The sequence below is a fragment of the Capra hircus genome (genome assembly GCF_001704415.2).
Source record: "Capra hircus breed San Clemente chromosome X unlocalized genomic scaffold, ASM170441v1, whole genome shotgun sequence".
NCBI lineage: Eukaryota > Metazoa > Chordata > Mammalia > Artiodactyla > Bovidae > Capra > Capra hircus.
Genome location: NW_017189516.1, coordinates 52204251 through 52276339, shown reverse-complemented (window position 1 = coordinate 52276339; position 72089 = coordinate 52204251). Strand labels below are relative to the sequence as shown.

The window sequence follows — 72089 nt, the reverse complement described above, 5'->3', positions numbered from 1 at the left end:
AACTAGAGTGGATAACTTTCAAACCAGAAGAAAACAAAAATGAAAAAATAAAGAGGAACAAAACAAGAAAGCAAAAATTAAACCCAAATACAGCAGTAATCTATGGTTTTTAATCACTATCTTTAATAGATAAGTAAATCTATTTCTATTAATATTTGGTAGGTGAAAAACAAAAACTAGATATGGGCTATTTATAGGAGGCACATCTAAAACACAGTGACATACGTAAGATAAAAGAATTAGAAAATATATGTATATCAGACAAATAACAAAAAATCTATCTAGCAAAATTAATATTTGGCAAAACAGAACTTAAAGGAGAAAGACAGAAAGAATAAAGCAGAACCTAACTAGATGATAAAAAGAACAAGGAAGCTGTAATAATTTTGAACCTGTATCACTGAATAATGTAATCTCAAAATACGGAGTCACATTTTTATAACAGATTCACCATCATTAAAGACTTCTAGTTAACTTCTCTCCAAAAGTTATCAATAAGGTAGGCAAGAAATATATATACATTAAAAACAGTAAAGATTAAATCCACACTAAAAACACAGCGTGATCTACTATCTATACAAAGAATATTACACTCAATGAATAGAGAATACACACTCATTTTGAAATCAAATGTAACAGTTACAAAAATTGATTACGAAGAGACAATAATATTAACCTTGCATTCCTAGTGGTAAGAGATCTGCTAATACTATTGGCTCTGTTGTTTTTTTAATTTTTTATTTGTATTTATTTGGCTGTGCAGGGTCTTAGTTGTAGGATGTTTGATCTTCATTGCAGCATGTGGGATCTTTAGTTGTAGCACATGAACTCTTAGTTGCAGCATGTGGGATCTAGTTCCCCTACCAGGGACTGAACCCAAATCATTGCATTGGAAGCATGGAGTCTTAGCCACTAGACCACCAGGGAAGTCCCTATTGGTTCTCTTTAGTTCAGAGACTGAGACAGTCTGAGCTTCATGTGGCCAAGTCAGGAACAGCTGGTCAATGGTCCCAAAGTACATGTCAGATTCCAAGAAGGCTTTCTGATGAATCAGGAAACATGAAATAAACGAAATCACTTCAAACTCAATATTTTGGGATTCAGAAGCAAAACCACTTAAAACACAATAAAACAAGAAAAAATCTGTGAGTTTTATTTTCCAGTTTGCTGTTCTTCCTTGGTTCATTTTTCTATCCATTGCAAACAATCAAATCATTTCAACTTCCATCTTCCATTTCTGTTGTACTTTCATGGATATTATTACTTGATCCTTACATTAAATCTGTGAGGTTGAAAAAGTATTATTATTCTTAGCTACTAAACTCAAGTAAATGAAACCAACCTCCTGCCCATCACCAGGAAAAAAACAAACAAACAAACAAACAATTCTTTAATGATAGAAGTGCCAGATCTTGTTGAAAAATATTGGCATATCATTCTGGATATCCAATAGCATATTTGTAGCACCCACACATATCCCTAACCCACTAACATAAAGCCCATTTTTGCCACCAGGGCTTTATGAAAGTACTAGAAAATTAAGGCTCCCTCAACCCTCACAGTCCTCAACCCAGAACTGACGGGATCTGTCTACGAAATGCTTCAGCTTCCTCACCCTCAGGTAGGAGAACTCTGAGTTTCTTATACCACCTCCCAGAGATCCTCAGTAGGCTTAAGCTCCAGTAGCACCTGATATTAGCTGCTTCCAATGTATGTCTCATTTCCTCACCCAACTCCAGTGTTTCCTTCACCTCTCAGTTAAATGATTTGTACTTGAATCCTTGTCTTGAGATCTATGTCTACAGGAACTCAAACTAAGACAATCTTTCACAATTTAAAAAAAAACTGCATCATGTTTTGCACAATTTGTACTTACTGCTTTTTATTGCTGTTGTTGCACTGGGTCTTTGTTGCATCAGGCTTTCTGCAGTTGCAGTGCAAGAGCTTCTCATTGTGGTGCTCAGGATTCTCTAGTTGTTGTATGCAGACTTACTTGCCCTGTGGCATGTGGGATCTTAGTTCCTTGACCAGGGATCAAATCCATGTCCATTGCATTGGAAAGTGGATTCTTCTTTTTATAATAATTTTATTTATTTATTTAAATTTTTGGCTGTACTGGGTCTCCATTGTCGCAAAGGATTTTCTCTAGTTGCAGCAAGAGGGGACTGCTCTCTAGTTGCAATGTGTAGGCTTATCACTGTGGTGGCTTCTCTTGTTGCAGAGCATGAGCTCTAGAGCATGTAGGCTCAGTAGTTGTGGTTCCCAAGCTCTAGAGCACAAGCTCAGTAGTTGTGGCGAACGGGCTTAGTTGCTCTGCAGCAGATGGGACCTTTCCAGATCAGGGATTGAACCTGTGTCTCCTGCATTGCCAGGTGGATCCTTAACCACTAGACCACCAGGGAAGTCCCTGTACTTACTGCTTAATGTCAGAAATAATTAAGTCATTAACATTTCATTTTGATCTTCTGAAATATAGGGAATTTATTGTAAAATATAACCAATGAACACAGTATTTAGTAAGCACCCTCAGCATGCATAGCTGGGTACTAATGGTGCTATTTACAATATGACACCATAGAATAAGGGCTGTACTAGGCTACTGCAGAGGGAGAAAGCACTAAAGAAGAGCAGACTATTTAAGGTTGGAATTTAGTAAGGACATGGGGCCAGGAAGGGTTAGCAATTCTTCATATTATGGTTGTCACAAATGATTTGTCTATGTCTGCTCTAAAAAGTTGCATAGGTCAACTCTCCAAAGGTATCCTGAGACTGCAGTGGGGTTTCCAGGCGGCAACTGCAACATTCAACACTGTCACTTTCAGTGGGGACTGGTCTTTCTCTGGAGACCTTTCATGAAAGCAGTGACTGTCTGGGCAAACCTACCCACTCTTGTATCCATGTTTTAAAAGGCCAAATCCATTCTAAAGTAAATAAGGCTTTTTTCCCCAGGAAGAATAACTTTGAATTCTCTGCAACATGTGGGCTCTGCTTTTGGAATTATTGTTTTTTTTCCTCCAGGGGGATAATATTATACCCTTGTCTGAATAAATGAAGCTCATATTAAAAACTGTGCCAATGAGGGAAACAAGAAAATCAGAAGGAAACAAGTGCTTAAAATAACCAGGAAAGAACCTCCCTTGTTCTTTCTTGTTCTCGTTCCAGAAAGTGGCCAGTGCATGCAGACAAGGCAAAGGTTCTTGCTCAGTTATTATCAGAATGGATAGGCTCAGCAGAGTCAGATACCAGTTATACTTAGCATCACAAACTTTTTCTTTTTCTTTTTTATTGTTTTCAAACTTCACATGGCATATCTGGAAGTCAAGCACTGTCTTGCCTTGGGTAGAGACTAGAGAGGAATTGTAGACCAATAGCTTTCAGGGAGCAAATTCCTTTTCATGTAGACTATGTCTTACTTGAATCTTCAATATATAAAGCAGATTTAAAAGTGGTATTTGTCTAAATGTATTTTATAAATTCTAAGTGCTGCCCAGATAAGCAGCACTCAAGGTTTACCAAAAAAGAAAGAAAGGGGAAAAAGAAAACATAAAACCTACAACTGTGTGTCATATGATACTGACATAATGAGAACTATTACAAGTTATTTTATTTGGGGATGCTGACATATAGCTGAGCACAGCACACATGAATGGGGGCAGTACTTTACATGAGGACCAACCTATAAGCTTAAATCACTGGGGGGAAAAAAAACACCACCAGCAAAACAAACACATGACAAAGCTGTAAACTTCCAAAATAATAACACATTTTAAAAAATAATAATAAAAAATAAAAAAAAAATAAAAAAAAAAAACAAGAATATGACTCCAGTAAACAAATGAACATACCAGAAAGAAAAACTGCATAGAGGATGCTGTGGTGAGCCACCCAGACCTCCCCTTCAGGATAGACATGCCCATCCCCCAGGTCCAGTGTTTGAGGCTGACAGCTGTCAGCTGAGGCTCCATCTGGGAACTGCTCTCAGCCAAAGAGAGCCACCTCACCCAAAGTCACACACCCAATGGCAGGCAGCTCACACCCAATGACTGGCGGGTGAGGAGGCATAAAGCCTTCACCCCCATGCTTCAAACAAGACAACAGGGAAGGGCCATCCCAGCCACAGAGCTCCATGATTTGAACTGAGGCCTTAGCTGTGACTGACTCCTCCTCCTGATGAATCCTGTTGCATTCATTCCCCTACAAAAGCACTCCACCACTACCTTCAGCAGGGAAACACCTGCCTCAGTGTCCCAGACAGTTGAAGGAACAACATATACCCATGTAGCCTACACCTGGATCTAAGAAGCACTCTCCTTTTTCTATGTTTTAACACTTTCTCTCCATATACATGTAACATATATGTGTCTTATACACACACACACAGAGTTGTTTTATGGATGTGAGAGTTGGACCATAAATAAGGCTGAGCACTGAAGAACTGAGGCTTTTGAACTGTGATGTTGGAGAAGACTCTTGAGAGTCCCTTGGACTGAAAGGAGATCCAACCAGTCCATCCTAAAGGAAATCAACCCTGAATATTCATTGCAACGACTGATGCTGAAGCTAAAGCTCCAATACTCTGGCTACCTGATGTGAAGAGCCAACTCACTGAAAAAGACCCTGATGCTGGGAAAGACTGAGGGCAGGAGAAGGGGGCAGCAGAGGACGAGATGGTTAGATGGCATCACTGACTCAATGGACATGAATCTGAGCAAAACTACGGGAGACAGTGAAGGACAGGAAAGCCTGGCGTGCTGCATTCCATGGGGTCACAAAGAGTCAGACACGACTTAGCGACCAAACAACAACATATATATAGGGCTTCCCTGGTGGCTCAGTCAGTAAAGAATCTGCCTGCAATGCAGGAGATCTGAGTTTGGTCCCTCAGTGAATACACACAACTTCCACTAATTTTCACTTTGAAAATCATCAAATCTACAGAAGGACTAACACCACAAATAATCATATACTCCCACTGAGATTCAGTAATTATTAGCATACTTTCTTTTTCCCTATCTTTTCTTTTTGCTATACAATTTGAAAGTAGGATTGAAGACATAATCTCACTTGTCTCCTAAATACTTATGCAGGCACTACTCAAAAATAAGTGCAATCTACACCACCACAATGCTACAATCACATCTAAGAAAATGAACAATAATTCCATTAATGAGAGGTTAAAGTTTTTAATGCTGCTTTCAATGATACTCTAATCAAACCTTTGTGAAATCCCTGGGGTTTCTTAGAATAAAGTTTGAAAGCTATTTTTCTAGAGTAATAATCTAGAAAGCACAGGCCCATCTGAGAAAAAAGAGTCAGTCTTTAATATAAGAATAACAAAGCTTGACTCCCTCTGCCACCCCTCAATAGACCCAAATAGTATTCAATAATGGCCTTGTGTATCATACTCATCACACATTAGAATACTTGCCTGCATACACAGATGCATGCTAAAGTCTATGAATTAATTACTGTGCTTTAGTGACTGACAAGCTGGTAAATGTGCCTATGTGAACACTTCTGTTCTTAAGCCCACAGTTTGTAAATTTGGTAACAACTTTACTTAGTATTTTTAAGCACTGGCTTCCCCAATGGTAAAGAATCCACCTACAATGCAAGAGATGAGGATTCAATCCCTCGGTCAGGAAGATCCCTTGCAGAAGGAAATGGCCACCCACTCCAGGATTCTTGCCTGAAAAATCCCACAGACAACGGAGCAGGCTAGTCCAAAGGGTAGCAAAGAGTTGGACACAACTGAGCACACTGAGCACATTCTTAGGCAGATTAAAATGGTGTTAAAACTATAATTACTCTTGGAGCCCAGTAAGTAAGCACAGATATAAGTACAGGATACTACATTGCCAGGCACTGCAATGACATATCAATATGTTACATCTTCCATAAATAGGCACCATTCATCATTTAAGCAAACCAATTAATTTGAAAATGCAAGCGTTAATAGAGAAAAGTGATATCCACTAAAATGAATATTTTATTTCAGTAACATCACTTTAAAGAAAGTGACTTACCTAGAAATTCACTTAAGTGGTGCCATTAAAAACCTGAAGTATCAACATTCTTGAGAAATGAATATGATAGCAATGCAAATATATTAAGGCCTCCTCAGGCTGGGCTTGAATGGGCCTAAGTCAGATATCTCAATTAAGCAGGGCCTTTACCTGGCCATCTGGGCTTCCCTCATAGCTCAGTTGGTAAAGAATCCACCTGCAATGCAGGAGACCTGGGTTCAATTCCTGGGTTGGGAAGATCTGCTAGAGAAAGGATAGGCTATCCACTCCACTGTTCTTGGGCTTCCCTTGTGGCTCAGCTGGTAAAGAATTCACCTGCAGTGTGGGAGACCTGGGTTCGATCCCTGGGTTGGGAAGATCCCCTAGAGTAGGGAAAGGCTACCCACTTCAGTATTCTGGCCTGGAGAATTCCATGGACTGTATAGTCCATGGGGTTGCAAAGAGCCGGACATGACTGAGTGACCTCCACCTTCACTTTTATCTGGCCATTTAGGGATAAGGATAACATATTGGTCCTTTAATATATGTGTTATTAATGGTCCTGGTAATATATATGTTCCTTTTTCTTTATGTGTCTGTCTCCCCCCACCCCCCGACCTGACCCATTCCCACATCACTCTTTCTGTGTTTGAGATGGGGAAAGAGGAGAAACCTATCATTGACTACATCTTGAAGTCTGGCAGTTGGCATTTCCTTTAAACAGACATCTAAAATAGCTTTTGTTTCTGGATGGAAGGAAAGTTTGGGGGAGAATGGATACATGTGTATGTATGGCTGAGTCCCTTTGCTGTCCACCTAAAACTATCACAACATTGTTAATCAGGTACACTCCAATATAAAATTTAAAAGTTTAAAAAATAAAATAAAATTGCTTTTGTTTAAAACAACAACGTGGATTTCAAGGACTAAAAAGAAAGTATTTCAAGGATCAAAAGACAGGTGGAATGTAACAACAAGGAAGTTCATTCCACTAAACACAACCCACTGTGGTACAGTCCCTGCTTCCCAAATCTGATCTGGATGCCAAAGGCCATTGCTGATGGAGTCACTTGTGACTCTGATTGAAGGGAAGCTAGTGCTGTCCTTGGAGCCAGAGGAAAAATCATTCCCCTTCCCATGGACTATCCCTTAAGTCTCTCTAAATTGCAGGGCAAGGGAAAAACCAGTCACCCTGCACTCATCAATGCAGTGACCTAAGCAGAGCAGAGCTAAAGTTACCAGAGCCAGTAGATTTCATTATTTTTCACTTGTGACCTGAATAAGAAACACATTTTACATGGCAACTCAGTTCCTAAATCAGTATAGATTTCAAACTGAGACAAACATTTTCCAAAATAATACTGCCCTCTGATATTTTCTATTTCATTTTTTAAAAATGCTAGTTCCAACTCATTAAATTGATTTCACCAACACTGATGGGTAATGATCTGCCATTGTGAAAGACACAATACTAGAGGGCCAAAACCCAAACTGTATTTTTGCACTAGACTAGATTCACAAACCATCCCTGGCTCTGTCTTTCAGAGCTGACTAAAAACCCTCTATTAGCCAAGAGAACTTTTTCTGAAAACACATCCAGATGAGACCTCAGGCCTAGCCTGGTCCAACTGCCTAAGTATCCCTTTCAGCACTCTTCTTTTAGATGGTGTATTCCATTTTCTGTGAATATTATGCTATGCTTAGCTACTCAGTTATGTCCGACTCTTTGTGACCCCATGGACTGCAGCCCGCCAGGCTCCTCTGTCCATGGGGATTCTCCAGGCCAGAGTACTGGAGTGGGTTGCCATGCCCTCCTCCAGGGGATCTTCCCGACCCAGGGATCGAACCCAGGTCTCCTGCACAGCAGGCAGATGCTTTACCATCTGAGCCACCATGGAAGCCCAAATATTCTGTGAATATTACTTGAATTAAAATTAGCCTTTTAAAATTATGCATACATTTACATTGTAAATGATTCAAATCGTAAACTATCTCCACACCTATTCTTATCCACTGCCCAGAAGAGCCACAGTAAATATCCAGACAAGTATCTTCCATCTTTTGTGATGCATTCATACATTGCCCATAACCACACATCAATGGTTTTTAATAATCCAAATGGAATTGCATTACATTTACTGTTCTGTGACTTGCTGTTTGAACTTAAGAGACACGTCTTTGTAAGGACAAATTTTAAGTCAGTTTATCTAGATTGACTGCATTTTTTTCAATAGTACTTTGTTGAAGAATAATGTATATACAATAAATGCACATTACTTAAGCACAGCTTGAGGATTTTTCACATGTTTATTCTCATGCGACCACCATCCAGATCAATATATAGAATTTCCATCACCCCAGAAGGATTCGCTCACATCCCTTCAAGTCAATACCACCACCCACTTATATAGCCACTCACGACTCAGACTCCCAACACCAAGCGTTAGTTTTCCTGTTACACTTCACATTCAAGGACTCACATAGTAACTATTCTTCTGTGTCTGGATTCTTTCATGCAACATAATACCTTTGAGATTCATCCATATTTTTGCATGTATGCTAGTTTTGTGTTTTTTTGTTTTTGTTTCTGAATGGTATTCCCACCACAACTGGGGTTTTCAGTTTGGGGCTCTCGAAAATGAAGCTACTATGAACATTCTTTTAGAAACTTTTCTGTAGACATGTGGACTCATTTCTCTTGAGAATATGCTTATAACTGTTGGGTCACAGGTAGTGTATGCTTAATTTTATTAGAGACCACCAAATATTTTTCCACAGAGACATTTTATACTCCTACCAGCAGTGTATGGAGTTTCAATTGTCCAAATCCAGGCACTTTGTACTGTCAGTCCTTACATGTTAGTCATTCTGGTGGATGTATGCTGGTATCACCTTACAACTTTAATTTTCAGTTTCCTGATGACCAATGATATTGAACACATTTTCATGTGCTTATGGGACATTTCTATATCTTCTTTCATGAAGTGCCCATTCAAGAATTTTGCCCATTTTAAAACTGGGGTGTTCACTGTTATCAATTTATAGATTTTTTAATATATAATGGATACAAGTCCTCTATCAGACAGACACATGTGAGTATTTTCAACCTAGGTCTTGCTTTTCACTTTAATATCTGCTACATTTTTTTTAACAGATGTGTTTTTTCCCACTCAGTTCAGTTGCTCTGTCATGTCTGACTCTTTGCAACCCCATGGACTGCTGCATGCCAGACCTCCTTGTCCATCACCAACTCCCGGAGCTTGCTCAAACTCATGTCCATCCAACTCAACCACCTCATCCTCTGTCATCTGCTTCTCCTCCTGCCTTCAGTCTTTCCCAGCATCAAGGTCTTTGAGTGAGTCAGTTCTTTGCATCAGGTGGTCAAAGCATTGGAGCTTCAGCTTCAGTCCTTCCAATGGATATTCAGGACTGATTTCCTTTAGGATTACAGGTTTGATTTCCTTGCAGTCCAAGGGACTCTCAAGAGTCTTCTCCAACACCACAGTTCGAAAGCATCAATTCTTCGGTGCTCAGCTTGGTTCATGGTCCAACTCTCACATCCATACAAGACTACTGGAAAAACCATAGCTTTGACTAGACAGACTTTTGTTGGCAAAGTAATGTCTCTGCTTTCAAATATGCTATCTAGGTTGGTGGTAGCTTTTCTTTCAAGGAGCAAGCGTCTTTTAATTTCCTGGCTGAAGTCACTATCTGCAGTGATTTTGGAGCCCAAGAAAATAAAGTCTGTCACTGTTTCCACTGTTTCCCTATCTATTTGCCATGAAGTGATGGGACTGGACGCCATGATCTTAGTTTTCTGAATGCTGAGTTTCAAGCCAGCTTTTTTACTCTCCCCCACTGTAGTAGTAGTTTCTTAATTTATATTACCATTATCTATTAATGGATATTTACGCCTATAGGGAAAAATTTGTGCTTCAGTGGTAAACTGTACATTGTTTAGAGAACTTCACTCTTGGTCATCCGATTCTGATTTTCCATTCTGCAAATTGCATATAACTGATAGTAATGCAAAATAATTCTTATCTATAGACATGCAAATAAATTGTCTGTTGAAGATTCAATTGACTTTCCTCCCCAATTATGGGAAAAGCCAATTTTTTCTTCATTTGTGCTTTAATTTTAATAATTCTAATCTATAAATGTGTCCGTTCTTTGGATTGTCCTTTTAAATGGTTGTGACATCTGACAAGTTCTGTCATTAGTAATCAGTTAAATAAAATCTCTAACATGTGTTCCTTTTATATCTGTACAAAAGACATATCTTACCTTTTACATATTGCTTCTAATTTTTTATCCTATTAGAGAGGATGCTGCAACCATTACTGCACATTTACCTTTGTACAGAAGTCTCAAGACTAAGAAGTCCTCATGCTCTCTCACACTCCAAAACAAACCAACTTTGAAGAATGGATTTAACAAGTTCAGCTACATGAAGGCACAGAAGATGAATAGAGAGAAATTGTAACAAGGGTAGAATTTGAAGCACAGTAAGACAAGATGAATGAGGAATGACGTTGTTTATTGGCCACCTACTAATCCCAGACCACTGTGTTAGGTACTGATGACACAGTCTTTGCCTTCAAGAAGCTCAGGAATGAGCAGTTTGCTGCTGCTACTGCATGTCCCCTCAGTCGTGTCCAACTCTTTGCAATCCTGTGGACTACAGCCCGCCAGGCTCCTCTGTCCGTGGAATTTTCTAGGCAAGAATACTGGAGTGGGTTGCCATTTTCTATTCTAGGGGATCTTCCTGACCCACAGACTGAACTCACATCTCTTGTGTCTCCTGCATTGGCAAGCAGATCCTTTACCACTGTGACACCTGAGAAGCCCCAATTAATGGTTTACAGAAGTATTAAAAGAAGTAGGAAAGATAGGTCAAAGCCAGTGTCACCAAAGATCAAAGAAACAGACACTGGAGACCTCAGCTTGAAGCACCAAGGTAGAAAATTCTCAAAAGATTACTGGGAAGCTCATGAAGATTATCTGGCAATCGCCCCCTCCCACCCTGACCCATCTGCAGCAGTGAAGTCTGTGATTCTCATGAGTTCTTCAGGAAGTTTCTGTCAATCTCAGTCTGCCCATGTGTCCCATTTGTGGAGAAAAACGGCTTCTTTTCATCTGACTTCAAATTTCATGCCAATTCCTCTCATCAACAAACTCTAAACCAGAATCATACTGAGACAGGGGTTCTGGGAAATGTGGTTCTCAGCTTCTTCTGCAAAGCAGAGATTCTAGAAAGGGAAGATGGTGATGCTGAGTTTAGACCTGGCACATAGCTGGGGTTCACTAAGTGTTGACCATCACCCCTACCATTCATGAACTAGCAGAGTCACTGAGCAAGTGCTCAACTTCAGAGCATTTGAAAGTACAGGGGACCCTTGAACAACTCAAGTCTGAGCTGTATAGGTTTACTTATATGTGGATTTCTTTTCCCCAACAGTAAATACTACACAATCCATAGTTGGCTGAATTTGCCAATGTGAAACCTCAGATTCAGAGTAACTGCAAACACAGAGGAGCCAGGTATACAGAAAGAGCTGACTATAAATTATACATGGATTTTTGACTTTGCGGAGGGTCAGAGCCCCTAATCTCCATGTTGTTCAAGGGTCAACTGTACTATTTTTCTTTTAGGATTTCTGTCCATTGACCATCCAGTCTCCCCTTCCCCCTACTTTATTGTGCAGGAGCCAATCTAGGGCTCAGCAGTCATAATCCTGAATAATTCAGTAGTATTGAAAAATACATGAAAGAATTTACAGATTTGCACTAACAACTCTAGCATAAAAGTGAGACCTGAGGTCTAGTCCTGGCTTTGGCACTAGCAGCTCTGATTTGGGGCAAACCACTGAACCTTCTTATAACCATTTCACTGAAAAATTGAGAAGGTTGTGATATTGAGAAGAGCACATCACCTCTAGGGTGTTCTTCCCAAGAATGCAAAACCTGTCTAATCACAAGAACACATCAGACAAACTCAAATTGAGGGACATTCTACAAAATGACTGATCAGTACTCTTCATTCAAAAGTATCAAAGTCAGGAAAAATAGGGAAATACTGAGAACTGTCACAGGTGGGAGGAGGCTAAGGACACATGAAAATTAAATAAAACATAGGATCTTGGATTGACTTCTGGAAGTGAAAAAGAACTTAAGCAGAAAACCTGGTGAAATACACATGAAGTCTGGAGTTAACAGCACTGTACCAATGTTAATTTCTGAGTTTTGATGACTGTATCACATTTACAAAAGCTGGGTGAAGGGTGTACGGAAACTCTCTGTACTACTTTTGCAACTCTTTTGTAAGTCCAAAATTATCCCAAAATAAAATGTTAAAAATTAAAACCATGCTATTCTATTTACAATAGCTAGAACATGGAAGCAACCTAGATGTCCATCAACAGATGAATGGATAAAGAAGCTGTGATACATATATATATATATATAATGGAATATTACTCGGCCATAAAAGGGAACACATTTGAGTCAGTTCTAATGAGGTGGACGAACCTAGAGCCTATTATACAGAATTAAGTAAGTGAGAAAGAGAAAGATAAATATCATATACAAATGCATATATATGGAATTAGAGAGATGGTACTGATGAATTTATTTGCAGGGCAGCAAAGGAGAAACAGACCTAGAGAACAGACATATGGATGGGGAGGGGAGAGGAGGAAAGAGAGGGTGAGATGTATGGATACAGTAACATGGAAACTTACAATACCATATGTAATATAGATAGCCAAAGGGAATTTGCTGTATTACTCAGGGTACTCAAACAGGGGTTCTGTAACAATCTATAGGGGAGGGGTAGGAAGGGAGGTTCAAAGAGGGAAGGGACATATGTATACCTATGGCTGATTCATGTTGATACTTGGCAGAAAACAACAAAATTTTGTAAAGCAATTATCTTCCAAATAAAAAAACTTTTAAATAATAAAAAAATTAAAACCATGCTATTTAAACAGTATCAAACCTGAATTCATCATTTTGCATGAAAGAAAAAGTTAAAGTGAAGTCACTCAGTTGTGTCCAACTCTTTGCCACCATATGGACTGTAGCCTACTAGACTTCTCTGTCCATGGGATTTTCCAGGCAAGAGTACTGGAGTGGATTGCCTCTTCCTTCTCCAGGGGATCTTCCTGACCCAGGGATCGAACCCATGTCTCCCGAATTGCAGGCAGATGCTTTACCCTCTGAGCCACTTAAGTAGCTGGTCCTGCATGGAAGTGTTCCCAAGACTCTTGCCACAGAATCATACCTCTGCCCCTCCCCATTCAGGCAGAAGAGCAGAAAACCAAAACTAACCATATCCTCTAGCTGTGTTCACAGCAAATAACAATAGAATCCATCCACAAGAAAACTAGTGAAAGCTTGTTCAGCTTCCAAAGTGGGTCAAAGGTTGCCCTGCATCTTATTACCAACTCACTGTAATAGTAAGATCTCCACCTGTCCTCGCCAGGATGATTTGACCTGCTTCTGACCCAAAAGCCAAAAGACCATACAAGGGCAGAAAAGAGATGGCACTCCATTTCCAGGAAGAACCCCACCTATTCCCAGAAAATCAAAGTACAGGTCTCCTCCTTATTAACCTTGCCGGTTAAAAATCTTGTCTTATTCGTGACCACATCCCCCACATAGAGAAGTTGACTGGCAAAGTGAGTTCTCACTTTCCCATCCTCTGGCCATTGAATTAAGCTTGCCCTGCTTTGATGTCAGCTTGAGTTTACTTTTTGGCTGCCAGAACCTGAACATAAAAAGAATCTTCACCTCGAGGCACTGCGGGCCTTGGCCAGGCTAAGGGCCCAAGTGGCAGTCTGTTACCTAATTCGGTAACAGAAGTATATGGAAAACGGGATTCCCTGGTGGCTCAGTGGTAAATAACCTGCCTGTCAATGCAGGGGAGAACCGGTCTTTCCTGGATCAGTTTGACCCCCGATCCAGGAAGACACCACACGCCTTGAATAACTAATGCTGTTTCCACTCCAGCGCGTGGAGGCTGAAACCCGAGCCTAAGAGCGACGTCATCAAGATGGCGTCACAGGTCGCTCCGACTTCGCTCACCCTCACGGGAACCACCAGTCATTCGTGAAGAGGACACCACTGAGGGGAGCCTAGAACGCAGGGGGTGAGGCTGAAGCACCCTCTGCACCGCAGAGCCCCAGACACCGCGTGGGAAGTTCGGGGAAGTGGCTCCACACACCACACTGCCCCTCCCCCATGCCCGCGCAGCCCCTCTCTGCTGTCTCCCCGAGTCTCCGAGTCCTCAGGTGGGAAAGGGGCTGGGGGCAGGTGGTGGCAGGAAGCCAGTGACAAAGTGGGTCACTTTGTGGGAGCCCCTATTCCAGTGTCGCCCCACAGGGCTTGCCCACTAGGAGCCAGACTGTGACTCAGAAGGGGCCGAGGGACTGGCAACAAACCAGCACTTGTAGCGGGGCTGAGACCGTACCTGCAGCGCCCGAGCAGTAGTCCCAAGCAGCCCCTGCGCTCAGCTGCAGCACTGTGACCAGGCCCCTCGGCGGGGCCCTCACACGAGGATTTCTGCCGGCCCCAGAGCCTGACTTGCCCACTCAGGCAAGCGCTGAGGAGAGCGTCTCCTGGCCGGTCTCCCCAGAGGAGCGGACACCTGGACGCTGGGAGGCCAGCCGGGCGGGAGCTGAGAGTGGGTTCACGGGGCTGAAAACCTCACGAGAACAGCCGGAAGCTCGTGAAGGGGTCCCGTGCTACCGCCCAGGGTGGAGGGGAATTCAGAACCGAACCCCGCCTGGAAAGCCTGGCGTTACCCGACCCGGTCCGCGCAGCCTAGTGAGCTAAAACCTAGCCCTGCCCACTGGGGACTCCCGGAGGCGGGGCGGGGCAGGGGTCTTGGCCCAAAGGGGCTGGCGAGATCACCTGAAAGCTGTGAAATCAAAATAGGAAGTGTTATACAGAAAAAGTGTTTCTTGCCCACCTGTGTTGGTGTCCTGAGATTTAAACCTGTCACCCGCCAATCTTTCAAATTAATTTTACTGATCATTTGAGATTCCCAATTATTCCATCTCAGAGTGAATGTGCAGGGTTTTTTTAATCATGGTGAAAAAAATTCATTGCAAATTTAACATGAGTTAAAATAAATTGGGGTGAAGGAGGGAGTGACAAGTGCTTTACTTCTACACAAGAGTGAATGTGGTTAGATCGCCACTGTTGCCTAATGTTGCAAAGATATTACTTCACTAGATGTGGATATGGGCTATAAAGAAAAGTAAAAGCCAGAGCTAAACATTGAAGCCTTGCTGACCAAAATTAAAATACTGGCATATATTTAAATAAATATTAAAGTATAATAATATTATGCTCTAGTAACACTTGTTTTACCCAGGAAGGACAAAACACTTGCAGTTTTCAAGATCCCTACAGTTATACCCACAATGGTAAATTATTGTTACTGGATTAAACTATTCTGTTTGCTTATCAAGCAAGAAAACAAACATTCTAACTGTGCCACATTAATGAACCTGGCTGGAAATGTTATCATTAAATTAAAAATGCTATGCAGAAAGTGTTAGTCGCTCAGTAGTGTCCACTTTGCCACCCTAAAGACTTTAGCCTGCCAGGCTCCTCTGTCCATGAGGTTCTCCAGGCAAAAGTACTGGAGTGGGTTGCTATTTCCTTCTCCAGGGGATCTTCCCAACCCAGGGATCAAACCCAGGCCTCCCACATTGCAGGCAGATTCTTTTACCATCTGAGCCACCAGGGAATAGGTATCGATGACATTAGTAAAAGTTCTATAAAATTACATGAAAAAAAAAGCATCTGTATTAAGAAAACAAGATGTTTATTTATTGTATTTATTTGGAAAACAATACACTAAAGATAAACTTATCAAAAACAAGTCTTATGAACAGGCATTTTAAATGTTTAATATTGGACTAATACAATAACAAAACTGACCTGTGAAATTTTGAACATTGTTGTTCTGGATACAAAAGGTCTAATTTAGTTTAAATAAGATCTGAAACACCTTTATGAAACTTATTTTGCTCAATGGGTATGATATTAAAGTTATATATATATGGAAGTGAAGTGAAAGCTACTCAGCTGCTCTTTTTGACCCCATCAACTGTAGCCCACCTGGCTCCTCTATCCATGACGATTTCCCAAGCAAGAATAGATACTAGAGTGAGTTGCTGTTTCCTTCTCCAGTGTGTATATAACTATGACTCAAACTGTGGGGACAATTTTAAACACTTAAAAAAATGTGCATTCTAATCTGTGCTATCTAATATAGTAGCCACTATCCACATGTGACTATTTAAATTTTAATTTTAATTAGCTAAAATGAGATACAATTTAAAAGGTAATTCCTACATCTAAGTAGCCACATCTCAAGTACTCAAAAGCCACAGGTGGCTACTACCATGTTGGGCAATGTAAAATCATAGAATTTTACCAACATAATGGAAAGTTCTATTGGACAGGGCTGGTCTAGTAACTTACATAAACAAACACCATAATAGAGCTAACTATATAAATCTTGAAAAATTTCTGCAAATATGCAGTTTTTGTTTTTGTAATTCTGCTTCTAATACAGGAAATACTTGAGATACCACAAAATACAAATCAAATTTTAAATCTGCATGTACAATTTGAAATTTAATCTTGCCTAGGGTATAAGTTAACTTTCCTATATTAACTCTATTACTAGTAGTTTATAAAATTATTTGCAAAATAATAGTGAATAGTGAAGCTGAAGACTAATTTAGATGTATTAATCTGAAATTAAGAATCTGTAAGATTTTTTGGTTATATGTAAGCCATACAGCCCTTCTGAAACAGTGTAGCTTAACTCAAGCTCTGTACTGCAGAATCACTTGACATATTGACTGTCAATACCAGCAAGTTACCGTGCTCAGTATTATGGTTTGCCTATCCAAGTATGGCTCTAAGTCACTACTCATATCTGCATCACTAACATTCAGATTACATCTGTCATTAAGAGCTAAATGTACTATTTTTACTCTACATTAAAACAGCAATAATAACAATCTTTAGGAGTTTACTACTATTCTCTTATTGAGAGGTTCTTATTGGAATACTGCCCATCGCTTTACTCATAAGATGAAACATCGCCTATCTTTCCAATGCAATTCTGCCTCCCTTGTGGGCAAAAAAAGAATTTAAGTTATTTCTTTAAGTGTGAATACTGATCTACAATGCTACTACAACAGGCTAATTTTGGAGTTAATAACATGAGAAACTTACAGGCTGGTACAATAGCAAAAAAGAAAAGGTTGGATGGCTAACATTTAGTCAGCTAAGTCAGTATCTTTTGGCTTGGACTCTGTTGAAGGAGTCATTGCTGGAGGTGACTGTGATTCATCTGTGGACCTCTCCAGGTCACATCTAAGACTACGAATATAACTATTCATAGCCATCACACACAATTTCCAGTCGTATCCATTTTCCGATAGATCACAAGTCGGGTAGATGTCCTGGAGAAATTCTGGTGGTAAAGTCCCAAAATATGACAATTAATTAGAAATCACTTCTCAGAGAAATGAATTTATTCAACCTTAGTACTATTTCTCTTTCTGTGAAAAGGTCATTAAGACTTTAATTAAAACACATGGACTGTAACTTTCATTAAATTAGCTGAACAATCTTTTCATCTGAAAGGATAATAATATAAAATAGCACCATTCTTCAATCACACACACACACACACACACACACACACACACACAAACCCAATATCCCATCATCTTGCTATATAACCAGGATGGAAACCCTCTGCTCTCTTCAGTACCCAATATAAACTTTCCTTATTCTTAAATTTATCAAAGACACATCTAGCATGTTATTCATTGTATCACAGAAATATGCTATTAATAATAAGGATCTAATACACCAGAGGCTGCAGTGTCTTTCATAATTTTAGAGGCAAGAAGCTATGACTGCTAAATTCTTTGCCACTGCTTGGTTTATCTCAGACAAAAGAAATAAGAGTCTTTAGATCTTGCAGGTAAATGAAAACTTCTGTCACAAAAGGTGACAGGGCAACATACCTCAAGGAGTACTCTTAGAGAAAGTGGGAGGACAAAGGGAGAGGTGGGGAAGACAGGTGTTAACAAGAAGAACAGAGCTGCTCTTAGATACTTTCTTAGGTAATTTCCTAAGTACCTTTGAGCTCTTAGAAAAGGATCTGGCAATCACACTACAGGCCAGCATTACTTGGCTACATTAATGTCATCTGCTTTTCGATAGGATTAATAGGCTGGAAAAAGGGTAAACTATCTTGTCAGTAATTTTTATATTGATTACATGTTGAAGTGATGATATTTAATATATTCTGGTCAAAGAAAATAGATTTTTAAAATTTAAATAACAGGCTGGGAAATCAGGACAATGCCATAAACACAGTGTATGTCCAAAATTTTTAGCACATCATGTGACAAAGTAAAAGACCTTTCACATTCAAAAGGCTAACAGATCAGTGGTAGCCTGGAAGGAGGCTTTAGTGGTATGACACTGGATTCAGTATCAAGTTCTATCCTGCTGCCCATTTTTATTAACAAAAAAGAAGTTATGGAAAGCAGGCTTGTCCCATCTCCCAAAGACAGCAAAACTGGGACAGATAATAGCCTGGAAGACAAGCACCTGCAAAGCTTTCAATAGACTGCAACAAGGAACCTAAATTGGTTGGTTGTTTCCCAAAATGTATTCTCTGAAACATTAGTCATAAAAGTTTCTTAGTGGGGAAAGATTTTGGTTGTGCACATAAATGCTTAACTCCAGAGTTAGTCTCCATTGAAAAATCCCCCAGTAAAGAGATATGGTGAATCAAAGGTGACAGATGCCAGTGGGAATGCCTGCTCTGAAAGATTCGCTGTATAAGAGGACCTAATGTACTTCCTATTGCTATAATTTTCCAGTTCTGTGATATTCAGAAATGGAGGGGAGAGGGGCAGGAGTAAGGGCTGTTTGCTCATTACAAATATACAGCCTATTAACTTTCTCCATATGGACCATTCTCTAAAGAGATCTTAAATGATAACTGAGTTCTCAGAGAGCATCACATCATAGTTTCTTATATCAATATCTTTGGCTTCTGGACATTATTTATCAGTGACTACTAATTTCCGGAAGAGTTCCCTCCAAATTATAAAATCTTAGGATAAAAAGTGAATTGAGAATAGAAGAATAATGAAGTTTACCCATTGCTGATACCAATCAGCAAACAAAACACATTTTTTTAAATTAGATTATTTCTTCTATAAACACCTTCATTTCCAAACTGGTTACAAACTCTGTTCTTTTTTTTACTGTAAGGTAAGAGGAAATGGGTTTTGATTTTTTGCCTGGTTCAGTGACGTTTAAACTGCAAGTTGTGACCAATTTCTGGGTCGTGAAATCAGTAATAGCAGCACTTTTTTAAAATTAAAGTTAATAGAATATTCATGTCAATGTATGGCAAAACCAATACAGTATTGTAAAGCAAAATAAAGTAAAAATAAAAATTAAAAAAAAGTTAATAGAATAGAAAATATTGAAACATAACTGTTATAGAAAAAGTAAGTTTTGTTTGTGAAATTTTTGCTTCAGTTTTTTAAAAAATCACACACACACTGAGTCACATGTAAAACATATTTCTTACTATGGGTTGCAGTAAAAAAAAGTTTGAAAACTACTGGATTAGATGAGATAGCAAATGCTTACAAAAGGTGCTGTAAGTCAGATTTCTTTAGTGTAGTGTGAAACACAAGTGTTCTTCAAATCCGATGGATGTGAAACGTGTGATATGAAGGCAGGAACCAGCCAACTGAGATTAGGCCAGGGCTCAGAACTGTATCTTTGCTGGGTACCAGTGACATAAGTAAGAAATACTCTGTTTACTGCTTGGTCTAAATTTAAGATTTCACAGAGTTGCTGCTGGAAGCTTTATTATTTCATCTATTTATGTCATAGATAAAGTCTATACTATGCTCATGTGCACAAGGGAAAACTAGCAAATTAACCTGCCGTACTATTGTTAACACTTCTGCAAACTGATAAAGCCCAGCAGCTTCAATTTTGATCCCCAGTAAATGAAGGTTTGAGTTTCCATTCATCTGGCAGTCCATACCAGAAGTCACAGTCGATAATGCCTTTCCTGCTCTAATAATGCTGCTCAAGACAGAGCAATTAGCCCTGAGAACCCAAAGGCAAAAAGAAACACATTCATGAACCTGCTCCTGTCATACCCTAATGGAATTAGTAAAAGAGCAGCCTCTCTCCTCAAAACTTACACAAACTGAATAAATTTTTCTTTATCCTCTCTAACACACTTTGCTTTTATTTATTCTCACATATTCAACATATAACAAACCTTGAAGAGCATTAATTTTATTGGCGTTCAGGGAGAGCACTCCACACTCCTGACTGCCACGGACACTACTTAGGACTTCCTCTGTGAAGAGGTTGCGAATAAGGTATCTGGCTGACAGCTCTGGGCGAGCCTTCTCTTTTGCTGTAATCAGAAGTGATTTCGGCATCTGTATATTTCTACTTGGATCTCCAAGATATTCTAGAAGCAAAAGGGAAAGAAGATGTCGATTTTCATGGCAAATGTTACGTTCAAGTTTTTTAAAACGTTGTAATAGAAAAGTTGATTTTGCTAAACTTTCAAGGCTCAAGAATTTGAGAGCTTGCATTTCCCCTTGAGTGTGGATTAGTGGATTTAACATTCATTAGCAGGATACACTCAAGGGGATATGCATTCAGCATGCACAATGCATAAACAGCGATCTTGAAGTCACCTCAGAATCTGCCTATTACACTGTGCTAATGAATTGGAAGATTCAGTATAGTTAAGATGTCAGTTTTACCTAAGCTGATGTATCAATGGAATGAAGTTCAAATAAAAATTTGTACAATTAAAAAAAACGAGAAATTGAGAGGCTAAAAAAATGAAAGCTTTAACTTTTTAGTGTATCATGAGACAGCATTAGAAATGAGACAGGAATCACTCCTGATATAATGGTACATGCTCTGATTGTTAAGAGGACAATTCAGGACTCTGCTATCTTTTAGGATACAATCAGTTTTAACATTACATTTGGTAACAAATTCTAAGTAATTATTTAAAATTAATTTTTATTGCATCAAAAATTCTAAGTAGTTTTCATGAATTGTTTTCCTACTTATAAAAAAGGCTTTTTCAAAATTAAGGATCATGATTCTTATTAAAATATTTATAATTTTAAAATGTAGGGTTTTTTATTTGGTATTGTTTATCATTTAAATATCAACAAACTCTCAGAGGGAGAGGGAGAGGGTGGGATGATTTGGGAGAATGGCATTCTAACATGTATACTATCATGTAAGAATTGAATCGCCAGTCTATGTCTGACACAGGATACAGCATGCTTGGGGCTGGTGCATGGGGATGACCCACAGAGATGGGAGGGAGGTGGGAGGGGGGTTCATGTTTGGGAACACATGTAAGAATTAAAGATTTTAAAATTAAAAAAATTTAAAAACTAATAAAAAAATAAAAATAAAAAATAAATATCAACAAACTTATCTTATTTTTTTTTTTTTGTGGCCTTGCTTTGTACACTTTAGCTGAAATGAAGTTGCTCATCCCATTGCCTTTGTTTTTTTTTTTTTATTTTTTTATTTTTTTATTTTTTATTTATTTATTTTTTTTTTAATTTTAAAATCTTAAATTCTTACATGCGTTCCCAAACATGAACCCCCCTCCCACCTCCCTCCAAACTTATCTTAGAATATTGTATTTTAGATAAGTTACTTGAACTTAAAAATAAATTTTAAGCCTGTTTTTATTTCTCAACTCTATAGCCTAATCATCACCGTCTTTCTTCAGTCCATAGTGATTAAATTAATCATACTTTAAAGTATTATATTGTACATATAACAAAGAATTACTTGTTCAAGAAAATATATTAGACAAACATATCATTCTTACAATAAACATATTTTTCATCTTGGAAATCCATCATTTAAGGGGTAAGAGTATAAACTGTTGAATCACCCAGATCCAACAATTAGCAAGAGATATTAAATTATTTTAAAAATTCACTCCAAAGACTTAACATCTGTAAGGTTAATCTAGCAATATTTATCGAGTTCAGAAAAAAAGGTAAATACTATTTAACCTGGTAATTCAAATTCTGAGGACATAATTTAAAAGAATCCAAAATATGTACAATTCTTCCTTTTTGGTGGCATGATTTTCATGATTGATGATTTTCTCTAAAAAGTCTTCAAATGAAAAACAAAAAATAACAAAGAGAGGGAAGTAGCTAAATAAATTATGTTATACTTACTCAATGAAATGTTATATGCCTGTTAAAATGAAATGATTATGAAGACTGGATATTTTTAAGGAAAAACATATATTTCAAAGAAGAGTAATTATATGGAGACCATAAGTCTTTAAAATGTTCATAAGAAAAAAAAGCTGGGAGAAAATTAAAATGTCCACAATAGTTTGTTAAGTTATCTTGATTGTGGAAACTTCTCTTTCCTCCAAAATATATTCCAGTTTTCAATAAAATGGCATAATAGACTACACATAAATTGTGATGGCTGCCTGGCTCGCCATCTGCTTAGCTGCCCTGTCCTCTGATTCTAGCTGAGTCAGGGTCAGAGACCTGTGACCTAAGCTGCCCAAACTGGATTCCCTCTCCTGGGAATCTGAACAATGACAATAGAAAACTAGAACCTAAAAATCATGGAAGCTACAGACACAGAGCCCCAGAGATATCAATGGACCCCAGATGCCATGGTCTCAGGGCTGCTCAGGCTCCTGCCTGTGGCTGTTTGTTCTCTGCTCCTTTTAATCTAGGAACTATTTGCCCAGTGATCTTGTTGTGGTGGTATAATTTGGCCAGAGTTTGTTTCCATGGTGTACATACAACCTGATTATAATGGAAAAAATATACTATAAAGATACATTATTTAAATAATTTTGTCTGATCAGATTCATAGGTAATAGCCTACTTAGGGCTGACATGGAGGGCCAAGGAAAGACAGAAAACAGTTTTCCTACCTCAGGTACCACTAAACTCCAGCATCCTGGGGAAAGGCATGCAAGGTGTGAGTGCACAGTCACCTACAGAACCCACCCTACTTGACACTAACAAAGCAGGCTATGCCTCCAGCACTTAGCTAGCAGTGAGGGCCAGTGTTCTGATGAACGAGATTCATTAATTCATGCAAAAACACTTTATGAAGCATCTACAGTGTGCCTGGCACACAGAGACCAAGACCCCGAACTGCTCCTGGTCCATCCAGCTGTAGCTCCTCTTTTACCTGCAGAGAAAGGTGACTAACCTGAGAGAGTTCACACCAGTCAAAGGAATCAGCTGAGAACCACTTTTCAAAGGAAAAATAATAGACTTAGTTTAATGTTAAAAACTATCAGTCTCAGAACTAGGTCTCTATAGTTCATTAATCACAGATATAAGAGATTTAAGTTATTTAGCTTTCTCATGAAAATTTTCAAACATACATAAAAGTAGACAGAAAAATAAGGGCCCCACAAATGCATCACTGAAATTCAACATTTATCAGCAAGAGAACTTATTTTAACACTCACCTAGTGTTTCATAAGAGACTGCTGCACCATCAGTGGAAGGTTCTTGAATTCCTTCAGGGATAGCGCTGCTGTTCTGGGGAGAATTCCCATGTTCTCTTGTTTCTGAGATAGCTTCTTGCTGAGAAACCTGGGAACTACTTGCATTGTCATCACCATCTCTTTCATCATTCGAATCTCTTTTGCGTTTGGTAGGCCCTCCATTGTTATGAACAGTTTTCTGTTGAAACACAAAATTGTATCTATAAACAAAGTCCCATAGTGGGAAAATATGGACATGCTTCATCATCTACCAGGTTCCTCCAGGGTGATGAAGAAGCAACTGTTTCTAATCAGCTGGGCTGAAGCACAGGAATCCTCTGTGGCATGAAATAAAACTATAGGTGGATTCCTCCTCCAGCTGCCATGACTCGCTGCTTCTTGGGGGACTTTGTTGTTGTTCAGTCACTCAATCATTGTCTGACTCTTCCTGACCCCATGGACTCCAGCACACCAGGCTTCCCTGTCCTTCACCGTCTCCCAGAGTTTGCTCAAACTCATGTCCATTGAGTCAGTGATGCCATCCAACCATCTCATCCTGCCCTCAATCTTTCCTAACATCAGGGTCTTTCCCAATGAGTCGGCCCTTGGGGCATTTAGTAGCAGTCTAACGAACTAAATGGGCTTCCCTGGTGGCTCAGTAGTAAATAATCCGCCTGCCAGTGCCAGAAACGATTGTTCAATCCCTGGGTCAGGAAGATCTCCTAGAGAAGGAAATAGTAACACACTCCAATATTCTTGCCTGGAAAGTCCCACAGACAGAGGCAGCCCAGAGGGCTACAGTCCCTGGGGTTGCAAAAAGAGTCAAGACACCACAACTCAGTGACTAAACCACAACAACAAACAACAGTTGTTGGCACAAAATAAGTGCTTAATGAACATATCATAAATAAATGAATACATGAGTTTCTCAAAGATGACAACTTTGAGGTTGTTTTTTCTTAATTTTTTTTTCTCTTTCCCCAGTGGTCTTCTAATCTGTCTGTACATTTGAGCATTTGAATTACCCTAGAGATCTTGTGTTTTCTTAAAGCAGTGCTGGGGCCCCACTCATGGCAAATTCAACCAGAATCTCTGGTGGAGGGAGAGGGAGAGCTCCAGCATTACTAACTTTTTTTTTAAGTGCCTCACATGTTTTTAACATATACCTAGAGTTGACCACTGCTCTAGATTAGGGCTTCTTGAACTTCAATGTGCACATAAATCACCTGGGGGTCTGGCTATAATTCAAATTCTGCCTCAGTTAGTCTGGTATGAAACTCAAGACTGCCTTTCTCACAAGCTTTCCAGTGCTGCAGCTGCTGGTCCACGGACCCACTTTGAGTAGTAAGGACCTATCCTTCTCCTAATCAAGGACACAGCAGGCACTGGCAGATGCTGCTTCTCTTCTGATGCCTAAGCAATATTCAAATTACCATTTCCAGGCAGTATCATAATTTTACATTCAAATGTTTAAGGTGTAATTTTTGTAGGATATAAAAGGGAATGTGAAAAATAAGCAGATTTGGTTTCATACAGATGGTGCTTGAGTTATCACTGAAATCAAGCCATTCACCAAGAAAATATAAGCTCAGCTACAAATATTCTTGGCAAACAGTTTCCATCAACTCACTCTAGAGACACAGGAGTGACTAGATATGGTGAGAATAAAATGGGGGCTTTAGAGAGGTGGGTAGAAGTTAAGAATTGTCATTATGTTAAATGCTTCATCAGAAGGCAATAGACATGACTCTCTTCCCTACTGACCTGTTTGTGTTTAAAAAAAAAAAAAAAACTCAAATGCACTCTGAAGATAGGATCGGTGAGAGAGAAGTCAGATTCCCACTTACCATGTAGCTAAACAGATTATAAAATATCTGTGAAAACTTAACCTCATGATATGCATCATTTTCACCAGTTTCTGCCATCACTGAAAGTGAACAAGTAATGAAGTACCTTCCTTTTCTTCTGTGCCATTCCTAACTACCATTAGAACAGCTAAGTAGTACCACGGTCTGCTCTTTTATGTGTTACTCAGTGGGATCCTGAAAAAGACTTGCCAAATATCTTTGTAGTTGAAATCTTTTTCTGGTGTAACCCTTGGCTTGAAATATACTAATTATAACACTGTATTTATTTTATCTTTAGGATATTTTTATGGGGCACAAAATGTCAAAGAGTGAAATGAACAGGCAGGATGCAAGAGAACACACCTTGCCTCTAAACTAAAGAATCTGAGCACATGGGCTGAAGATCTTGTATGTCATACCATCAGTTCTGGAGTTGTATGCAGTATGTACTTATACAGCAGTGACCATATTTAGATAAAAAAATCACTTACTGGTGTTCTTCTCGAACATAAATTGCGGATCAGAGAATTGATATTGGAAATACAGGCTTGCCACTCTTCTCCATGTTCACTCAAATCATAGTTGGGAAAAACTGCTGCCAGATGTTCTGCAAATAGCACCAAGAATTCAGGAAAATTAAGGGGGAAATAACAAAGAAACTGACAAAAAAATTTATTTAAAATACTGAAATTTTCTCTTTTTCATTGTCATTCTTTTCTCTAAGTAAGAGTTTAGGAATTCTACTCAAAGAGGATGCTTAGCTGAATATCTCATTTCTTCCAATGTGCAATTCCCTAAAACACTGACCTAAGGAGCCCATGATGAGGTTTTGGTGCTTTAGGGGAAAAAAAATGTGTTACAAAAAGTCAATTATTTCAGGTGCTAATACCCTTTAATAACCCTATGGATAAATTAGATCTAAAAACAGAAGGAAACCTGTAAGGAGAAAACAGTATTATTACAAACATTATCACCTCATGATCCAGTTACTTGTGCATATTACATGTCTATCTTCCCCACAAGCTACTCCCTCTGCCTAGAACACTCTTTCTGTTTTCTTTATGTAGCTAAGGAATCTTTTCTAAATGTCTTGTCCTTAGGAAGTCCTCCCTAATACCCTCAAAGTAGGTGCTCTGCTCTCTGAGTTTCCACATTGCCACACTGGAATGGAATTGATCTGTTTCTCCAATGTGTCCTTTTCTAGACTGTGAACTCCTGTGGTCAGAACTACTTATTCATTGTTGTATTCTTAGTGCCTAAGAGTTCCAGGACCTCCATACACATTACTGGAAAACAAGAAGGCAGGAGGCCAGAGTGGATTAATTATGAGATGCTATTTCTGTGTTGTCAGTTCCTAGCAATGAAACGTGCTTTATTTTCCCACTTTTTCTTATTTTGGCTTTTTCCTTATTTTTTAGTGCCAAGTTTCAGCACTGAGGAATTGACCTAGTATTAACCATAAGCAACTATAACCAATAAAGTTTATCTTATTTGATCAGTCTATGAACACGTTTTATTCTTTAGAAGTTGCTACCCATTATACACTACTAAATTGTAAAAATCTAGGTTAGACAAGGTGAAAAAGTGAACAGTTCTAAGATTTACACATACTTTATCATTATTTCTTCAACTATTAATAACACCCATCAGATAACTAAATGAACAAAGATCCTATAATGACTTTACATACCTCTATTTTTTTCCCCATGCCATGTGACATGTGGGATCTTAGTTCCCTGACCAGGGATCAAGCCCACACCCTCTGCAGTGGAAGCACAGAGTCTTAGGCACTGGACCACCAAGGAAGTCCCTACATACCTCTTATTGCAGCCATTTTGTTTGGATCCAGGGATTGGCAGCCTTGGGAACTGATACCTACTGAGCTGGAAATCAGGATTTCCTTGGAGAACAAAATACGAACCAAGTAGCAGGCTGCATGCCTAGGTATGGCCTTCTTTTGTACAGCCATCAAATGAATATCAAGCATTCTGACATTTCTTCTTGGATCACCAAGATATCCTTTAAAAACATAGGGGAAAATTAAAATCCTTGTTTTTTTCATGCAAGGTTACCAATAAAGTGTATAAGAATGTTAAACTAATTGATTTTTAATTCACAAATTTTCTACTTGGGTGAATTTTTTTCTATACTTATTTCATCTTTTTCTTAAATGAGTCTATTTGATGCCATCTGCATAACTGTTAGCATGTTTCACCTTTGTTAGTCTTGAATTTGCTGTACTTGAACTAATCAGTTCATTGTCTTGAATAAATTTAATTCTTAGGCCACAGGTGCATATATAATCACATTGCTCTGAGATCCCATTGCTCCCTTCTAAATTGTAAAAGTACACTCAGAGGTATATTACTGAGTGAGTATATGGTCCCTGAAGACAATTTAGAAAGTGTGAGTGGATATAATTTGAAATTTTTTGAAATAGCATTTATAGATTATCTACTGTATATCAAGCACTATGCTAAATATTTTACATCTATAAGCTCAGTTTCATCATCCTAACAACCTATTCTCACTTAACAGATGAAGAAACTGAGGCCCAACGAAGCTAAGTTATTTGAACAAGATCACGCTGCTGGTTATAGAGCTAGTTTTATAAGTTAAGTCTGTCTGGTGTTATGCCAAGTGCCTCAAACCTAATGTTTTCTATTCTTTTTTCTCAACACAAAACTGAAACTATACCTTATATGTAGCTTGGAACCTGCTTTTTTTCAGTTATCATTATACTTTGCATATTTCTCCATTTTCCATTTTTTTCCAAGTCTGTATTCCTATCATCATGATTTTCCTGACAAGTGACATTTATGTTGCACTTATGTTCTGGACATTGTGTTAAGAGCTTTAAGTGAATTATCCCATTTGATCCTCACAATTCTATAAAGTAGGCACTATAATTTTTGTCACTTCACAGATAAAGAAACTAATATTTAGGTCAGAGAATATTAGGTCATATAGTTAGTAAGACACAAAGCCAGGATTTGAACACAGGCAGTCTGACTCAGTAGTCCGTGCTTTTAACTGTTATGCTTGCTGCTGCTGCTACTGCTGCTGCTAAGTCACTTCAGTCGTGTCCGACTCTCTGCAACCCCATAGACGGCAGCCCACCAGGCTCCCCCATCCCTGGGATTCTCTAGGCAAGAATACTGGAGTGGGTTGTCATTTCCTTCTCCAATGCATAGAAGTGAAAAGTCAAAGTGAAGTCGCTCAGTCATGTCCGACTCTTCGCGACCCCATGGACTACAGCCTACCATGCTCCTCTGTCCATGGGATTTTCCAGGCAAGAGTACTGGAGTGGGGTGCCATTGCCTTCTCCAAACTGTTATGCTTACTGCCTCATATATCGTGGTATATACCAGGTATATATGTAACTAATTCTCTATGGTTGCTTATTGAACTGTTTCCAATTTCTCATGAGTCTATAAAAATTAATTATTGTACCAATATTTTAATGCAAATCTTTTTTATTATATCTTTGGATAGAAGTGGGATTACTGAGTCAAGTAAAATGAATACTTTTACAGATTTTTAAACAAATTACCCTTCAGAAAGTTTTCTCAAATTTATACTTCTAACAACAGCATATCACAGTGCCTACTTTATACAAAGAACACAATTTTTTTAGTTTCTTCTAGTTTGGGTAATAAAATAATTTAAAGAAAAAGAGTCTCCTCTGGGATGACAATCACCAAACCACAGTCCACAGGCCAATCCCACCACCAGATTTGGTAAATAAGGTTAGATTGGCACACAGCCACATTGATTCACTTACCTACACCTGTGGCTGCTTTCATACTACAGCAGCAGAGCTGAGTAGGTGTGACAGACACTAGATGGCCCACAAAGCCTAAAATAGTTATTATCTAGCCCTTTACAGAGAAAGTATGTTGAGCCCTGCCCATGGATATTAATAATAGATTACCTACTTAGAAGTAGGGACATATAACTAGTAAGTATTAGGAAGACTTGACCTTAGAGGCCACAGAACCTGGGGTGTTCTCATCTCTGCCACTGTGGCTTGATAGGCAACACAAGAGATGTTAAGAAACATGAACTTTCAAGTCAGAGAGAACTGGGCTAGAGTTCCAGAACTGCCACTCACCAGCTCTGTGATTTTGGGAATGTGGGTAATACAAGTAGCTATATCATGAAGTCATTATGAATATTAAAAGAGAAGAGGCATGTCAGTTGATCAGGACAGTGTCTTGCACATAGTACATACTCAATAAATATTATTTCTTATTACTAATATCATCTAAAACCTGTCCTCAGAATAGGAAAAAAACGTTTGTATCAAGTAAGCTGAAGTGAAGTGAAGTGAAGTTGCTCAGTCCTGTCCAACTCTTTGCGACCCCATGGACTGTAGCCTTCCAGGCTCCTCTGTCCATGGGATTTTCCAGGCAATATACTGGAGTGGATTGCCACTTCCTTCTCCAGGGGATCTTCCCAACCCAGGGATTGAACCCGGGTCTCTCGCACTGTAGACAGACATTTTACCATCTGAGCCACCAGGGAAGTCCCAAGTAAGCTGAAGAATATAGGTTAAATAGTCTCATTGCACACTCACCAAAACTGGAAGGCCTGAGGACAGATGATGAGGAAGAAGCTTGGCTATTGTCATCTTCCAGTACAATTGGGTGATCCATTGTTTCAGGTCTGTTTTCCATGCTGTTTTCTTCTGTCACCAATACTTTTACAGGTACAAATGCTAAAAGAAAAGAAGTCTCAACTGCAAATTCTGTATAGAGGAAACTATTCTTCAGGTCTGAAGAGCAAATAAACATTATCAGACAAAAGAAAATTTAAAATGTTTGTCGATTAGCAGACCTACTCTTAAATAATGGCAAAAGGAAGATCTTGAAACAGAAACGTTATGATGACAGAAGGAATCTTGGAGCATCAGGAAGGAAGAAAGAACAATAAAAAGAGCAGGAAAGTACATGCAGAGAAATTCAATCATTCATACTTTGCTGGGAGAGATGTAAAATGGAACAAACTGGAAAACAGTTTGGAAGTTTCTTATAAAACTAAACCTGTAATTACTACATGACACAGCAATTTCTGGGGCATTTAGAAATCTGGGCAATGAGAAATAGAAGCTCATGATGACAAAAATCCGCATGTGTTCTTAACATCTTTATTCATAATAGCCAAAAACTGTACATAACCCAGATGTCTTTCAACAGGTGAATGGTTAAACAAACTCTGGTAAATTCAATATCAGAATATTATTCAATAATAAAAAGGAATAAAGAACAGAAAGAGCAGAAATATTGGCAAATACAATACTATTATCAGTTTTGTAATTCGTATATAATGACTGAAATGAGAATACCATTTGACACTAAGGCAATGATAGTTAAAATTGAGAAGGGCAAAGGAAACTAGAGTTAAAGTTTTAACACATCATTCTGAGGAGTAAAGTGTTGATACCAGCAGACTGTGACAAGCCACATACATATATAACAACACCCAGAGTGACCAGAAGGAAAACTATACGAAGCAATATACTCAAAAACAAATAAATCAAGATGAAATACTAGAAAATGTTCAGGTAACCCACAGAAATGCAAGAAATAAAATCAGGAAACAAAGAAAAAATAATAAAATGGCAGACTTAAAACCCTGATATCAATAATTACTTTAAATGTAAATGACTTAACCATATCAATTAAATGGCAGCAATTGATAAAGTAAATAAAAACAAGACCCAACTATATGCCATCTACAAGAAAATCTATAAGTTCAATGACATCAATAAATTGAAAGTAAAATGATAGAAAAATGCATACCGTGCAAATATTAACAATAAAAAAAGAGTAGTTTGTGGATATCAGATAAAATAGACTTCACAGGCTTCCCTGGTGATCTAGAGGTTAAGAATCCACCTGCCAATCCAGGGGACACAGTTCAACTACTGAAGCCAGCCCTCCTAGAGCCCGTGCTCCACAACAAGAGAAGCCACTGCAATGAAAAGCCCACACACAGAAACTAGAGAAAACCCAGGCACAGCAATGAAGACCCAGTAGAGCCAAAAATAAATAAATCTTTTTAAAAAGTAGACTTCAGAGCAAACTAAGTTACTAGAGACAAAAAGGATGAAAGGCTCAACCCCCCAGGAAGACATAACAATCCTTAATATACCAAACAAGAAAGTCTCAAAATACATGAAGCAAAAAGTGAAAGAGTTCAAAGGAGAAATAATCAGATCTACAGTTATATCTGAGGACCTCAACACCCTCCTCTCAGCAACTGGTGGAACAACCAGAAAAAACACCAAAGATATAGAAGACCCAAACAATACAATCAACCAACAGGATTCTCATTTTAGAGAAGGAAATGGCAACCCCCTCCAGTATTCTTGCCTGGAGAATTCCATGGACAAAGGAGCCTGGCAGACTACAGTCCCTGGGGTCACCAAGAGTTGGACACGATTGAGTGACTATCACTCACTCCATCCAATAAAAGCAGAATACATATTTTTGTCAAATGCTTGTGCATCATTCACCAAGACAGACCACATTCTGAGCCAGAGAAAAATCTCAACAAATTTAAAAGAAATGAAATAATATATGGTATATTGTCTGACCATAATGGAATCAAATTAGACATCAATAATAGAAAGAAGAAAATCTTTAAACACTTAGAAATTAAACAGCATATTTCTAATTAATACATAAAGAGGACATTTCCATGGACATGATAAAATGTATAGGACTTAATAAAAATACAACACATCAAAATATATGGGATGCAACTAAAGTGATACTGAAAGTGAAATTTACAGCACTAAATTCTTACATTAGAAGAGAGGGAAAAGTCCCAAATCTATAATCAAAGTTCCTGCACCGAAAGCGAAGAGTAAAAGAAACACAAAATATACAAAAAATAATGAAATAATAAAAAGCAGAAATCAATGAAAATGAAAATAGGAAAAATAGGAAAAGAAATGAAGCAAACAGCTGGTACCTCAAAAAAAATTAATAAAGCTAATAAACCTCTAGAAAGACTCACAAAAATAAGAGAGGTGATACAAATCATCAATATCAGGAATGCAATGGGATATTTAGCAGACATTAAAAAGATAATAGGGAATACTTTCAGTTTACCCTCACAGATTTGATAACTTAGAAGAACTGTACCAATTCTCCCAAAATTGCAAATACTAAAATTTAACCAAGATTACAGAGACAATCTGCTGCTGCTGCTAAGTCACTTCAGTCGTGTCCAACTCTGTGCGACGCCATAGACGGCAGCCCACCAGGCTCCCCCGTCCCTGGGATTCTCCAGGCAAGAACACTGGGGTGGGTTGCCATTTCCTTCTCCAATGCATGAAAGGGAAAAGTGAAAGTGAAGTTGCTCAGTCGTGACCGACCCTCAGCGACCCCATGGACTGCAGCCCACCAGGCTCCTCCATCCATGGGATTTTCCAGGCAAGACTACTGGAGTGGGGTACCATTGCCTTCTTTCTCTGACAGAGACTATCTAAATAGTCCTATAACCATCAAGGAAATTAGATTTGCAATTAAAAAGCTCCCCCAAAAAAGGAATCTACAAGCCCAAGTTGATCTGTGGGTTTAACACAATTCCCATCAAAATCCCAGCAATTTTGGGGGGAAACATAAACAAGCTTACTCTATAATGAGAATGGAAAGGCACAGGACCTAGAATATTTTAAATGATTGTTGAAAAAGAAGAATAAAGTAGCAGGAATCAATCTACCTGATGACAACGTTTACTGTATAACAACAACAATCACAAGGTTGTGGTTTGGCAGAGGGGTAGAAACATAGATCAGTGGAAAACAATAGAGAACCCAGAAATAGATCTAATGGTTTTTATATTACTGTATAAAAGCAATTCAATGGAGGAAAGATTGTGCTGCAGCAACTGGATAGGCATAGGGAAAAAAAATAAAAGAAGAACCTCAACCTACATCTCACACCTTATACAAAATTAACTCAAATGTGAACTGTAAAATATAAAACCTTTAGAAAAAACAGGAGAAAAAATTGGGGATCAAAGACTAGACAAAGAGTTCACAGACTCTATACTAAAAGTGTAAAATCCATAAAAAGAAAGTATAAATTGAACCTCAAAAAATTCAAAATTTTCTCTCTGCAAAACAAAACAAAAACACCTGTAGAAAGGATGACAAGGAAAGCTGCAGATAGGAAGAAAATATTTGCAAACCACATAAACAACAAAAGATTAGTATCCCAAATATCTAAACAACTCCCAAAACACAGCAGTAAAAAAAAGAAAAAATTAATGAACAGACATTTCAGATAAAGAACATACAGATGGAAAATTAGCACATGTGAAGATGCTGCACACCATTATCCAAGGCAAATGCATATTAAACCCACAACAAAATATTAATGTATACCTATCAGAATGGATAAAATTTTTAAAAATAGTGAAAATACCAAATGGCAGTGAGGATGCAGAGAGAATCAATTACTTATACATTGCTGGTGGGACTATAAAATCAGTCATTCTGAAAATAGTTTGCCTGTTTCTTATAAAACTTAACATGCAATTATCATACTACCCAGCAACTGAGCTCTTGAGCATTTATCATAGGGAAGCGAAAACTATGTTCAGACAAAAACCTGTACAAGAATGTTTACAGCAACTTTACTCTTAATACTTAAAAACTGGAAACAACCCAGATATCCTTCATTAGGTGAACAGATAAACAAATCATGGTACATCAATTCCATGGAATAGTGCTCAGCAACAAAAAAGGAAGGAACTACTAATACATGCAGCAACTTGGATGGATCTCAAGGGAGTCTTTGACTGTGTGGATCACACAATAAACTGTGGAAAATTCTGAAAGAGATGGGAATGCCAGACCACCTGATCTGCCTCCTAAGAAACCCATATGCAGGTCATGAAGCAACAGTTAGAACTGGACATGGAACAACAGACTGGTTCCAAATAGGAAAAGGAGTACGTCAAGGCTGTATACTGTCACCCTGCTTATTTAACTTCTATGCAGAGTAAATCATGAGAAACGCTGGGCTGGAAGAAGCACAAGCTGGAATCAAGATTGCTGGGAGAAATATCAATAACCTCAGATATGCAGATGACACTACCCAGATGGCAGAAAGTGAAGAGGACCTAAAAAGCCTCTTGATGAAAGTGAAAGAGGAGAATGAAAAAGTTGGCTTAAAGCTCAACATTCAGAAAACGAAGATCATGGCATCTGGTCCCATCACTCCATGGCAAATAGATGGGGACAGTGGGAACAGTGGCTGACTTTATTTTTCTGGGCTCCCAAATCACTGCAGATGGTAATTGCAGCCATGAAATTAAAAGACGCTTACTCCTTGGAAAGAAAGTTATGACCAACCTAGACAGCATATTAAAAAGCAGAGACATTACTTTGCCAACAAAGGTCTGTCTAGTCAAGGCTATGGTTTTTCCAATAGTCATGTGTGGATCTGAGAGTTGGACTATAAAGCAAGCTGAGTGCAGAAGAATTGATGCTTTTGAACTGTGGTGCTGGAGAAGACTCTTGAGAGTCCCTTGGACTGCAAAATCCAACCAGTCCATCCTTAAGGAAATCAGTCCTGCGCGTTCATTGGAAGGACTGATGTTGAAGCTGAAACGCCAATATTTTGGCCACCTGATACGAAGAGCTGACTCATTTGAAAAGCCCCTGATGTTGAGAAAGATTGAAGGTAGGAAGAGAAGGGGACGACAGAGGATGAGATGGTTGGATGGCATCACCGACTCAATGGACATGAGCTTGCGTAGGCTCTGGGAGTTGGTGATTGACAGGGAGGCCTGGGGTGCTGCAGTTCATGGGGTTGCAAAGAGTTGGACACGACTGAGGGACTCAACTCAAATGAATTGAAATATTAAATAATATGAGTCGATTAATAGAACATTGTCTTGCAATGACAAAATTACAGAGAGAACACATTAATATTTGGATGGGTTGCAGATGAAGGCAGTTAAGGAATGACAAGAAAGATGTGGGTATGTTTATAAAAAGGCAAAAGATGGTTCTTGAGAGTGACAGAACAATTCTGTATCATGACTGGTAGTGGTGAATATCCAAACCTTAACACTTTACAAAGGTGCAGAGAACCAACACACACACACACACACACACACACACACAAATACAAGTAAAACTCAGTACATCTGAAAAGATCTGTGGATCATATCAATCTCAAAATCTTAGTTGTCATATTTTACTGTATTTTTGTAAAATAATACTATTGGGAGATATTGGGTAAAGAGTACATAAGATCTCTCTGTATTACTTCTTGCAACTACATTTGATTCTGAAATATCTCAAAATGAAAAGTCTAATGTTGAAAAAGCAATCACTAAGAATTAATATTAAGAATGCTGATGGGTCTAAATTAGAGTACTACTCATAACAAGTGTCACTTCAAACTCACCAAATCCAGAAGCTACGAAGAAAGGTTCTGAATCCGTTTGTTGGTTACTGTCATTTTTTATTACACTTCCATGATTCTCTGCTTCAGAACTCATTTCTGTGCTGGATTCTGTTTGAACAACATTTTGATAAGGAAAACATTTTCAAGTACTGAAAGACAAGAAATCTCAACAGTAATTTTTATTTCAGACAAAACTATCATTCAGAAATGAAGGAAAAATAAAGACATCCCTAGACAAAAGAAAACTAAAAAAAATGTCACGGCTGACTTAGCTGACGAAAAGGATGTGATGAAGAAAGGAACTTTGGAGCATGAGGAAGGAAGAAAGAACACTAGAGAGAACAAAGGGACTTCCCTGGTGGTCCGGTGGTTAAGACTCAGTGCTTACATTGCAGAAGCCATGAGTTTGATCCCTGGTCAGGGAACTAACATCCCACATGCCATGTGATGCAGCACTCCCCAAATTTTTTTAATAAAAAACTTTCTAAAAATATAAATAATAAAAAAGAAAGAGTAGAAATACACATGCAAAGAAACTAGATCATTCATACATTGCTAGTGGGACTATAAAATGGTACAGCTACACTGGAAAACAGTTTGGCAATATTTTACAAAACTCAGCTTACAATTATCATAGGACCCTGCAACTAACTGTGCTCTTGGGTGTTAGCCCAGAGAAGTGAAAACTGATGTTCATACAGAAACCTATACACGAGCATTCACAGTAGCTCTACTGCAAATAGCCAAAAACTGTTAACAACTCAGAAATCCTTCAACTGGTGAACAGATAAACGATGGTACACACATACCATGGAGTACTCAACAATAAAAAAGTATTGATCTACACAGCAACTTAAGATAAATCTCCAGGGAATTATGGTGAATGAAAAAGGCAATCGCCAAAGGTTACATATTATGTAAGTCTATATAAAACTCTTGAAATGGCAAAATTATAAAGAATGAAAACAGATTAGTAGTTGCTGAGGGCAGGTACAGGGAATGGTAGTGGTAGGAGCATGAGAGAAGAACGGTAGAAAAATAAAGATAATTCTGTCTTGCCCTTCAGAATGACCCATTTACTGCTGTGACATTCCTTTTATTATATTTGTTTCAATGTGGGGTGGGGATCTAAAAATAAACATTCTTCCCAAATTCTCTAAGGCAATAAAATATTTTTGGATAAAAAAATTAATAAAAAATAAAAATAAAAATAAAATAAAGGGCAAAAGGGAGAATCCTTGCGGTAATGGAAATGTTCTGAATCTTGACTGTCATGGAGGATATGGAAATGTATTCAGGTTGCAAAATGATATCATATTAAATCACATACACAAACATAAACACACACAAATACACATAAACCTAAAGACAGCTCAATAAAATCCGTGCATTTTATCAATGTCTATATCCTGGTTCTGATATTGTATTATAATTTTGTAAGATGTTATCTTTGTGGGAAACTTGGTAAAGTATACACAAAATCTATTTTTTTAATAATGGCATGTGCAGCTAAAATTTTCTTTAAAAACAACTTAATTTTTAATTAGGAAAAGCTCATATTAAGGGTGTTAATAAACCCAAATTAAATAGTGCTACTTATAATATGTATCATTACAAACTCACCAGAATCGGAAGAGATTAAGATATATGAAGCATCTTCATCACTGCCATATTCCAAGAGAGGTGGCTGATTCATCACTGGAGTGTCATTTTCCCAGCCGGTTTCTGCTTTGACCAACATTTCTGTTAGTAAAATGTTCTTTAAATGCTGTGAGAAAAGACTCTACCCTCATACCTATATCTGATGAAACTATCTTCCAGTAATGAAGAAAAAAAAATATTCACAAAGGAAAACCAAAAGTATTTGTCACTGATTTATGCTTAAAATGGCTATAGAAAAATCTTCTAACAAAAAGTATAATAGAATTCTGGAGCATTAAGAAGGAGAAGAACAATGGAACGAACATAAATATGGATGCAGAGAAATCAGATCACTCATACATGGCTGGAAGGAATGGAAAATGGTACAGCTACCCTGGAAAGGAGTTTGACAATTTCTTATAAACTAAGGATGCAGTTGTTGACATTTCTCCCGGCAATCTTGATTCCAGCTTGTGCTTCTTCCAGTCCAGCGTTTCTCATGATGTACTCGGCATAGAAGTTAAATAAGCAGGGTGACAATATACAGCCTTGACGTACTCCTTTTCCTATTTGGAACCAGTCTGTTGTTCCATGTCCAGTTCTAACTGTTGCTTCCTGACCTGCATATAGGTTTCTCAAGAGGCAGGTCAGGTGGTCTGGTATTCCCATCTCTTTCAGAATTTTCCACAGTTTCTTGTGATCCACACAGTCAAAGGCTTTGGCATAGTCAATAAGGCAGAAATAGATGTTTTTCTGGAACTCTCTTGCTTTTTCGATGATCCAGCGGATGTTGGCAATTTGATCTCTGATTCCTCTGCCTTTTCTAAAACCAGCATGAACATCTGGAAATTCATGGTTCACGTATTGCTGAAGCCTGGCTTGGAGAATTTTGAGCATTACTTTACTAGTGTGTGAGCTGAGTGCAATTGTGTGGTAGTTTGAGCATTCTTTGGCATTGCCTTTCTTTGGGATTGGAATGAAAACTGACCTTTTCCAGTCCTGTGGCCACTGCTGAGTTTTCCAAATTTCTGGCAGAAATATCAATAACCTCAGATATGCAGAGACCACCACCCTTATGGCAGAAAGTGAAGAGGAACTAAAAAGCCTCTTGATGAAAGTGAAAGAGGAGAGTGAAAAAGTTGGCTTAAAGCTCAACATTCAGAAAACGAAGATCATGGCATCTGGTCCCATCACTTCATGGGAAATAGATGGGGAAACAGTGGAAACAGTGTCAGTCTTTATTTTGGGGGGCTCCAAAATCACTGCAGATGGTGACTGCAGCCATGAAATTAAAAGATGCTTACTCCTTGGAAGGAAAGTTATGACCAACATTAGACAGCATATTAAAAAGCAGAGACATTACTTTGCCAACAAAGGTCCATCTAGTCAACACTGGTTTTTCTAGTAGTCATGTATGGATGTGAGAGTTGGAGTATAAAGAAAGCTAAGTGCCGAAGAATTGATGCTTTTGAAGTGTGGTGTTGGAGAAGACTCTTGAGAGTCCCTTGGACTGCAAGGAGATCCAACCAGTCCATTCTAAAGGAGATCAGTCCTGGGTGTTCTTTGGGAAGGAATGATGCTAAAGCTGAAACTCCAGTACTTTGGCCACCTCATGCGAAGAGTTGACTCATTGGAAAAGACCCTGACGCTGGGAGGGATTGGGGGCAGGAGGAGAAGGGAATGACAGAGGATGATATGGTTGGATGGCATCACTGACACAATGGACATGGGTTTGGTTGGACTCTGGGTATTGTTGATGGACAGGGAGGCCTGGCGTGCTGCAGTTCATGATTTCACAAAGAGTCGGACACGACTGAGCGACTGAAGTAAACTGAACTGATGAATAAATATTCATATCAACTTTGGCTCAGATGGTAAACCGTCTGTCTACAATGCAGGAGACCCAGGTTTGATCCCTGGGTTGGGAAGATCCCCTGGAGAAGGAAATGGCAATCTACTCCAGTACTATTGCCTGGAAAATCCCATGGACAGAGGAGCCTGGTAGGCTACAGTCCATGGGGTCACAAAGAGTCAGACAGGACTGAGCAACTCCACTTTCACTTTCACTTTACCCTTAACAGTCAAAAACCGGAAACACAGATATTTTCAACAGATGAACAGAAAAATAAACCCTGGTACATTCACACCATGAAATAATACTCAGAAATAAAAAAGAAGGAACCATTGCTACACACAACAGTATGAATGAATCTCTAGGGAATTACACTGAAGGAAGAAACCAATCTCAAACACCACATGATTCCATTTATATAACAATGCTGAAGCGACAAATAATAGATCTGGAGAAGAGATTCATGGTTACCATGAAACAGGGCAGAGGGTAGGAGTAGAGGGCAAATGTCAGTTGAAGTGAGATGGGTGTGGTTATAAAAGAGAAATATGAGAGAACATGGCAGTGATGCAACTGTTCTGACTTACCAGTCACAGAAGATACGTGATCTGTACATATGAAAAACTGTATAGAACTCAATACACACATATTAATGCAAGTGAAACTGGGAGCATCACAGTAATACCTGTGGATGGTATCATGTTGACATCTTGGTTGTGGTAATTTTCTATCATTCTGTAACATGATACCATTTTACCATTTTACAATGGTAGATACCATTTTACCACTGGGGAACACTGGGTAATCAGAACCCAGGATTGCTCTTGTCCTATTTATTATAACTGCATGTGCAGATAAATTTTTCTGAAAATAAAGACTTTTATTAGAAAGAGCTATCTCTATCCTACACTATGGAGAGTGAGGAATCTAGATTAAATATATGTCAAAATATCATTTCAAACTCACCAACACTGGGTAGAATGGAGGGATGTGAAGAGCCCACATCTGGGTCACTGTCATTTCCCACTACAGTTTCACTTCCCACTACAGTTTCATTTCCCACTGTCTGACAGCTGTTATCCACGGTGGTTTCTGCTTGTCCTGGCATTTCTATAAGTATAACTTTTTCAACTGCTGAAAGATAAGAACTCTCAAGTGTGAACTCTATACTGGGTGAGACTGTCCTTCAGGAAAGAATGGTAAATAAAGACATTATGACACAAAGGAAAAAAGATCTTTAAATTTTCCTTAGCAGATTTTCCCTTAAAAATGGCTAAAGGAAAATCTTCAAAAAAAAGAAAAGATATTATTAAAGAAGGAATCTTGGAGCATCATGAAGGATTAAATAACAATGGACAGATCAGAGATACGGATGGAGAGAAATGGATCAACCACACTTTGCTGCTGGAAATGTAAAATGGCACAGCCTCTCTGGAAAATTGTTTGGCAGTTTCTAATAAAACTAAACATTCTATTATAAGACCCAGCAACTGCACTTTTGGCATTCATGACAGAGAGATGGAAATTTATATTTACACAAAAATCAATACATCAATGTTCACAGCACTTTACTTGAAGTATCCAAAAACTCAGAAAGAAAAAAAAAACAAATTTCCTGCAATGTATGAATTAAAAAAATAAAAACCATCTCAGAAAGAAAAAAAACAAATTTCCTTCAATGTATGAATTAAAAAAAAAAACCATTGTGTGTGTATACATACATACACACCATGGAAAACTCTTTATCAATAGGAAGGAACTATTCAGAAATAAAAATTTATATTTACACAAAAGTATGTACATGAATATGTATAGCTGCTTTACTCCTAATAGCCAAAAACTGGGAAAAAAAAAATCCAGACGCCCTTCAACAGGTGAAGAGTTAAAATGTTGTATATCCATTGCATGGAATATTCTGCAGCAGTAACAGTAATAAACTATTGACACATGCCACAAACTAGATGACTCTTCAGCGAATTAGGCTGAGTGAAAGAAGCCAATCCCAAAGTTATATGGTATGTTATTCCACTTATATAACCATCTGAGACAAAATTTTAGAAACAGAGGAGAGATCAACGGTAGCCAGGTGTTAGCGATGGGTCTTAGAGGAAGCAAAGGCTGGTTGTGCTTGTATAAAAGCAGTAGCAAGGGATCCTTGAGTGATGGTAATGATCTCTACCTTGACTGTGGTGTACTCACTCACTGCATAGTGCTAAATACACACATGGAAGTGTACACACACATACATGTAAAACTGGAGGCACCTTAATAACGTCTGTGGGTTGTATCAATGTCAGTATATGGGTTGTGACACTGTACCAGTGTTTGCAAGATGTAGTCATTGGGAAAAATAAGTAAAGCATTAACAGGGTCTCTGTGCATGATTTTTACAGCTGCATGTGAATCTTAAATTATACCAAAAAGTTTTAAGAGCTACAACTGGCTTGCATTAAGGATGTGGATGGATCTAGACTAAACAGTGCTACTCACAATATGTATTATTTCAAACTCACCAAAATTAGGTGGAGCAGAGTGAGATGAAAAGTCAGTACCTAGCCCAGTGATACTTCCCAATAAAGCTGGATAATACACTGTCTGAGAGCTGTTTTCCACACCAGTTTCTTCCATTATTGGCATTTGTGTAAGGATGAATTTTTCAACCCCTGAAAGAAAAGAACTCTCAATCCTGAGTTCTACATGAAATGAAACTATCCTTCAAGTAAAAGGTGAAACAGAAACATTTTGAAACAAAGGAAGACTAAAAGAATCCGATCCTTCCCTAGCAGACTTACTCATATGAAAAGGTTAAAGGAATATCTTCAAACAGAAAGGATAGGATGAAAGAAGAAAACTGGAAGCATCAGGAAGAAAGAAAGAGCTATGAATCAGAACAGAAACATGAATGTAAAGAAAATGGATCACTGCTGGTAAGAATGAAAAATGGTACAACCTCTCCAGAAAACTGGCATTTACTTACAAAATTAAACATGCTATTACCATAAGACTCAAAAATTGCACTCTTGGAATTCAAGACAGAAAAATTAGAACTTACATTTATACAAAAACCAGTACATGGATGTTCATAACATCATTACTCTTAATACTAAAAACCATGGGGAAGAAACTAACATCCTTCCATGGCTGAGTGGTTAAAAACAATTACTGCATATTGAAATCCTGTAAAACTATTCAGCAAAAAAAAAGGAAGTTTTGTACACACAACAACATGGATGAATCCTCAAGGAATTATGCCGAGTGAAAAAATCCTCAAAGTACCATAAGATTCCTTTTGTATAATGTTCTTGAAGTGACAAAACTATAGAAATCAGTGTTTGCCAGGGGCTAGGGAATGAACAATGGGGAAGGAGAGGGTCATCTAAGAGAGGTGGGAGTGGCTATAAAGGGGTAAGAAGAGGCATCCTTATGGTAATGGAAATGTTTCTATGTCTTGACATGGTTGTGGATATTACATCTACTTACATGATGAAATCAGACAGAAATAAATATAAACATATACAAATTACCACAAGTAAAACTAGGGACATCTCAGTAACATCTGTGTATTATATCAATGTCAATACCTGAGTTGTGATATTTTACTAGTTTTGCAAGATGTTATCACTGAGAAAAAAGGGTCAAGTGTAAAAGGGGTCTTTTATATTATTTCTTTTTTTTTGGTGAGTTCATTAAATTTAGTTTATTTTTTTCTTATAAATATATGTGAATCTAAAATTACTCCAAAATAAAACGTTTAATTTTAAAAAACAGACTACTGCTAACTTGCATTAAGGCTGCTGATGCATCTAGATTACATAGTGCTACTTACACTATGTATTATTTGAAACTCACCAAAACTGGGTGGGAGGTTGACTGATGATGAACTCAGGCCACTGTCATTTCCTGATAATGTTGGGTAACTCATTGTCTCAAGGTTGTTCTCTAGGCTGGTTTCTGCTACCTCTGGCATAGTTACAGTAAAAACATTTTTTGAGTGCTTAAGAAAGTTACTGTCAATCATTAATTCCATATGCAGTAAAACTATGCCTCATTAAGAAATGGGAAATAAATATATTCTTACATGAAGGAAAACTAAAAGAACTTGTTTCTCTGAGCATCAAGGAGAAAGAACAATGGAAAGAGAATAAATATACATGAAGAAAAATTGTATCACACATATATTATGGGTAGAAGGAAAAATTACACAGCTCCTCTGAAAAATAATTTTAGCAGTTTCTTATAAAACACAACATGGAATTACATGTGACCCAGAATTGCCCTCGTGGGCATCCGTCTCAAAGAAATGTAGATTTATATTTATGCAAAAGCTGGCAAAGACTGTTCATAGAGCTAAACTTGTAACAGTGAAAAATAAGAAATATTCCATATGTCCTGCAATGGGTGAACAAATAAACAGTTACACACCCATACCATAGAATACAACTCAACAATAAAAAGGAAGAAACTCTTGATACAAGCAATGTGTGTGTGCATGTGCTCAGTCATGTCCAACTCTTTGCGACCCCATGTCCTGTAGCCCACCAGGCTCCTCTGTCCATGGGATCTTCCAGGCAAGAATACTGGTGTGCTTTGCCATTTCTTCCTCCAGGGGATCCTTCCACCCCAGAGATCAAACCCACGTCTCCTGTATCTCTTACATTGGCAGGTATATTCTTTACCACTTGAGCCATCTATGTTCAGTTAAAAAAAAAAAAAGCCATGCCCAAAAGGTTCTATAGTACTTATTCCATTTAAATAACAATATTCAAATGACAAAATCATAGAAAGTCAATTTTGGGCTGGCCTGGGGTGTTAGGATGGGGCAGGGTGGGAGGAAAGGGTGACCAGAAGGAAGTAGCTGTGGTTAAGAAAAGGGCAATATGAAGGGTGTTTGTGATAATGATGGAAATGTTCTGTATCATGACTCTGTGTGTGTGTGTTAGTCGCTCAGTCATGTCTGACTCTTTGCGACCCATGGACTGTATCCAACCAAGCTTCTCTGTCCATGGAATTCTCCAAGTAAGAACACTGGAGTGGGTAGCCATTCCCTTCTTCAGGAAATCTTTCCAACCCAGGGATCGAACCCTGGTCTCCTGCATTGCAGGCAGATTCTTGACCATCTGAGCCACCAGGGAAGCCCAGAGCAAACACACTGATGCATGAAATAAAATTGCACAGAACTAAATGCACACACACACACATGTGGATTTAATCAATGTCAGTATACTGTTTTTTTTTTTAATTTTACTATAGTTTTGCAAGATGTTTTTATTAAGGAAGATAGATGAAGCAAAAATAGGATCTCTTTCTAATTTCTTACAAGTACACATGAATCTAAAATTACCTCAAGATTAAAAGCATTATATATAAAAGAGCTACCATGGAGTTGCATTAAGGAATCTAGATGAAACAGTGCTACTTGCAATGCATATCATTTCAAACTCACCAAAATTGGGAGGAATGAAGACAGATGAGACAGTATCCTGGCCACTGCCATTTTCCTGTAAAGTTGGGTAATGTATAGTCTCAGTGCTGCTTACAAGGCTGGTTTCTGCTCCTCCTGGTGTTTCTACAAATAAAAAGTTTTCAAGGGCTATAATACAAAAATTCTCATCCAGGAATTCCATACTGAGTGAAACTGTCCTTCAGAAAAGAAGAGGAAACAGAGACATTATCACACAAAGGAAAACTAAAAGGTTTTGCCCTTGGCAGACTTATTCTTAAAGTAAATGACCCAGAGAGATGATATGGGGAGAGAGGTGGGAGGGGGGTTCAGGATTGGGAACTAATGTACACCCGTGGCAGATTCATGTCAATGTATGGCAAAACCAATACAGTATTTTAAAGTAAAATACAAAATAAATAAATAAATAAATAATTTTTTAAAAAAAAGAAAATCTTCTACCAGATAGAATATAATGAAAGAAGGAATCATGAACAGGAAGAAAGAACAAGGAAGAGAGCAGAAATATGGCTCCAGGGAAACTGGATCATTCATATCTTTCTGGCAGGAATGGAAAATGGTACACCTACACTGGAAAACAGGTGAAAGAACAAAGTGACAGTCGCTTTGCATGTCTGACTCTCTGCAACGCATGGACTATAGCCTGCCAGGCCCTCTGTGCATGGGATTCTCCAGGCAAGAATACTGGAGTGGGTTACCATTCCCTTCTCCAGGGAATCTTCCCAACCCAGGGATCAAACCCTGATCTCCTGCATTGCAGGCAGATTCTTTACCATCTGAGCCACCAGGGAAGCCTGGTAGTTTCTCATAAAATTAAACACGGTTAATATATAGCAAGCAATTGCACTCTTGGGTATTCATGTCAGAGAAATGAAAACTTCTATTTACACAAAAACCTGTATATGAAGATTCACAGCAGCCTTAGTCCTAACATAAAAACCTGGATTACAAAACTTTAAATTTTCTTAAACAGATGAATGGTTAAACTATGACACATCCATACCAAGTAGCAGTACTGAGCAATAAAAAGGAAGGAACTACTGAACAACCTGGTTTAATCTCCAGGGCGTTATACTGAGTGAAAAAAGCCAGCATCAAAATGTTATATACTATATGCCTCCAAATATATAACAATTTTGAAGTGACAAAGTTCTAGAGATGAAGAATAGATAAGTGGTTTCTAAGAATTAAGGATAAGGGAATGAAGAGGGCCAGGTCACCAGAGGGTGATGGGCATGGTTATAAAAAGGCAACACAAGTGATCCATGTGATGGAACTGTTCTGTCCCTTGACTATGGAGGTGGACATACAAACCTTATCACATGATAAATCAGAATAAAACGAAAAGTACAGACACACAGATGAATACAAGTCAAACTGGGAACAGTTGAATATGACCCATGGATTATATCAACATCAATATCCTGGTTGTAATATTTTACCATAGTTTCACAAGATGTTATCACTTTGGGAAATTGTGTAAAGGCTATGACTCTGTATTATTTCTTACAACTACATGTGAAGCTACAATTATCTCAGTATTTTTGTTGTTGTTGTTGTTGTTCTGTCACCCAGTCGTGTCCGACTCCTGGACTGTGAACCCATGGACTGCAGCATGCCAGGCCTCCCTGTCCTTCACCATCTCTCAGAGTTTGCCCACGTTCATGTCCATTGAATCGAAAACCTGCCAGCACTAGTTTGCACTGAGGAAGCTTTTTAATCTAGGTTACCAAGATGCTATTTACAATGTGTGCCATTTCAAACTCACCAAAATTGGGAGGGATGCAGAGAGATGGCAAGGCACTGTCTGGGTTCATGCTGTTATTTATAGTTGAATATCTCACTGTCTCAAAGTTGTCGGGCAGACTGGATTCTGCTTGTGGAAGATATGCTGTAGGTTCTGCTAGAGAATGCTGGGCAGATAAGAGAACACTGTTAGTACTTTCATCATCTTCATTGAAAATGGACAGAAGAGCAAGCCTAGTATCCGGGCTGCCTGAGTCATGATTCGGCTGTAATGAGCATGTAGAGACAATCCTGGGAAGTGGTGGACTCTCTCTGAGCTCTGGTTGCTGCACTTCAGGGGATGCTGCTGACTGAAGAGATATTCCTCCTGGATTGGTCTCAGCATCATTTTCCTGCCTCTCTGCTGGTAAAGATGGGTTATCATCTCCCTGTCCAGGATAAAAGAACAGGATGGGTTAAGCTCCTTTCTTTGAATTCTAGACATTAATTTTTCCATGAGGTATACAGTCAAAACCTTTATGTGTAAATCCAGATGATCTCTAAAATGACACATAGCCAGTATAAATCATCTGTGAGTACAAATAAACATTGAAAAGTAGGTAAAATCATTAATAACTTATTTTCCCTGTAATATCATTTTCCACAGTCAAGTATAAATGCTGAATTTTGATTATATGATTTTTATTCCTCTTCATACCTACAGTTTGATTGTACTTTATACCTTATGGTTACAAACAAAAATATTCAGCATCATGTCTCAAATCTAAACTTTAGCATTCTTCCAACAGAAGTTTAGTTTCCAACCTACTGCTAAAGTATAGATCAGTCTTGCTAATCTCAGAGTTATTAGCTCTCTCTCATTTCTAACTGAGTGGTTCTTTAGGAAATATAGGTTTATGGAAGTAGTAAAAATGTTCTCACACTTACACAGGGTACCATCTGTGGTGTCCCCAAAGAACGCCGCATTTCTGAAACTATTTCACGAAGGCGGTTAATATGACTAGTGATGATTTCAGTAAGTTCATGCAAATTCTGTTACAATAAGAAAAATTTAGTGTTCCTATTTTGAAAAAAACAGTAACATATAAGAAAATACCAATAAACCAAACTTTGACTGCCAGAATCAAAGAAAGTTCTCAAGCCATCAGAAATTTCTTGTTGGTTGTTAGTGATCCAGAGCCAAGCTGGCTGAGATAAAGTGCCCCAACCTCCCACTTAACTACTCCATATCATACAGGCATTTGAAGAAGCCTGAATACTGGAAAGTAAATGTACCACAATTCCTATAAGCCATCACATTTATGATGGAGTCATTTTACATCAAGGAAGGTGCTTTTTAGGAAAGAAATGTTCAAATCTGCTAAAAGGCAAAAGAGCCTCTTTCCATACAATGTCAGTATAAACGAACAGGCAGACAGCGGCCCATTCCAGAAAGAATAGTGAGCCAAATACAATAGATGTTTGGCTTCAAAGTATTTTAAAGTCATGCAATTAACAACCTTACAAAACCTTTGAGTACATAGCCCCTCTATGCCAATCAGTATGTGACTGATAAAACATGAAAAATCCTGAAATACACAGAAATTTCATTCAGGCAAAAATACACTTATACAAAGAGGCCAGAACCACTACCTCATTTATTCATTAATTCAAGTAAACGTTCATTGAGGGCGTACTACCTGTCAGAACAACTTTGCTAGATGCTGGGAATGTGGACACTAAAAAAAAAGAAAACAAGAAACTCCTGCCCTAAGGAACTTCTATTTTAGCTGAGGAGAGAGAAAAATGGACAATATCAATAAATAAATTGATTAGCAGCCTAGAATAGTGTCCATGCACTGGCAGCATCAGTATCACCCACAGCTTGTCAGAAATGCAAAAAAAAAATCCATCACCTCAGACCTGCTGATACAGGAACTCATCGCTAGGAGAGAGCCCTCCAAGTAATTCTAATGCATGATCAAGTGTGAGACTCACTGGCTTATTACACTGGGATAAATAGCACAGGGTCTAGGGGGACAAGGCTGGGTTCAAATACTAGAGTTCTACCACTTATTAGCTCTGTGAACTTGGGCACTTAACTTCTCTGTGCTTCAATCTTCCCATATGTAGAATTGGGGATAAAAATAAAAAGAGAATCTTCAGGACTTGGTTAATGGGAAAGAGGGGAAGGAACTAGTCAAAGATAATGTCTGGATTTCCAGCTTAATTAAAGACATGATGGTAGTTAACCTGAGAGAAGGAATATGGAGAAAATGATTTTGTACACATTATACTGAGTTCTTCAGCAGGCGTTGGCTAGATACATTCATGATTCTGGGGCCGTGAAAAGTGGCAGAGGCTAAAGACATAGATTTGGGAATCAGAATTGTATCAAAGCAAAACCTTTGATAGAGAGAATCATTCAGGTAGATTTAGACTGAGCAGAGGGGGACCAGTGGACAGCACAAGGAACTCAGAGGAGAAAGATGTAATTTCAGAAACAGAGCAACACTTTTAATAATCCAAATGCTCATAGACACTCAGGATGATATCACACAATAAAATAAAAATATTAATGCTATAAAACAGTGGCAATCAGAAAAAAACAAATTACTGACAATTACAAATATAATTGATTGTGCCCAAAAAATACAAACACAACATCAGGAAGACAAAGACAAGGATATCTCTCAGAATGCTGTACATAGGTCAGAGACAGAAAATAAGATGAACATTAAGCAACATGGATGATGTAGGAGTTGTCACATTCAATTACAAGTCACTCCAAGGACTTCGCTGGTGGTCCAGTGGTTAAGAATCTGCCTTCTGATGCAGGGGACGTGGATTCAACCCCTGGTCAGGGAACTAAGATCCCACACACCATGTGACAACTAGGCCTGCATGCTACAATTAAGATCGATGCAGTCAAATTAATTAATTTTTTAATAAAATAAAAATTACTCCAGAGGGAATAGAGTATATGGAAAGGAAGAAATGAAGAAAAATTCTATCAGAGCTAAAGAATGGCACAAATATTCAAATTGAAAAGGGCCCATGAATACATGGGAAAAAAAATAAAGATTCTAAAAGTTTCCAAAGCCAGAGAAAAAATTTCACCTATAAAAAAATAATACTAACAGACTTCTCAAGAGCACTTGATGCTAGAATAGAATTTCTATGGGAAAGTAATTTTGAATCTAGAATTGCATACTCAGCATGTGGGACAAATATGGGGCATAAGAGACATAAAGGGACACAAAGAAAGCTGCAGATATACAAAGACTGAAAATTCAACTCCTATGCAACTTTCTGCGGGGAAAAAAATGTTTAAAAAGTAGCTACTCAGAGAAAATCATAAAGAAAGCAAGAGGGGAATCCAAGATGAAGAAGCCATGGGATCCAACAGCAGGCAGTCAAAAGAAGCACTGAGATGACAGTTGTGCCTCTAAAGTAATTGGTGCAAATTGTAACAGGAAGGATTTGTGGGGAAAAAATTACGTTAAGAAGAAAGCAGACTGTATTCAACATGGAAATGACTCTGAAGCTCAAAAATCCTAGCAAAGAAATAAAAAGGCATATTTCTCCTTTCAACAAAAGTAGTCAGCAGAAACTCCAAAAGAAATAATCTTCTATATAAGAAAATGTTTAGACAAATAAAAAATCACTGTTCAAATAAAATCCAACTAGAATATGACATGATTCAGAGCACTGTTGGAAGACAGGAGAGGATCCATTGACCTTGATGCTTAGGACCCTGACTAGTAGAAAATTAGCAACTTAGCAACTTATAAGATTATATTTCTTAATTAATTCAAAATAGATTAAAGACTTGAATGTAAGACCAGAAACCACAAAACTCCTATAAGAAAACATAAGCAGAAAGTACCTTGACATCAGTCTTAACAAAGTTTTTTTGGATCTGATTCCAAAGGCAACAGCAACAAAAGAAAAAATAAACAAATGGAACTATACCAAACTAAAAAAAACAAACAAACAAACAAAAAAAAACTTCTGCACAGCGAAGGAAACCATCAACAAAATATTTGCAAATCATGTATCTGATAAGAGGTTAATAACTAAAATATATAAAGAACTCATACAACTCAACAGTAAACAAACAAACTGATTTAAAAATGGGCAGAGGACTTGAACAGACTTTCCAAAGAAGACATACAGATGCCCAACAGGCACATGAAAATGATGCTCAACATTTCTAATCAGGAAAACACAAATCAAAACCACAACATGATATCATCTCACAGCTGTCAGAATGGCTATTATCAAAAGGACAAGAAATAACAAGTGTTGGCAAGGATGTGGAGAAAAGACAACCCTCCAGTGCTTTTGGTGGGAATGTAAATTGGCACAGCCACTACAGAAAATAACATGGATGTTCCTCAGAAAACTTAAAATAAAAATACCATATGATCCAGCAATTCCACTTCTAGGTATTTGTCCAAAGAAAATGAAAAACTAATTTGAAAAGATACATGCACCTCTACGTTCACTGAAGCACTATTTACAATAGTCAAGATACAGAAACACCCTAACTGCCCATCAGTGAACAAATGAATAAAGAAGATGTGGTATATATACATATAGTGGAAAAGTACTCAGGCATAAAAAAGAATGAAACCTTGTCATTTGTAACAACATGGATTTCTAAGTGAAATAAGTCAAAGAAAGACAAACACCATGATTTCACTTACATGCAGAACCTAATAAACAAAACAAAACTCATAGATACAGAAAACAGTTGGTAGCTGCCAGGAGGGAGTGCTGTTGCAGGGTGGGCAAAACGGGTAGAGTGGATCAAGGGATACAGACTTCCAGTTATAAAATAAGTCATGGAACTGTAATGTACAGCATGGCAACTCCAGCCAATAATGCTGTATTGCAAATCTGAAAGTAACATAAGAAAAGCTGTCATCTTAAAAGTTGTCATCATAAGAAAAAAATTTGTAACTCTGTATGGTGACAGATGATAACTAGACTTATTGTGGTAATCATTTTGTAATGTATAAAAATGTTTAATCATTACACTGTACACCTGAAATTAATATCATGTTGTATGTCAATTATGCTTCAGTTAAAAATAAAGATATATGTTTCCCTATAAGGCCAAAGATACCATTTGGTTGTACAGAAAATAATATTTATAAAATCCCAGCACTGTATGTATTGATTAATTTTTATTTCTATAAATAATTTGTATCTAAAACATGGAAGGCTAATTAATAGTTTACAGAGCAGAATTTATATATTTGTCAGTGTTAGGAATGTGAGAAATGAGCATTAGAAAGAAGATAAATGGAGGACAGTGTATGGAATGCGAATGTCTGGTTCTTATACAATGGGGTGTGATTACAGTCAAAAGACTGCTGTCTAAAGCTGACAGAACAGGTAATATAAGTTTAATAGCAAAAACTAACAGAGAGCAATAAACTATAAATATCAGTATAACTAATTTCAGAGTGGGGAAGATGAAAGAGCTAAATTCCTAATTTTTCAAAGTGATAAGTTAACAGCACAAAAAGAAATAGGGTGTATTATTTGTATAATGGTAGAAAGTACAAGAAGAATTTAAAATAGACTATTAAAAGTGGTTACCTCCAAGGTATAGGGCCAAAAGTGGAGAAAAAAAGACTTCATGTTTCATTTAAGCCATTCTCTATTCTTTAATTTTTCATTTAAGCCGTTCTCTATTCTTTAACTTTTCTTTGAACGGCGTGCATATGTTTTACTTTTATGATTAAAAGAGAGCTAAAAACAGGAAGTCAGGTGCTTAGATAACATAAATGACATTTAAAGAACTGGGTTATAAAGGTAAGCAGAGAGAAGATGACAGCTAGAGAGAGACAGGAGGCCAAAAGAAGTGATTTAAACAAAATAACAGTGGAAGACTGAATATGCTGAGAGTGACAGAGACAGAGGCTGAAGATCCAGGAGAGAGGCGGGTGATGGATGAAGGGAGGTGTCTGAACACAGGGAAAGAGGATCAGATGCAGAAACCAGAGAAAGTGTTAGTGTTAGCCTTATAGGGGGAACCCTTTTCCGACTCCAGTGGTCAGGAAGGAGGTTGGCAGAGATGGAACTAGGCAAGTTTGTGGGCTGTGAGAAGAATTGGGACTTGGAGGGGATTTCTGCTCCACGCTTCCCCATTTTCTCCATGAAGTAAGCGAGAAGGATTGGGGTTGTCTGAGGGTCATCAGTTCTCAGCAGATGTCCTCCCCTCTGTTTCCCAGCCTGGCTGGGCAGGGCTGGGGTTTTACTAAAGGGGACGCTGGGAAGGATAAAAAAGAACAGGTGGAAGTGCTGCCCCATGTGGCCTAGACTGGGAAGGGAAGGCGCTGAAGACAGGAGGGAGCAGGCACAGGAGGAGAAATGGAGAGGATCCCCCAGGGCCCACTGCAGGGCTGTGACTCTGAAAGCTGGGTGTGTCTTATGGGAGATGCTCCATCCCACCACATCTTGCACAATCGTTCAGAAGGTCCTAGCAGAGCCGTGTCAACCTCATTCAACCTCATGGATGCTGATGTAAAGCAGGCTGGGCTAGCACTGCTCAAAATCAGAACTCCCTACTTGGCCCCTACATTCCCACTCTCTATACATCCTTCCCCAGAAGACACCACAGCCCCCTTTAAGTGTTCCACTTCTGCTCTCAACAGTGATAATGAGAAAGACTCTCATAAACACTTCTTACTTTTCAAAGTATGTTAGTTCATTGTATCAAATAAATGCTATATGTTAAGAAACATTTATTTTTTATGCAGCTCACAAAATCCTTGATAGCTACATGCTTCTATCAGTCTCCACCAATATGTCAATTTTTACAAAATCCCCCCAAAATTATATGAGATATACTCATTAAAAAAACAGTGGTGGGCTGCCATTTTGCTTCAACTGAGGTATTTTAACACGCATTTAGGCATAATAAATTTCATCCAAATCAGCCAACTTCCTTAAAAGAGAATATTGGAGAAATTCAGTATTGAACAGTCTAGATGAAAGACACTTAACTACATTTGACCAGTTATGGGCTATATTTTTTAGAAAACAAAAACCATGTTTTTATTTCAAGTTTTTCACTTAGGAATGTTGTTCTAAGTAGATATTTTTAAAGTATCACAATGGAATGAATAATCATAGAGAACTTGGCATAGCAAAATTTCTATTAATAGTACAATGACACCCATGCTGCAACTAAAAGACCTTGTAGGCCACAATGAAGATGGAAGAACCCGCATGCTGCAACTAAGACCCAGAGCAGCCAAATAAATAAATATTATTAAAATGAGTACAATGACATTAAATGAGGTAAAGAAAATTATAATCAATATTTTGGAAAACTACATTTAAGACACAACTTTGATACCTGACAATAGCGTTGGAGTTCAATAATTTGGTTATGATGATTTCCATTAAATAAATTTCCAGCTGCATTGTTCTCCTATTAATATCAGAAAAATGAGTAAGTCAATACTTAATATCTCTAGGAACCAAACAAAGCACTAAAAATATATACTTTGCTCTATATTAATTGTTTTCTTTTTTACCTCAAAAGTATTTCAGAAATCTATAATATAAAGCATAGATGAAGTAAAACCAAACCCCACAATCATGAGGATGAAAAAGATAAGAGCCAATTAAAAAAGGGGCTAAAAAAAAAAGAGGGATAAAAGAATGAAGTTATTATATAAGAAGCTAAGATTAAGAAAAGCTCCTGAATATTCATATGAACAGTTTATAATATACATACAAACAGACACACCCATAAATGTATGTGTATGCTGGATTAGTAGACACACTTATTTCCTAGCTCTGTCTACTAAGTGGGACTAAGATCTATTAAGTGGGACTAAGATCTTGCTACACAAGAGTATCAATGAACACACCTAGCGTCCAGAGCTTGGTTTCTAAATACCTCTCTCCAATAAAAGGAACCAGAGGTGAATTGAAAGAGGTGAATTCCAGAGCTGGGACAGGGAAAGTATATATGAGGCTAGAACACCTTGTAATGTCAGAAAATATGGAATTGCTAAAAAAAGAAGTAGGAGGATGTCAAAAGGTCACAGGAGCCAGAGGAGCTCTCAACATATCATCAAAGCTGTAAAATTTGATCGATAAAATAGTGGCAATATTGGATTATAATGTATATAATACCCACCAGTCCATATTGATATAAAATATATAACTGAATAAATAAATGGGGAAGAAAGGATAGTTATTTCTTACAAATTAATTCCACTTAATAAATACAAAGAAATAAGGGAAACAGAAAGTCACCAATAGGCAAACACCACAGTAGTAAATGTTGCAAATAAAATCCATGAGCTAACTCAACACCGGAGAAGGCAATGGCACCCCACTCCAGTACTCTTGCCTGGCAAATTCCATGGGCAGAGGAGCCTGGTAGGCTGCAGTCCATGGGGTCGCTAGGAGTCAGACACAACTGAGCAACTTCACTTTCACTTTTCACTCTCATGCACTAGAGAAGGAAATGGCAACCCACTCCAGTGTTATTGCCTGGAGAATCCCAGGGACGGGGGAGCCTGGTGGGCTGCTGTCTATGGGGTCGCACAGAGTTGGACACAACTGAAGCGACTTAGCAGCAGCAGCAGCGGCAACTCAACACAGAGCAAATAGTTGAGGACAGGATATTAGCACAAAGTATACTCCTTCCCAAAATATTTATTAATTACAAAGGAAAAATAGTAATTTTACAATGAAAAAATCCAGAAGACCACCAGATGATTGGTGTTAACATCACCAGTAAAAAGACATATGGACAGCTCAAACTCCTGATATGATTCTTGAGGAGACAACATGGTTGTATGTGTTCTTGCCAAATTGCATAATTTCAATCTATTCAAAAGAAAATATCAGACATACAAAAATCAAGAGACACATTTTACAAATAAATGATTAGTACATTCATCAAAATGGTCAAGGTCACAAAAGACAAGGAAAGACTAAGGAGTTGTCACGAACTGGAAGATGCAACTAAAGTCAATGAGGAATACTGGATTGGAACAGAAAAAAGACTGGAGGAGAGGAGATGGTGAAAATCAAACAAGGATGCAGTTTAGCTAATTGTAAGGTACCAATGTTAATATCCTGGTTTTGAAAACTGTACTGTAGTTAAACAATTACCATAACTTTAAGTTATGCAGGTCAGTTAACATTAAGGAAAATTTTGTGAAGACAAGAACTCTCTGTAATATATTCATAACTCTTCCATAAATCTAAGTGAAAGAAAGTGAAGTCACTCAGTCGTGTCTGACTCTTTGCGACCCCATGGACTGTAGCCCACGAGGCTCCTCCATCCTTGGAATTTTCCAGGCAAGAGTACTGGAGTGGATTGCCATTTCCTTCTCCAGGGGCTCTTCCTGACCCAGAGATCGAACCCAGGTCTCCGGCATTGCAGGCAGACGCTTTACCATCTGAGCCACCAGGGAATCCCCCATAAATCTAAAACCATTTCAAAAATTAGAAAAGTTACTGAAGCAAGGTACAAAACTGCTATGAATTTTTATTAGATAAGGAAAAGAGGAAAATAAAATGGTAAAGTACTCATGTAAGAGAAATATTGCCTTGGGCTCACAAGTTCAGAGTAACTCCACAGTAAATGAAAGCTGAAAAGAATTTTAATCACTTTCTTTATGACAGTAAATGTGAATATATTTGGCAATTATCAATTAATACTACAAAAATATTCAGTCTGATGTACATTCATTAATGACACTTCCACCTTCTTCACAATCAGCTGTTCATGTTCTTACATAGGGAGGATTCATTAATAAACCAAAAGGAAATACAAAAGAAAGAATTGAAAGAAAAGGCTTCAATTTCGCTTACAACAAGCATTAAAGGCCTAAAGGACCTCTGCCCATTGCAAGCATTACAATAACATGGAAAGATATTTCCAGAACTGTTTTCTCATTAAGTCAACTATACTTAAGACAACATTTTCCATTAAGCTTAACCCCTTATGTACTTCAGGATGGAAAGACTAGTCTTCTAGTAATCTGGTACCAGAACTGCTTTAAAAACAAATATTTCTAACCACAAAGAATTAAATGGTGTATGACTTTTAACTTTCAAATAATCCAACAGTGACACTCTGTGGACAAAGCAGGAAGCACTTAAGCACCTGTTTTTCTTAATAAAATTACTCTAAGACATCTTAAATCCTTTTTTGGAATAAAACACAGTATAAATAAGTAAACAGACAGCAAATAGCCATTTGATTTAATTATTATAACTCTTTATTCTAAGGATAAATTGTGGACTATAAGGATAATTTTAATAGAACTATACCAAGTAATTATCAGTGTCTTTGTTTTTAAAATTATCTGAATTAGCCCCGCATTACAAATTAGGCAGTAAAAATTTTATGGAATTATAATAGATTAGTATAAAAACAATATTGTCATCTTACCCTTCTACAATGCTTTATGCTTTTCAAAGTACTTCCACATAAATACGTCAAAAACCATGGCTCTTGGAAGGCAAATAATACTATCCCCCAAAGATTAAAACATCAGGGCTGACAGAAGTTAAAAGAACTGCCTACACTAATTAGGTGGTATTACTATCCTCATCCTTATGTAAGTAAATCACTGTATTTTCTGTTAAACTTAACTATAAACAATTTAATAATCTATTTTATTCATTTCAGAGATCTAGAAGCATAGCACAATATAATGAAAATGTAAAACAGCACAACCACTTCAAAAAACCGTTTCTTATAAACTTTAATCTACCCTATGACCCAGTATCTCCACTTCTGAGGATTTACCCAAATTAAATGTAAACATATGTTGACAAAGAGACTCCCATAATAATGTTCACAGCCACTTTACTCGTAATAACCAAAAACTGGAAACAACCCTAATGTCCATCAAAAGGAGAATGAATAAACAAATCATAGATATTCATACAATGGAATATTACTCAGTAATAAATGGAAATGAAATAGTGCTACAACCAGATGAATTTCAAAACATTACTCTAAGGAAAAGAGACCATGGCATGAAAGAATGCACACTGTGTGAGTCTAGTTATTGTAAAGTTCTAGAACAGGCAAAACTAATCGATGATGGAAAAAAACATCAGAATGGTATTTCAAGGTTCGAGGGGATGGAGACTTACTGGGAACAGTTATGAGGGAACTTTCTGGGATGATGTAAATATTCTTTACCTTGATAGAGGGGGCATACATATTTGTTGAAATTCATTGAACTTAAGATCTCAAGTTATACTTAAGATTTGTGCATTTCACTGTATGAAATTAAACTCAATCTATTAAAAGAAATAAAGCTGAATGAAAAAAAGAAAAATTTTCACTTTACTGTACAAACCATGGGATTGTCTTCTGGAACAGAGAGTCGCCCTTTTTTGCACAATGGCATAGACTCCACTTCCTCTGAGTCAGGGTTACCTCGTTTTAAAGATGCCAGACATGAAACTACTTGGCTATTTAATGCTGCAAAATCTTCCATGTCTGAAAAGCAAATGCATAAAAAGTTACTTAACACACTTACTGCTTTAATCAATTTAATATGGATGGATATGTTTTCAGAATGCCAACTCAGGTTGAATTGGAGTTCTAGCTGAATTTTAGAGAGCAACAAAATGAGAATTCTTTTATTAGTGATTTAGGATAAACTTCTAAAAATTGAAGGACTTTATTGCCCACAAGGGAGAAGGCAATGGCATCCCACTCCAGTACTCTTGCCTGGAAAATCCCATGGATGGAGGAGCCTGGTAGGCTACAGTCCATGGGGTCGCTAAGAGTCAGACACGACTGAGCGACTTCACTTACTCTTTTTGCCATCATGCATTGGAGAAGGAAGTGGCAACCCACCCCAGTGTTCTTGCCTGGAGAATCCCAGGGATGGGGGAGCCTAGTGGGCTGCCATCTATGGGGTCGCACAGAGTCGGACACAACTGAAGCGACTTAGCAGTAGCAGCATTGTCCACAAGTAGGAATAAGAACCCAGAACAAACACAGTTCCAAATTGAGAAGCAAATGCTTTACAATCTAAAGGCAACAGCATAAGTGCTGAAAACAAATGAACAGAGCATGAGTCCTAACTGCTCTGGTCAAGGAGCTCAGAGGCTTTTCACTCAGGGAGGCTGCAGGCCTCCAAATTTAAGTCAGAAGTCTCTTCGAGCTTGGGCCTCCATCATGGTGTGGCCTGGGCAGACCACTAAGACATCAGCTTCTCCCCTGACAGGTGAAAACTGGGCGAAATTACATCTAAGGTCATCTCAGTGCTAAAATTATGACTGCTTCCATAGTTAAATTTTATATTAAACCTAAATAACTACATGTGAAAAATAAGCCAAAATCTCTTCTAGAATTATGAAGGCTCGTTTATGGTTGAGTCATTCATCTCTGCAACCAGAAAAAGACACTGAGTGCAATGCTATTATAGCATATCTTTCTGGGAGGATCGTTCATGAGAGAGTTAATACCCTTTATCCATCCTGAGCCAGAGTAGTAATAAGAGGCAGAATGATGAGATTCGAGTTTCATCTCTTTTCCTATTTCCTTTTCATTCTACAGTAGAGATACTAGTCATGAACAAAGGTTCAGAAGCAAGAAATCAAAGGAGATAAAGACTCTCAAGTTAGATAAATGCTGACTAATATTGTGGGGAAAATTCAATTATGAAATACCTCCAATTTGAGCTATAACCTCACTTAAAAAAAACTCACTTTTTATTTTTTAAACTAGTTGCTTTTTTTCTGACTAATACAAGCTGCATTGGAGGCAGACGCTTTAACCTCTGAGCCACCAGGGAAGCCCATAATTAAACTGTAGTGTTCTCACACAAAGAACTACACAGCAATGGGAATAAACCAACTACTGCTATACACTGTGAGAATGAACCTCACAACCATAGCATTGAGTAAAAGCTAGACACAAAAGAGAATATAGTTGTGATATCATGAATTTATAATAAGAAATATATATTTGGTCTCTATCCTGGTTTCTACCACTGAGTTCCTAAAATCCTTAAAATGTTTTAAGTGATGAGTGATCAGATATCTTTTGTCATGTTATTGAGGTTACTTCTGGAATGTCTCTGGATCACCTAAGGATAGAGGCTGGTCACCAGAGGAACCAACCACGTGACTAGTGGATGGGCACTTCCAGTCCCATTCCCCTAACCTCCAGGAGGGGAGAGGGGCTGAAGGTTGAATCAATCACCAATGGCCAATGATTTAATCATGAATCTGTAATGAAGCCTCCATAAAAATCTCAAAGAGAGTTCAGAAAGCTTCCAGGTTAGTGAACACATGGATATTGAGGAGAGTGGAGCTAGGAGAGGGCTTGAAAGCTCTATGCCTTTTCCCCATACCTTGCTCTGTGCATCTCTTTCATTTCCCTGTTCCTGAATTATACCCTTTTATAATAAACCGTTATTCTAGTAAGTAAAATCTTTCTCTGAATTCTGTGAATCTCACTAGCAAATTAATCGAACCCCAGCAGGCTGTGGGAACCTCTGATTTGTAGCAAGTCGATCAGAAGCACCTGGGCTTGCAACTGGGGTATGGGCACGGGGAGGCAGTCTTGTAAGACTGATATCTCAACCTGGGGAATCTGACACTATCTATATTCGGCAGTGTTAGAATTGAGTTGAATTCTCAGACACCCCGCTGGTGTCCAAGAATTGCTTCATGTTGTGTGGGAAGCCCCAACACACACAGTAGAATTGGATCCAAGAACCTAAAAGGATAATGTATGATTTGACTGACCTAAAGCTCAATCTAAAAACAGACAAAAATAATCGATGGTGAGAGATATCAGGATAGCACTACCTTGCAAGAGAGTACTGACTGAAAGGGAGGTGAGAGCTAATTCTGGGGAGCTCATAACCTTCTATCTTTTAGTGTGGGTGTTGGTTATATGTGTGAATTAATTTGAAATTTTATGCTGTGTATTTATGATTTGTGCATATTTTTGCATGTGATAGTTTTCTATAAAAAGTCAACCTAAAATTAAGTTCTTTATAAAAAATTCAGAATCTAAATTAAGTAATCTATCACTAATAAATATCATAACCCTGAAATACAATTCCTTTTCTCTTTTTTACTCTCTATTTTATCTAGTAGTTTGACCCATACTGTACACTGAGCAATTTTGTATGCCATTTGTAATTTTTAGATATTTTAAATGCCTGCATAATATTCCATTATGTGTATGTCCACAGGTTATGTTATCTGTTTTCTGTTGCCAGACATTAATACAGCTTCCAGTTGCTCACTATTTTGCTATAATGATGTGTACACATTCAAATGTAAATAGTTATGTATATCTCTGAGTAGTTCCTTACAATGGATATATAGAAGAATCCCTAGGTGAAAGGCTATGATTCTTTCAGGGGTTCTTGACAGGTGCTGCCAAAATGTCCAAAAAGGTTACACTAATTTACACTCATAAAAACTGTAGTGCAATTGTTTTCTCCATTAACACTAAAACAAATCATGTAAAAATTGCTAATCTGATAGATGAAAGTTTATCTCATTTTTGTATCCCATATTAATCTGCATTTCTCTTGTTACTAATGCAGTTGAATAGATGTTTTCTATCTATTAAGATTTCTCGTCCTATAACTTGTTATTTTCCATGTCCATGTCCTCTGCTCATTGCCCTATTAGAGTTTCAGTGTTTCCTGTTTGATTTGCATGATGTCTTGCTATCTTAAGAATAGTAACTCTGGAAAATGCATATTTTCAGGAAATACTTTTCCCAGGTATTGATGTGATTTTTGAGGTCTGAGTTTGTGAGATAGGGAGGGGTTATTTGTCCTTAACTTTATCAAATTCATTAATATTTTTGTGCTTTCTTGAACTGCTTCTATACTCAATCTTCCACAAGGATTAGAAAAAAACATTCAACTATGCTTTCATCTAGTCTTCCATACTTCCATTTACTGCATATTCAGCTCTTTAATTCATCTTGAAATTATTTAAGAGTGATGTGAGGCAAAATCAAGGGTCTTCCCCATTTTTAATAGTTAACCATTCATACCAGGCATGATTTGCTATGTAATATGTTATTCATATTAATATACTGTAGTATATTAACTCTAAATTCTTTATTCTGTTTATGATCTTCCTATTGTATTAAATCTGGCTCCCTACTTCAAAACTAGTACCATAATATTTCATAATTGTACTTTTAAATGTTTTGTGTGTTTGATATGGTAAATAACCACCTGTCCATTAAATAGGTTTTCCCAAGGTTTTTTTAAAGGTACACTAGGGTATTTTTTTCTCAACCAGGAAAAATTTCTGTCTCTCCACAAGCTTTTGTCTCTTTGTGTCTCTTACTCAAGCTTTTTTACATGACGCTCAGTAAAGTATGTGCTTTCCTTTCATATAGGTTCTGCTATTTTTTTATTCCTTACAATTTTAAATATTTATTTGTAGCCATTATCTGTTGGGGTTTTTTCCCTATATATCTTCTAAATTGTTTGATGCTGGTATGTGAGAAAATAATCTGTCCTATAATTTAAAAAATTACCTAAACTGTCCCAAGGGAAAAAAAATCTCAACAGATCTATAATAAGTAAAAAGATTAAATCAATCACCACAAACCTCCCAGTAAAGAAAAGGTCTGGACCAGAGGACTTCACTGCTGGATTCTACCAAATATTTAAGGAGAAATTAACACACCAATCCTTCTCAAAGTCTTCCAAAAAATTTAAAAATTACCCTGATACCAAAGTCAGATAAAGACATAGAAAAGAAAAACAGGCCAATATCCCGTATGAATACAGATGTAAAAATCCTCATCAAAATATTAGCAAGTCTAATCTAACAGCATATTAAAAGAATTATTCACCATGACCGAGAGAGATTTATCCTAGGAATGCAAGGTTGGTTTAACATAAGACAACCAATCAATGTAACACATCACATTAATAGAATAAAGAGGGGAAAAAAACACGATCATATCAATTAATGCCAAAAAGACATCAGACAAAATCAAACACCATTTCTTACAAAAATTCTCAGAAAATCAGGAACAGAGGGGAAATTCCACAACTACATAAATGGTATTTATGAAAACCCACAGCTAACATCACGTTCAGTGGTGAGTGACTTGAAAGCTTTTCCCCTACAATCAGGAGCAAGACAAATGCCCACTTTCACCACTATCAACATTATACTAAAAATCTTAACCAGAGCTATTAGGCTTTCTGGAGGCGGAAATGCCAAGCCACTCCAGTACACTAGCTGTGAGAACCCCATGAACTGTATAAAAAGGCAAAAAGATATGACACTGAAAGAGGAGCCCCCAGGTTGGAAGGTGTCCAGTATGCTACTGGGGAAGAGCAGAGAACAACTACTAATATCACCAAAAGAATGAAGTGGCTGGGCCAAAGGGGAATTGACACTAAGCTGTGGATGTGATACGTGAGGAAAGTAAAATCCGATGCTGTCAAGAACAGTACTGGATAGGAGCCTGGAATGTTAGGTCCATAGTGAATAGTGAAGTTGCTCAGTCGTGTCCAACTCTTTGCGACCCCATGGACTGTAGCCTACCAGGCTCCTCTGTCCATGGGATTTTCCAGGCAATAGTCCTGGAGTGGATTGCCATTTCCTTCTCCAGAGGATCTTCCCAATCCAGGGATCAAACCCGGGTCTCCCGCATTGTAGACAGACACTTTACTGTCTGCGCCACCAGGGACGTCTTGAATCAAGGTAAATTAGAAGCAGTCAAACAGGAGATGGCAAGAGTGAACATCAACATTTTAGGAATCAGTGAACTAAAATGGACAGGAATGGGCGAATTTAATTCAGATGACCATTATATCTACTACTGAGGGCAAGAATCCCTTAGAAGAAATGGAGTAGCCCTCATAAATCAACAAAACAGTCTGAAATGCAGTACTTGGGTGCAACCTTAAAAATGACACAATGATCTCAGTTCTTTTCCAAGGCAAACCATTCAACATCACAGTAATCCAAGACTATGCCTCTACCACTGATGCTGAAGAAGCTGAAGCTGATCAGTTCTATGAAGAGCTAGACGACTTCCTAGAACTAACACCAAAAAAAAAAAAAAAAAAAAGATGTCCTATTCATCACAGGGGATTGGAAGTAGGAAGTCAAGAGATACCTAGAGGAACAGGCAAGTTTGGCCTTGGCGTACAAAATGAAGCAAGGCACAGGCTAACAGAATTCTGCCAAGAGAAAGCATAGGTCATAGCAAACACTCTTTTTCAACAGCACAAGAGACGACTTTACACATGGACATCATCAGATGGTCAAAACTGAAATCAGATTGATTGCATTCTTTGTAGCCAAAGATGTATAAGCTCTATACAGTCAGCAAAAATAAGACATGGAGCTGAGTGTGGCTGAGATCATTAGCTCCTCATAGCAAAATTCAGGCTTAAACTAAAGAAAGCAGGGAAAACCAGCAGGTCAGTCAGGTATGACTTAAATCAAATTCCCTATGAATACACAGTGCAGGTGAGGAACAGATTCAAGGGATTAGATCTAGTAAACAGAGTGCCTGAAGAACTATGGACAGAGGTCTATAACACTGTACAGGAGGCAGTCAACAAAACCATCCCAAAGAAAAAGAAATGCATGAAGGCAAAGCGATTGTCTGAGGAGGCTTTACAAATAGTTGATAAAAGAAGAGAAGCAAAAAGCAAGAGAGAAAGGGAAAGGTACACCTAACTAAATGCAGAGTTCCAGAGGATAGCAAGGAGAGATGAAAAGCCTTCTTCAGTGGACAATGGAAAGAAATAGAGGAAAACAACAAAAAGTAAGACTAGAGAACTCTTCAAGAAAATTGGAAATATCAAATGAACATTTTATCCAAAGATGGGCACAACAAAGAACAGAAACGGTGGAAACGTAAAGATCTAATAAAAGCGGAAGAGATCAAGAAGAGATGGAAAGAATACACAGAGGAAGTGTACAAAAAAGATCTTAATGACTCACAATCTTAACCACATGGTTAATGATCTTAACCACGACAGTATAGTCTCTCACTCAAAGCCAGACTTTCTGGACTGTGAAGTCAAGTGGGCCTTAGGAAGCACTCCTTCTAATAAAGCTAGTACAGATGATGGAATTCCAGCTGATCTATTTAAACTCTTAAAAGATGATGCTATTAAAGTGGTGCACTCAATATGTCAGCAAATTTGGAAAACCCAGAGCAGTGGCCACAGGACTGGAAAAGGTCAATCCTCATCCCAATTCCCAAGAATGGCAGTACTAAAGAATGTTCAAATCACTGGACAATTGCACTTATTTCCCATGCAAGTAAGGGTATGCTTAAAATCCTGCAAGCTAGGCTTCAGCATTATATGAACTGAGAACTTCCAGATGTTCAAGCTGGGTTTAGAAAAGGCAAAGGAACCAGAGATCAAATTGCCAATATTTACTGGATCATAGAGAAAGCAAGGGAATTCCAGAAAAACACCTACTTCTGCTTTACTAACTACACTAAAGCCTTTGACTGTGTGGATCATAACAAACTGTGGAAAATTCTTAAAGAGATGGGAATACCAGACCATCTTACCTGTCTCCTGAGAAACTTGTATGCGTGTCAAGAAGCAACAGCTAGTACCCTACATGGAACGACTGATTGGTTCAGGATTAATAAAGGAGTACAACAATGCTGTTAACTGTCACCCTGTTTATTTAACTTATATGCAGAGGACATCATGTGATATGCCGGGCTGGATGAGTTACAAGATGGAATCAAGATTGCTGGGAAAAATATCAACAACCTCAGTAATGTGGATGATACCACTCAAATGGCAGAATGCAAAGAGGAACTAAAGATCCTCTTGATGAGGGTGAAAGAGGACAGTGAAAAAGCCACCTTAAAACTACATATTATAAAAAACTAAGATCATGGCATCTGGTCCTATCACTTCATGGCAAAGGGAAAAGGTGGAAGCACTGACAGATTTCCTCTGTCAAACCTATGGTCTGTACAGATGTGAGAGCTGAACAATAAAGAAGGCAGAGCACCATAAGAATCAATGCTTTTGAACTATGGTACTGGAGAAGACTCTTGAGAGTCCCTTGGAAAGCAAGCAGATCAAACCAGTCAATTTTAAAGGAAATCAACCCTGAATACTCTTTGGAGGGACTGATGCTGAAGCTGAAGTTCCAATTCTTTGGCCACCTAATGCGAACAGCTGACTCACTGGAAAAGACTCTGATGCTGGGAAAGATTGAGGGCAGAAGGACAAGGAGGAGACAGAGGACGAGATGGTTGAATGGCACCACCAATTCAATGGACCTGAACTTGGACAAACTCCAGGAGATGGTGAGGGACAGGGAGGTCTAGCATGCTGCAGTCCATGGGGTCATGGAGAGTTGGATACAACTTGGTGACTGAACAACAACAATTAGGCTGTCTTATGCTACCCTGAACACTTATAGATGATTAAAATTATAAATATATATATTTTACCACAATAAGAAAACTACTTAGCCACCTTCTTTGAAATCTCCTAAATTTTCCTTTCAGTTAGATAAGATAAAAGGGATCCAACTATAAGTACTGCTTTGCAACCTCCTTTTTCTACTAAACATGTATTGGTCTTTCCAAACACAAACCTCTAGGTATACTGCAATCACTTTAACAGCTTCTCAGTTTCCTATCATGCAAATAGGCCATGCATAATCTATTTAAGCAGTCCCTAACTCATGTATATTCAAGTTACTTCTAAAGCTTTTCCTCTGGCAAAGAACACGGCTGAACAGTCTTGCACTTCTGCAAGTAGTTCTGTGGGATAAATTCTGAGAAGCAGAAATGATAGGTAAAAGGGTATCCACAACTGAAAATTCTCCTCTATTTCTTTCCACACTAAGGAGGGCTGTTGTTGATGTTTATAATACACTAAGAAAGCATCCTGTTGGTTTTATATATAGTTTTAAAACCAGAACTAATAAAAAGTGATGACTTCTGGCATCATTTAGACCAGGGTTGGCAAACTACAGCCTGCAGACCAAACCCACCCTACTGCCTGTTTTTCTGTAGCACAGGAGCTACAAATGGTTTTAGTTGAGGGCTTTTTCCCCACATTTTTAAGTTTTAAATTTTAAAAACACAAACAAAAGAAGAATATTTCATGAAATGGAAAAATTATAGGATTCAAATTTCAGCATCTATAAAGTTTTACTGAAACACAGGCATATACTCATCTACTAATATAATGTTCTTTTCATGTTTCAACAGCAGAGCTGAGTAGTTGGAACAAGAGGCCTTACAACTGCAAATCTTAAAATATTTACTATCTGGCCCTTTACAGAAAAAGTTTGCTGACCTCAATCAAAGCAGCAATATTTCAATGTTTTAAAGAGTAGTAAACCCAATTCTCTATGCAAACAGAGAAGAGCATACTGTCACAGTTAATGAAGGGATGTTCCCAAGGGGTTAATGTCTCCTGGCTCTGTGTATAAGTGAGGAGGCAATGAGTCTCCCATTTCCTTGTGATTGTGGCTGAAAAGCAACCACTAGAAGGACAAGTAGCTAGAGTTCTGGTTGCAGGATTCTACTTTCCATGGACTTTTTCTTGGGTGCTAATGTAAATAAAATGCTGTGTTTTGAATTCAAGTTCCAAATGTTTATTGCTTGTATACAGGGAAGGTACTGATATTAACCTTGTATCCTGAGAATCTTGCTATAACTGCTATTTATTAATTTATTAATTATATAACTGCTTGCTATAATTGCTTAGGAGGGTTTTTTTTTCTGGTGATTCTTTGAGATCTTCAACATAGAAAATCATGTCATCTATTCCATGGACTCTTGACCCAAGCTATTTCTCCCAAAAGTTCAGTTTTAGCTTTGCCACCAAATCATTATAATTTTAGTTGCCAGGTATAAATAATTTTTCAGAGACAAAATATACTCTCCCCAGTGCTTTCCAAGGCTACCTCCCCAGTCCCCATAGAACAAAAACAGAAAAGGAGACATGACAGAGCTTAAATAAATGGAAAATGCAAGCACAAGTAAACACTGTGCTTTTACCACAAAGCTCGGCCTTCTGGTAATAAAGAATTAAGGTAAGAGTGAGAGGAATGTTTAAACAATTACTGGAAATGGGGACTGGGGATCAAAATTTCCCACAGGAGGAAATTTAACAAAATTACCAAATGAAAATTCAGGCAGTTCCTCAGGGATATCACTGTCATCTTCAGAATCTGTTAGTAGAAGCAACACTTCATCATCAGAAAGTGAGTCCTCAGTAATATCTGTATCAAAGTCTTGTATTACCACAACTTCAGCAGCACCATCATTATCATCATCATCATCACTGTCTTCTCCAACAGATAAAACTATACAATCTAAGAAGAAGCAAAGAGAATGTGTAGATTAGATGCCACATTAAATAAAAAGTTTCTTAAAAACCACCTTATAAAGTTATGGAGTGTTTAAAAAACATTTTAGCTGAAAAAAATTAAGTATTTTCATATCTCCAATCATTGCCAACTTAACTAAGAAATCAACTGCTTAGTATAAAGCTTAGAGAGATACATATATACATAAACAAAAATAGTATTATTTCTAGGAACTTCAGTTCTATAGAGCAATAAATTTCTTCTCCTTTAAGAAATTAGACCACCTGGCCCATGTACTGTCTTCAGTGATATCCTTTTAAGTTTTAAATGATACAACTGAGATTATACAACCACACTCTGGGGTGACCATGAATTCCCAAACTTGCTCTCTAAAAATTAATATAATCTTTAAGATACTAAATAATAGAGAAATAACATATAAAAGTAATGTTATTATCAAAAACTAAATATAAATTGACTCTCACAAAATGTAAAATAGATGACTACAAGTAAACTACATGTGAAATATAAACTTGGCAAACTTTGTATTTTAATGAATACAAAATGTAAAATATATAAATGAGCTTTCTTGTTTCCTAAAGTTGGTCTGAAAAAAGAACATGTTTAAGCTTGAAGTATTAACTTGTAGGTCACATTTACCTTGCATATTTTGGATTCAGTATATTTATTTCAAATAGACCAAGGTACTAGAATAAAGTAATGAACCAGTGTAAGGTGGTGTGAAAATGGTACTAAATTAGGAGTCACGTGGTGTAGGTTACGATTCAGGCTCTCTAGCTATCCAGAGGTATGAACTCTGGGCCAGATACATCTACTCTTTTGCCTCTGTTTTGTCATCCATAAAACTTTGGGGTTGGTTTTGGAGAGTTGCAGTGAACTCTATCTACTTAATAGTCCTCATAGAAATAAAACAAAACTTTAGAAACTACCTGGTATCCAAACCAAAGAAAATTGGTTAAATAAATTATGGTAGTTCCATATGACAGAATTGTATATTGCCAATGAGAAGAACATTTTCAACATTTACTAATATTAGAAATGCTTGTGAAATAATCTTAAAGGAGCAAAAAGATTCAAAGCAGAAAAATACAGCATAATCTTAACTTTGAGAGCAGAAGGAAACATACCAATGGTTATCTCTATGTCACTATCTCTGGGTGGCAAAATTATCTTCATTAGATTTCTTTGTTAAGATTCTCTACAATAAAGTTTAGACTTCAAAATCAAAAGAAAATAACAAAAGCAAAGGCAACTGAAATTTTATTTTTAAGATAAGCTTTTGTACATCAACAGATCTTTCAAACTAGTATGAGTAAAGCAGTTGACAATTCCACTATGGTTTCTCAGTTAATTTGCAAAATTCCAATTAATTTCTTTAGGTATATGCATAGCCTTCACAGACAATTTTTAAGACACTATAACATTTAGAAGTAGTTTGAAGGTTATGCTCCCAAGGTACAAGGAACTAAGTTGCCATGAATTTATCAAGTAACACATAGTTCACAATGATGAGGGCTGAAACCTGGCTTTCACATGACAACTACTGCAAAAAATGAAAAGTGAAAGTGTTAGTCACTCAGTCATGCCCAATTCTTTGTGACCCCATGGACTGTAGCTTGCCAGACTCCTCAGTCCATGGAATTCTCCAGACAAGAATACTGGAAGGGGTTGCCATTCCCTTTTCCAGGGGACCTTCCCAATGCAGGGGTTGAACCCACGTCTCCTGCATTGCAGGTAGATTCTTTACTGTCTTAGCCACCAGGGAAGCCTACTGCAAAGAATATACACAGAATATACACAACTAAATAGGACAGATAAAAATGGCCAGATCATTCCTTTTTTTTTTTTTAAGCAAAAATGCGCATCAAAACAATCACTTTCTAAATCTTCTGTCAGGACTCTACAAAGCAGTCCTTCTACTCGCTCAATCAAACTTTAGAGACTAGGAAGTCCACCTGATCCCAAAGGATGATAATACTGTGTCCCGTCACCCTGCATTTGCTACAGGCAGGCTTGAAACTGAACTGACCCCATGCCCTGCTTTATAAAACAATGCATACAAAAAATGCTTGTAAAAGTTCTACTTGTAAATATTAAACCAGTTGACCACCTCCTGTTATAAAACCTGGGAGCAGTCCTAATTCATAGAAAACTGGGTAGAGGAGGGAGGGACGCTATCCCCCACTTACTAGTCTTTTCTACCAAACCATGCTCAACCCATACAGCTGGCTCACACAGAAGGGTTGGTCCTGGAGCTCACACAGGAGGGTTCCCCTGCCTTACAGGGTCCTCACATTTTGCAGTGTTCTCTGACTCCTGCATCTGCCCTCTTGAAGCAAAGAATGCACTCTGTGCTGGGATTTCTCCATACACATATCTTTATTTTCTTTCTCCTAATTTGCATATTTACCATAAAACAGAGGCTGCCCAATCTGTCTTTGCCCCAATCGCAAAAGATATTATAATGAATCAACTGGCTAGCTTGTCAATTCTATAAACTCAAAATTCCACATAAAATTTTGGTGCTGAGTATGCTGTAGGGTATACAGAAGTAGAAATATAAGGCACACATGAAACATATATTACGAACCAATGTTACCTCAGTGAAATGCAAATCTAAAAGGAAATAACAATAAAGTTGTAATATTTTTTAAAAGTCTACATAATGGCTGAAAGTCTTGGTCCTTCTTGGACCCCAACCCTCTATGACAGAGAAAGAATAAAGGATCAACTTGTTCCAGAAAGTCAGCACGAAGTACTTAAAAAATAAGTGGCTAAATCTCAAAAGCCCATAATGTTCTGGCATCCCTGGAGAGGCGGGGGTGGGGGGGGCGGGAGGACAGACACCCCACCCCCCAAAGCGCTGCTACAATTTGAGGTTGCTGTGCAAGCAAAGCAAATCCTCTCCTCCCAGGAGTGCCCCAGCCGTTAAGCCAAATCACTTTCCTGTGCAACGCACCACGCTCTGCAGCTGCTGGTGGCGCAAGCACCAGAAGCCTTGCAATGAAGTTCAAAATAAAAAACTACAACTGCACAGAACTGCTTGCGTGCCAGTGTGGCACACTGCCCTCTAGAGGGCGCGGGAAACAACCGAGGTGGCCCACCCTCTGGCACGGTGAAGCCTGAGACTTTTCTACCGCCACTAGAGGTCCTGGAAATAACTGCCGCCCTCACACCGGAAACGAGGCTGGCTCTCACCACGTGCTGGCGCCATGAGAATCGGCGTCCTCTGGGATCACCTCAAGTCCCAAGGACACCATAAACGCCAGAGACCTGAAAACCTCAGGATCTCCTCCACCCACCCCCCGCCCCAGAACGCCATGAACTCTGTAACCGCCTTGAGCCCCAGAATCCCCTTAAGCCCCTAGGACACCAGAAAACCTGTACCCCACTGCATGCCCCGGGAGCCATGAACCGGATTACATCATGCCCCAGGACACCATGAACCTAGGACTCCATTATGTCCAGATAGCCTCAAGCCTCAGGGATGCCATGAACCCCAGAACCCCCCAAAGCCCCAGAATCCCCCAAAGCCCCAGAACCCCAAAAGCCCCAGAACCCCCAAAAGCCCCAGAACCCTTCAACCCTGTGAACCCACAAGCTTTGGATCACCTCTAACCCCTGGGGCACCATGAACCCTGGGACCCCAAAAGCCCCAGGACCAGCTAGAGCCTCTCGAATACCCTAGCCCTGGGCGTACCTGACCAATATGGGACTGAAGCCGAGAGGCCATAACCAGTCATGCCCTGGCCTATACGCAGTCAGTCCCGTGGTCGCCCACGCAACCCTCTAAACGGACTGGGTTCAAACCGTATCAGAACCTTTCCCCGAACCAGGTAAGGAGAGGAAAAAGCTAGTGGGGGTCAGCTTTGGGGGCGTCTTACCATCCTCATCGGACATTGTGATGTGGGATGCCCGGGCTGGGTGTCTGCGCTGCTGCCTGAACACGACCTGCCTCACCGAATAACTGCCACAAACTGAGATGCGGAAGCCAACGTACGCAAACCACCCAAGCTTCTACGGCTGCGCAGTAGTGCCTGGCTCCCCAACGGGGGGGGGGGGGGCACGCAGAACGCCAAGTGTGGCGGTTTGCCTCCCTCCCTTTCTACCTAAGTGTACTTTTTCAACACATA

General features: G+C 38.2%; 1 protein-coding gene across 1 annotated transcript; it reads right to left on the bottom strand.

The window, feature by feature from the left end:
• Nucleotides 1-17111: 17111 nt before the first annotated feature.
• Nucleotides 17112-71699, bottom strand: BEND2 (BEN domain containing 2). The gene is given in 17 exon segments (XM_018043708.1): nt 17112-17511; nt 20374-20571; nt 22785-22815; nt 23636-23827; nt 25967-26082; nt 27294-27494; nt 30055-30195; nt 35912-36019; nt 37535-37654; nt 40371-40538; nt 41918-42067; nt 44848-44970; nt 46634-47039; nt 47539-47643; nt 57957-58099; nt 67747-67941; nt 71657-71699. Coding segments are annotated over 17 exon segments (2637 nt in total). The 3' UTR covers nt 17112-17314.
• Between the last annotated feature and the right edge of the window lie 390 nt (nt 71700-72089).